Here is a 72,089-nt window from a genome sequence, read left to right as displayed (position 1 = left end):
TGCTGTTCACAGCATATGCTAAGTATGACAGAGTAGGAAAAATGAGAGGTTTGAATCACAGTTGTCTTTTACTTGTTTAATGTGTTAATTTAATCTAGCTGAAATTTATCTGTAAAATAAAGATGATAGATAAAAGCTACCTCTAACTCTGTAGGGACTACATGAGGTATAATAATTAGAACAATTATCAGAATATCTGGCAGACAGTAGTTTTGACTCAATGAAATGTATCATTGCAGGAACTAAGTGAAGGAGAATACCGTTTCACTCAGGCCACCATGCTGTCGATTGGTAATTCCACTTCCCCAACTTTCTTCTTGACTGGAGTTCCAGGGCTAGAAGCTTTTCACATCTGGTTTTCTATCCCCTTTTGCTGCCTTTGTGTGATTGCCCTTTTGGGGAATAGCACCATCCTGTATGTAGTGATCACAAACTCCAGCCTCCATGAGCCCATGTTCTACTTCCTCTCCATGCTCTCTACCACCGACATTGGCATCACTATTTCCTCTCTTCCCACAACACTTGGTGTCCTCTGGTTCAATGCCAGGGTCATCAGCCTGGATGCTTGCATTCTGCAGATGTTCTTTCTGCATGGATTCACCCTCATGGAATCTTCTGTGCTTTTGGCCATGGCTTTTGACCGCTTTGTTGCCATCCGCAACCCCCTAAGATATGCTATGATTCTAACCAACTCTAGAATCATCAAAGCTGGTATGGTAATTTTTGTACGAATGCTGGTCAACCTGATGCCCTTGCTCCTGCTCCTTAAGAGGGTGTCCTTCTGTGGTCCTAAGGTGCTTTCTCACTCCTATTGCTACCACCCTGATGTGATTAAGTGTTCTTGCTCAAGTATCAAGGTCAACAGTATCTGTGGTTTAGTTGCTCTCATTCTGACCTCAGGTATAGATATTCCCTGCATTTTCCTCTCCTACATGCTGATCATCAAGTCCATCCTTAGAATCGCCTCCCCAGAGGAAAGGCAAAAGGCTTTTGGCACTTGCATCTCTCACATTGGTGCTGTTGCCATCTTCTACATCCCCTGGGTCATCTTGGCTTTGGTACATCGGTTTGGGCATAGTGCTCCTCCATATGTCCATACACTGATGTCAAATCTCCATTTTCTATTTCCCCCAGTGCTAAACCCTATTATATACAGTGTGAAGAACAGACAAATCCATAAAGCTTTCTACAGGCTATTTCCAAACACAGAGTAGCAAGTCTGATCATGCAATGTCCTAGATAGAAATAACCTTACTTTCTTCCTCCCTTCCTTCAACATTTTATTGTGAGTAACATTACACTTTTCCTTAGTGGCGGTAATACAAGTTTATATAAGAAACATCCTTGTCCTCTATAGTCTAGTTTACATAGTCTAGTGTCAAGGACATAAAGTTAAATATATATAATAATGGCAGTGAATAGGAGTGTTACCATAGAATTATATCCAGAAGGCTATATGAAGAAAATATCTAGATCAAATTGCAGATTCAAAGAATTGTTTGAAGAGCTAACTACTTGAACTAAGAATAATATGTAACATGTAAAAACGTAAGGATCTTCCAGGCGCAGGGCACAGGTCTCTGAAGTCAATGAAATATGACATAGCCTGATATACCAAGGATTGTACATGGTTACTATAGCTGGAGTAAGGGATGTGTGAGATGGTGAAAGGAGTAGAGAGGTTATATGTGAGGTTATAAAATAACTTTTGTGCCTGGTAAAGTGACAGTATGAAAGCTTGAAGAACAATCAACTGGAATTAGAAGTTTTATTAGATTCTCTTATAAAAAACATCCATGATTCCCTGGAAAAAAAAATTCTCTTTATTCTTCTGATTTGAGGGAATCTAAGAAATGTTAATCTTCAATCCCCTAATGTCATATAAATGTATTTTTTGTCCTGGTTTAAATATAGGGATTCTATAGTTCTGGTATTATGATCTACTATTGCTGAACTTGAATTCTAAACTTTCTTGCACCAGCTCTAATTCTTAAGTACTCAAGGGTAGATAATGAAGATTACAAGACTCTAAGAGGGAAGATCCCGTGGAGAAGCTAATGACAACTCACTCCAGTATTCTAGCCTGGGAAATCCCATGGGCTTTGGAATCTGGTGTACTACACTCCATGGGATCACAAAGAGTTAGACATGACTGAGCAACTGACACACAAAGAAAAGACAGAAATGGTAGTAAAATTTAGTGCTTTCCTGTCTCTTCTGACAATATCATTTCCAAATGCATCCCCTTTCAGTTCAGTTCAGTTGTTTAGTCATGTCCGACTCTTTGCGATCCCATGAACCGCAGCACGCCAGGCCTCCCTGTCCATCCCCAACTCCCGGAGTCCACCCAAACCTGTATTCATCGTGTCGGTGATGCCATCCAACCATATCATCCTCTGTCGTCCCCTTCTCCTCTTGCCCTCAATCTTTCCCAGCATCAGGGTCTTTTCAATTGAGTTAGCTCTCTGCATCAGGTGGCCAAAGTATTGGAGTTTCAGCTTCAACATCAGTCCCTCCAATGAATACCCAGGACTGATCTCCTTTAGGATGGACTGGTTGGATCTCCTTGCAGTCCAAGGGACTCACAAGGGTCTTTTCCAACACCACAGTTCAAAAGCACATCTCTTTTATTACCTCACAAAAATCTTCTGACATAATATTAGCTTGCCAGGCTCCTCTGTCCATGGAATTCTCCAGGCAAGAATACTGGAGTGGGTAAGCATTCTCTTCTCCAGAGGAATTTTCCTGACCCAGGGATTGAACTCATCTCCTGCACTGCAGGCAGATTCTTTACCATTTGAGACGCTAGGCAAGCCCCAAGACATATGAAAGAAGGATCAGAATTGGGTAAAGAGTATGAAATAATGCACTGAAGGAAAGATATTTTGTGCCTTATTTCATATCTTGTAGAAACATTTACATCTTAAGGTGACTGGATTTAGGAGTTTAATAGCATTTCTGAGCTTTTTGTAAACAGTATTAATTGTTTCCTTTGTTATTTTCCCCTGAAAGTTAGTAAAACGGAACAAACAATGGTAGAAAAATGATGTTAGTAAAGTTGTAATATTAATTATGTACATACAATTGTGCCTCTGTTACCACCTTGTAGCTTCTATTATGTCTTACCTCACTTCCACCCTCCACAAATAAAGTCTTACACTTTTGTTTGTTTTTCTTCTGTTATAAAGTATTTATATATTCCTCTTCTTGCCATTTTCTTCTCCAACAAATGAAAAAGAGAGATAAAGCTAAAACTGGGCTTAGAGAGAAATTTTAGTAGAAAATGAGTGTTTGTTACTTAGTCACTGTCATGTCTGACTCTTTTGCAACCCCATGGCCTTTATAGCCCACTAGGCTCCTCAGTCCATGGGATTTCCCAGCCAAGGACACTGCAGTGGGTTGCCATTTCCTTCGCCAGGGGATCTTCCTGACCCAGGGATCAAACCTGCATCTCCTGCATTGGTAGACGGATTCTTTACCACTCAGATCAGATCAGATCAGATGCTCAGTTGTGTCCGACTTTTGCGACCCCATGAATTGCAGCACGCCAGGCCTCCCTGTCCATCACCAACTCCCAGAGTTCACTGAGACTCACGTCCATCAAGTCAGTGATGCCATCCAGCCATCTCATCCTCTGTTGTCCCCTTCTCCTCTTGCCCCGAACCTCTCCCAGCATCAGAGTCTTTTCCAGTGAGTCACTCTTCGTATGAGGTGGCCAAAGTATTGGAGTTTCAGCTTTAGCATCATTCTTTCCAAAGAAATCCCAGGGCTGACCTCCTTCAGAATGGACTGGTTGGATCTCCTTGCAGTCCAAGAGACTCTCAAGAGTCTTCTCCAACACCACAGTTCAAAAGCATCAATTCTTCAGCGCTCAGCCTTCTTCACAGTCCAATTCTCACATCCGTACATGACCACAGGAAAAACCATAGCCTTGACTAGACGAACCTTTGTTGGTAAAGTAATGTATTTGCTTTTGAATATGCTATCTAGGTTGGTCATAACTTTCCTTCCAAGGAGTAAGCGTCTTTTAATTTCATGGCTGCAGTCACCATCTGCAGTGATTTTGGGGCCCAGAAAAATAAAGTCTGACACTGTTTCCACTGTTTCCCCATCTATTTCCCATGAAGTGATGGGACAGGATGCCATGATCTTCGTTTTCTGAATGTTGAGCTTTAAGCCAACTTTTTCACTCTCCATTTTCACTTTCATCAAGAGGTTTTTTAGTTCCTCTTCACTTTCTGCCATAAGGGTGGTGTCATCTGCATATCTGAGGTTATTGATATTTCTCCCAGCAATCTTGATTTCAGCTTGTGCTTCTTCCAGCCCAGCATTTCTCATGATGTACTCTGCATAGAAGTTAAATAAGCAGGGTGACAATATACAGCCTTGACGTACTCCTTTTCCTATTTGGAACCAGTCTGTTGTTCCATGTCCAGTTCTAACTGTTGCTTCCTGACCTGCATACAAATTTCTCAAGAGGCAGATCAGGTGGACTGGTATTCCCATCTCTTTCAGAATTTCCCACAGTTTATTGTGATCCACACAGTCAAAGGCTTTGGCATAGTCAATAAAGCAGAAATAGATGTTTTTCTGGAACTCTCTTGGAAGCCCCAAAAATGAGTCTAATAGGAAATAAAAGAAACTCTGAAAACAAGTTTGTTAAGTATTTAGCTCCAGAATTTAGAAAAATAAGTAAACAACACATCTTCCCCTCCCCCAGAAAAAAAAAAAGAACAGAATATGAAATAAAGTAATAAATGTTAGTGGCAAAAAGATTTGTTTAAAAACTATTAACTAATAAATAAGATTAAAAAGACAAAAGTTAACTCATTAGAATGACTAGTAAACTTGACTGGAAAGAATGATCAATTATAGTTGAGGAAAAGCATAAAAAATCAAAATTAGGAATGAAGAAATGACATCATTACTAATCCAACAGACACTTTTGAAGATGTAAAAGAAAACAATTTTTAAAACCTGGGTACCAATTTTTTGAAAATTCAGATAAGATGTGAAAATATCTAAAAAGCACAGTTGTGAATAGTAATAAAAGAGAAAAAAGGCTCGATAATCCCATAATTATCAAATACATTATATTCATATGTACAAATCAACACAAAGACATAAAAGTAGAAGGGAAGAAAGATAGAAGGACAAAATGAAGAAAGAAATGGAGGGAGAGAGAAAAAAGAAGGAAGATAAGGACAGTAGGAAGGGAGACAGACAGAAAGAAAACACAGAACAATTTGCTTTAATTTCCAAACTATAGGCTCCAACTACACAAACTCTTTGAGAGAACGGGAAAATAAGGAACACTTCCTAATGAGTTTTATAATACCAATTTTATTCAACACCACAAAGAAGAACCCAGCCAATCCAGGCACCCAAAGGGAAGTAACAACACACACAGAATAAATGGAAAGGAAAGAAGAAAAGTAAATACTATTATTTATTGAAAGCCTTATAGATTAAGTAGAAGACTGAAATGAATCAACAAATAAGATTTATGGTATGTCACCACAGAAAGAATATTTTTCATCTTCTCCACCAACAACCATAAGAGTAGATTTAAAGGATTACTATTTAAAATACATGAAAAACCACATACTTAAGAATAAATTCCACAAAGGTATAAAACGCTTCTATTCTGAAAACTATAAAACAGCATTGAAACTAAAGAAACCAAGTAAATGGAGGTATAAATCATTTTCATGGACTGAATGATTCAGTAAAGTATTGTGAAACATTCTCCCTGAGATTGTTCAGTGTAATCCCACTGAAACCTCAGAATTTCTGTGTAGATTGGTGTGTGTGTGTGTGTATTAACTAGTTATTCTAACGTTCACAATAATTTTTTAGAAATAAAGTTGTTTTACTCTATTCAATCACAGAACTGTTAAAAACTACAATAATTATGACAATGTGATTTTTTCCCAGAATTAGACAAATGGAGTATTAAAGCAGAAAAGAATCCAAAACTTATACACTACATATATGGACACTCTATATGGAACCATATAGCAGTGGAGAAAAGATGGGTCTCTTCAATGAAAGTTGCTAGGTTAATTTTATATTCCTATAAAGAAAATAAGCATCACCTCCACCTCATACTTTAAACAAAAATCTCTTCCAAATAAATTATAGATGTAAATGAAACAGTAAAATAATAAAGTTCCTATAGATAACACTGTGAAGTATATTTAAGTTGTTGGAATATAAACCACTATTTCTTTAACATATAAGGCACTAAATATAAAGAAAAAAGTTTACTCTAAATTAAAATGGGAAATTCCATCCATCAAAACATACTTTCAAGAAAATGAATATTAAGAAAAGAATATGTAACTAACTCGATAAAATTGATAAGAAAAATCAAACAAGCCAATAGAAAAATGGAGAAAAGTTTGGAATGAACACTTCATAAGAAACTAGATAAAAAGTGCTTTGGGGGATGTTTTACATTTTCTTTTATTGGAGGATAATTGCTTTACAATGTTGTACTACTTTTGGCTGTTCAATGAAGTGAATCAGTTATATGTCTACTTATATCCCTTCCCTCTTGGACCTCTCTCCCAGCACCCCTCCCCCATTCCACCCATCTGGGTCATCAGAGAACACCAAGCTGAGCTCCTTGTGCTGTACAGCAGCTTCACACTCGCTATCTATTTTACGCACCATAGTGTATATATGTTGATCCATCGCTCCCAATTCTTCTCACTCTCTCTTTCCCTTGTTGTGTCCACATGTCCATTCTCTATGTCTGTGTCTCTATCCCTGTGTCCTGCAAACAGGCTCATCTGTAGCAAAGTGCTTAAGCACATGAAAAGATATCTGACATAGCCAAACAATAAATGCTGGAGAGAGTGTGATGAAAAGGGAACGCTCTTACACTGTTGGTGGGAATGCAAACTAGTACAGCCACTATGGAGAACAGTGGAGATTCCTTAAAAAGCTGGAAATAGAACTGCCATATGGCCCAGCAATCCCCCTGCTGGACCTACACACCGAGGAATCCAGAATTGAAAGAGACACGTGTACCCCAATGTTCATTGCAGCACTGTTTACAATAGCTAAGACATGGAAGCAACCTACATGTCCATCAGCAGATGAATGGATAAGAATGATACATATGCACAATGGAATATTACTCAGCTATTAAAAAGAACACATTTGAGTCAGTTCTAATGAGGTGGATGAAACTGAAGTCTAATTTTACAGTGAAGTAAGTCAGAAAGAAAAACACCAATACAGTATATTAGCGCACACACACACACACACACACACACACATATATATATACATATATATATATAATTTAGAAAGATGGTGATGACAGCCCTATGTGCAAGACAGCTAACGAGACACAGTTATAAAAACAGATTTTTGGACTATGTGGGAGAAGGTGAGGATGGGATGATGTGAGAGAACAGCACTGAAACATGTATATTACGATATGTGAAATAGATGACCAGTCCAAGTTTGATGCATGAAACAGGGTAGTCAAAGCCGGTGCACTGGGATGACCCAGAGAGATGGCATGGGGATGGAGGTGGGAAGGGGGTTTGGAACGGGAGGACACATATACACCTGTGGCTGATTCAATGTCAATGTATGATACAATTTGTAAATATATGGCAAAAACCACCACAGTATTATAAAGTAATTAGCCTCCAAGTAAAATAAGTTAGTTAAAAAAAAAAAAGGTAGCATCTCAAAGTGACCTAGAAATTATACTTGTAGAATATAACCAACAAAAATGTATATAAGCATGCTTGAAAGACATAATAGTCTTCATAGCAGCATCGTTTTTTATAAACAAAACCTGAACACAATGAAAGTGTCCAGTGAAATAAAAACTGATAATGTTGAGTATGTTCATACAATTATAAGAATTGAAAAGAATGAACAATTCCAACACTGTGGGCAGGAATCCCCTGGAAGAAATGGAGTAGCCATTATGGTCAACAAAAGAGCCTGAAATGCAGTACTTGGATGCACTCTCAAAAAATGACAGAATGATCTCTGTTCATTTCCAAGGCAAACCATTCAATATCACAGTAATCCAAGTCTATGCCCCAACCAGTAATGCTGAAGAAGCTGATGTTGAACGGTTCTCTGAAGACCTATAAGACTTTTTAGAACTAACATCCAAAAAAGATGTCCTTTCCATTATAGCGGACTGGAATGCAAAAGTAGGAAGTCAAGAAACACCTAGAGTAACAGGCAAATTTGGCCTTGGAATACGGAATGAAGCAGGGCAAAGGCTAATAGAGTTTTGCCCAGAGAATGCACTGGTCATAGCAAACACCATCTTCCACTAACACAAGAGAAGACTCTACACATGGACATCACCAAATGGTCAACACTGAAATCAGATTGATTATATTCTTTGCAGCCAAAGATGGAGAAGCTCTATACAGTCAGCAAAAACAAGACGGGGAGCTGACTGTAGCTCAGATCATGAACTCCTTATTGTCAAGTTCAGACTGAAATTGAAGAAAGTAGGGAAAACCACTAGACCATTCAGGTATGACCTAAGTCAAATCCCTTATGATTATACAGTGGAAGTCAGAAATAGATTTAAGGGACTAGAATCTGATAGAGTGCCTGATGAACTATGAACAGAGGTTCATGACATTGTACAGGAAACAGGGATCAAGACCATCCCCATGGAAAAGAAATGCCAAAAAGCAAAATGGCTGTCTGGGGAGGCCTTACAAATAGCTATGAAAAGAAGAGAAGCTAAAAGCAAAGGAGAAAAGGAAAGATATAAGCATCTGAATGCAGAGTTCCAAAGAATAGCAAGGAGAGATAAGAAAGCCTTGCTCAGCCATCAGTGCAAAGAAATAGAGGAAAACAACAGAATGGGAAAGACTAGAGATCTCTTCAAGAAAATTAGAGATACCAAGGGAACATTTCATGCAAAGATGGGCACAATAAAGGACAGAAATGGTATGGACCTAACAGAAGCAGAAGATATTAAGAAGAGTTGGCAATTATACACAGAAGAACTGTACAAAAAATAGCTTCACAACCAAGATAATCACGATGGTATGATCACTGACCTAGAGCCAGACATCCTGGAATGTGAAGTCAAGTGGGCCTTAGAAAGCATGTTGATGTATGGAAAAAGCAAGACAATATTGTAAATTAATTAACCTCCAAATAAAATAAATAAATTTATATTAAAAAAAATAAAAATAAAATGTTTTCACTGCTATGATCAGAATGAATTAAGAAGTAAAACAAAACAAACAAACAAACAAAAAAGCATCACTACAAACAAAGCTTTTAGAGGTGATGCAATTCCAGTTGAGCTATTTCAAATCCTGAAAGATGATGCTGTGAAAGTGCTGCAGTCAATATGCCAGCAAATTTGGAAAACTCAACAGCGGCCACAGGACTGGAAAAGGTCAGTTTTCATTCCAATCCCAAAAAAAGGAAATGCAAAAGAATGCTCAAACTACTGCACAATTGCACTCAACTCACACGCTAGTGTAAAGTAATGCTCAAAATTCTCCAAGCAAGGCTTCAGCAATACATGAACCATGAACTTCCAGATGTTCAAGCTGGTTTTAGAAAAGGCAGAGGAACCAGAGATCAAATTGCCAACATCTGCTGGAGCATTGATAAAGCAAGAGAGTTCCAGAAAAAACATCTATTTCTGCTTTATTGACTATGCCAAAGCCTTTGACTGTGTGGATCACAATAAACTGTGAGAAATTCTGAAAGAGATGGGAATACCAGACCACCTGACCTGCCTCTTGAGAAACCTATATGCAAGTGAGGAAGCCACAGTTAGAACTGGACATGGCACAACAGACTGGTTTGAAATACGAAAAGAAGTACGTCAAGGCTGTATATTGTCACCTTGCTTATTTAACTTCTATGCAGAGTATGTCATGAGAAATGCTGGGTTGGAAGAAGCACAAGCTGGAATCAAGATTGCCGGGAGAAATGTCAATAACCTCAGATATGCAGATGACACCACCCTTATGGCAGAAAGTGAAGAGGAACTAAAAAACCTCTTTATGAAAGTGAAAGAGGAGAGTGAAAAAGTTGACTTAAAGCTCAACATTCAGAAAATGAAGATCATGGCATCCTGTCCCATCACTTCATGGGAAATAGATGGGGAAACAGTGGAAACAGTGTCAGACTTTATTTTTGGGGGCTCCAAAATCACTGCAGATGGTGGTTGCAGCCATGAAATTAAAAGACGCTTACTCCTTGGAAGAAAAGTTATGACCAACCTAGATAACATACTCAAAAGCAGAGACATTACTTTGCCAACAAAGGTCTGTCTAGTCAAGGCTATGGTTTTTCCACTGGTCATGTATGGATGTGAAAGTTGGACTGTGAAGAAAGCTGAGCACCAAAGAATTGATGCTTTTGAACTGTGGTGTTGGAGAAGACTCTTGAGAGTCCCTTGGACTGCAAGGAGATCCAACCAGTCCATTCTAAACGAGATCAGCCCTGGGATTTCTTTGGAAGGAATGATGCTAAAGCTGAAACTCCAATACTTTGGCCATCTCATTCGAAGAGTTGACTCATTGGAAAAGACTCTGATGCTGGGGGGGATTGGGGCAGGAGGAGAAGGGGACCACAGAGGATGAGATAGCTGGATGGCATCACCGATTCGATGGACATGAGTTTGGGTGAACTCTGGGAGTTTGTGATGGACAGGGAGGCCTGGCATGCTGCAATTCATGGCATTGCAAAGAGTCGGTCATAACTAAGTGACTGAACTGAACTGAATGTTGAAAAATCTCTTAAAGATAATTTGAAATGAGCCAGAAATAAAAGTATGCTGCTGCTGCTGCTAAGTCGCTTCAGTCGTGTCCGATTCTATGCGACCCCATAGACAGCAGCCACCAGGCTCCTTTGTCCCTGGGATTCTCCAGGCAAGAACACTGGAGTGGGTTACCACTTCCTTCTCCAATGCATGCATGCATGCTAAGTCGCTTCAGTCATGTCTGACTCTGTGCGACCCTATGGACAGCAGCCTACCAGGCTCCTCTGTCCACAGGATTCTCTAGGCAAGAATATTGGAGTGGGTTGCCATTTCCTTCTCCAAAATAAAATCATACATACTGTATTATTCAATGTATATATTTATATTTCATTACATTATAGATGAAAATTATGAGCAAAACTAATCTAGGATGTTGAAAGTCAAGATAGTAGTTACTTTTGTTATAAGGGGATAGTTAATGGGATGGGCTGGAGCTGGAGTACTAGAGGTTATCCAGTAAGGCTGTATATCAGGATTGGCAAAGTATGGCTTGTGTGTCTAATCTGCCTGCCATTTGATTTACAAATAAAGTTTGATTTGAAAACAGCCATGCCCATTCAGTATATTCAATAGCTGGATCATACAACATCAAAATTAAGTAGTTACTACAGAAAACTGTATGACCAGTAAAAGCCTAAAATATTTACTATACAGTCTTTACAGAAAAGAAAAAACTCGGTAGCCTCTATTCCATATTATTGGCTGGGTGTCAGTTGCATGTGATAGATCAATGAGCAAGCAGTATGCTCATGAAATGCATAATTTGCTGAATGAAATTATCTTTCTATTAAAATATTATTTATGATTCAGTGAATCATTACTTTCTTCCTATGATGTATGCAGTTGTTTTCAGCTTGTTTTAGATGATTCACAAAGGATAAAATGCACAATCTTTGTTTTCAATAACATCAAAGCCTCATAAAGACTCGTGGCATATCACTCAGGGCAGGAGTAAATGTCGCTCTGTGTTTTAGCATTTTAACATTCACTGGCAATCAGAGATAGTAAAACAAAGAACAACCAAAGCAGATTTTTTTTTTTAGCTTTTAAATAGAGGTTATTTATCATTTCATAACAATTTACCACAAATGCAGTAGCTTAAAAGTGTTTATCTCATAGTTCCTGTAAGTCCGAAGTCTGGGCACAGCAGAGCTGAGTCCTCTGCAAGGCTGTAATCAAGAGGTTGTCCGGGCCAGCATCTCTTTTGAGGATCCACTGGAGAAGAATATGCTTTCAAGATCATGTAGCTGTTGGCAGAATTCAGTTAGTTCCTCACAATCTGTTGGATTGAGGAACTGTGTTTCTTGCTAGCTGTTGGCTAGAGAAGGCAACACTGAGTTTCTAGTTGGTTGCTGGCTGGAGACAACCCTCGGTTCTTTGCAGTGTGGGCCTGCACAACATGGCAGCTTATTTTATTAAAGCTAGATCCTATGTGACATCAGCACAGAAGTCATGCCCCACTATCTCTGCCACATTCTACTGGCTAAAAGAAAGGATAAATCCTACCCACAGTCAAAATCAGATAATTACACAAAGGCTCAAGAAAGCAGGGGTAATCAGAGACTAATTTTATTATTTCATAATGTCTTAACAAAAGGATGTAGATGGAGAATCTAGTTAGATTCTAAACTATTTGAATTCAATAGTGGTGTACTTTTCATTCTTAACACTGACATTAGATTTCAAACAATAATTTGGTTCATTTCTGTTGTTGAAGTATCAGTCCAGACACTTGGGGTATGGGGGGGGTGGTGGTTCCAGGAAGAATTACAGTGCTTGAATTAAATCCCCCTCGCACTTTCTGCCATTAAAAGTTCTTACACAAGGAATAATAGCCAAATATGCATTAAAGAAAAATAGCTAAATGGGAACACATTATTGGATTTATTGCTATCTAGGCAAACAAGTGGAGAAGGCGATGGCACCCCACTCCAGTACTCTTGCCTGGAAAATCCCATGGGCAGAGGAGCCTGGTGGGCTGCAGTCCATGGGATCACGAAGAGTCAGACACGACTGAGCAACTTCACTTTCACTTTTCACTTTCATGCATTGGAGAAGGAAATGGCAACCCATTCCAGTGTTCTTGCCTGGAGAATTCCAGGGATGGGGGAGTCTGGTGGGCTGCCATTTCAGGGGTCACACAGAGTTGGACACAACTGAAGCAACTTAGCAGCAGCAGCAGCAAGCAAACAAGATGCCATCTATCGATGTGAGGCTTCTCTATAAATGAGATACATGATATCTGGGTGTGAATTTTCACCTTTCCTATGGATCTAGAATTTCTAGGTCCATACAGTAGTCTGTATCCATTGCTCAACTAGCCACAATGACAAGGATGACCAAATTCTCCCCAGAGTCTAGATCCTTACACTGAGTACCACAGGAAAACGGCAAGTAAGACAGCAAGAACACATACCCATGAAGACTAATCATTTACCCAAAGTGACCTCAGCCACTAGCAAAATTGGACCCAATTAACATAAAATACAAAATTCTCCAAGTCAGACTTCAACAGTACGTGAACCGTGAACTTCCACATGTTCAAGCTGGATTTAGAAAAGACAGAGGAACCAGAGATCAAACTGCCAACATTCATTGGATCATCAAAAAAGTAAAAGAGTCCCACAAAAACATCTACTTCTGCTTTGACTATGCCAAAGTCTTCAACTGTGTGGATCACCACAAACTCTGGAAAATCCTTAAAGAGATGGGAATACCAGACCACCTGACCTTCCTCTTGAGAAATCTGTATGCAGGTCAGGAAGCAACAGTTAGAACTGGACACGGAACAACAGACAGGTTCCAAATAGGGAAAGGAATATGTCAAGGCTGTATATTGTCACCCTGCTTATTTAACTTATATGAAGATGAAGCACAAACTGGAATCAAGATTGCTGGGAGAAATATCAATAACCTCAGATATGCAGATGACACTACCCTTATGGCAGAAAGCAAAGAAGAACTAAAGAGCCTCTTGATGAAAGTGAAAGAGAAGAGTGAAAAAGTTGGCTTAAAACTCACATTCAGAAAACTAAGATCATGGCATCTCGTCCCACCTCTTCATGGCAAATAGATGGGGAAATAGTGGCAGGCTTTATTTGTGGAAGCTTCAAAATTACTGCAGATGGTGACTACAACCATGAAATTAAAAGATGCTTACTACTTGGAAGAAAAGAAATAACCAACATAGACAGCATATTAAAAAGCAGAGACATTACTTTGCCAACAAACGTCCATCTAGTCAAGGCTATGGTTTTTCCAGTAGTCATGTATGGATGTGAGAATTGGACTATAAGGAAGGCTGAGCACCAAAGAATTGATGCTTTTGAACTGTGGTGTTGGAGAAGACTCTTGAGAGTCCCTTGGACTGCAAGGAGATCCAACCAGTCCATCCTAAAGGAAATCAGTCCTGAACATTCATTGGAAGGACTGATGTTGAAGCTGAAACTCCAATACTTTAGCCACCTGAAGCGAAGAGCTGACTCATTTGAAGAGATTGTGATGTTGGGAAAGTTTGAGGGCAGGAGGAGAAGGGGATGACATAGGATGAGATGGTTGGATGGCATCACCCACTCAAAGGACATGAGTTTGAGTAAACTCCGGGAGTTGGTGATGGACAGAGGCCTGACATGCTGCAGTCTATGACATCACAAAGAGTCGGACATGACTGACTGAACTGAACTGAACATACCAGAAAGTAACCCATTTATTGGGCAAAAGCAAGTGAGTAGCTGGAGAGGGATGGATTTGGGCATGGATATATCATCATCCATATAGATCAATATGATAGTGAAAAGACAGAGGCTTGGAGACTGAAGTACAGGTTTTCTTCTCTCTTCATTGTCTTTATAATTGTTCCAGTGAAAATTGGTTTGCTTTCTTATTTTTCTAGCATACTGATAATCTAGACATAATAACATGCGTCTCTCTATTCCCCAGTGCCTAGAACAATGCCTAAGCTTTCCATTTATATGGATTGTTTGGTTTATTTTGCTTTGCAATATTGTCTCTGTGGACCACTGGTCACTCAAGTTAGTAGCTAAAACCCTTCTGAGATTACACAGCACTATATTATATTAATAGATGGAGATAGGAGGATTTCTGCTTTTCTGTATATGCAGCCCCAAGGATATTCACATTTTACCAATGGCTTCACAATTCAATTCCACTTTACTATAAAATCAATGGTTCCAGAGCTGTAACTTGTTCACTCTCTGCTGATAAAGACAGAGAAGGCTTGTTTTTCCCCATAAAGCTGGTAAGAAGCTAGAGAAAGGTGTTTGTTGTATTGATTTTATGCTTTGTTGCTCTGTGTTCTATTTATAATTGTTCAAATGAGCCTACAAAAAAGTCAGATGACATTGGGTTTTACCCTGTCCTCAGAGATCCATATAACACAGACAATTGAACTTTTCTACATTATAGTCAAGTATTATGATGATGATTTTCTCTGATTGAATGCTATCTTGAGAACTGGCAATTCAAAGGGAACTATAGAAAACTAGCATAAAGGGAATAGCAACGTGTATACTTGTTGCAGGGAAATCACTTTTAGGAAGTAAGTTTTATCTAATATTTTTAATGCTTGATTGAGAAATATTAATGTTATAATAACTAATATTGCTATTCTTTGATTTTAAGTTTTCCTAGAATTTATTTTGACACTGGAAATTTATTACTTTAAACTTATTTTTTAAATTGCAATTGAACAAAAATTCATAACATTTTTAAGTTGCCCTTTCTATTTCTTGAGTGTCTATTGAAAAAGTCTATGGGTGGCTCAGACGGTAAAAGCGTCTGTCTACAATGCCGGAGACCTGGGTCAGGAAGATCCACTGGAGATGGAAATGGCAATCCACTCCAGTTCTATTGCCTGGAAAATCCCATGGACAGAGGAGCCTGGTAGGCTACAGTCCACGGGGTCACAAAGACTTGGACACGACTGAGTGGACACGACACGATTGTATACTCAAACCAATACTCATTACCTAATACTCCCAGAGAGCAGTAATTTCCTCCTGATAAGTCAAGTAAGAAAAAAAAAAATAAGCACTGGTTAATAAGAAACAAAATTCTAACATATGCTGAAACATGGATGACACTTGAGGACATTATTTCTAGTGAGATAAGCCAGTCACAAAAGAAAAAAATATTGTATGATTCCCTTATATGAGACACTTAAAGCAATCAAAATCACAGAGACAGAAAATAAAATGGTGGTTTCCAGGGACTGGGAAAAGGGGAGACTGAGGAGTTATTGTTTAATGGATATAGAGTTTCAGTTTTACAAGATGTAACAGTTATGGAGATGGATGATAGTGATGGTTGCACGGCATTATGAATGCATTTAAATCCACTGAAACGCACACTTTAAAACCATTAGGATGGTAAGTTTTATGTTAGTTGTTCAGTTCAGTTCATCCCGTCAGTCGTGACTGACTATTTGCAACCCCATGAACCACAGCACGCCAAGTCTCCCTGTCCATCACCAACTCCAAGAGTTTACCCAAACTCATGTCCATTGAGTCGGTGATGCCATCCAACCATCTCATACTCTGTCATCCCCTTCTCCTCCTGCCCTCAATCTTTCCCAACATCAGGGTCTTTTCAAATGAGTCATCTCTTCACATCAGGTGGCCAAAGTATTGGAGTTTCAGCTTCAACATCAGTCCTTCCAATGAACACCCAGGACTGATGTCCTTTAGGATGGACTGGTTGGATCTCCTTGCAGTCCAAGGGACTCTCAAGAGTCTCCACCAACACTACAGTTCAAAAGCATCAATTCTTCTGCACTCAGCTTTCTTTATAGTCCAACTCTCAAATCCATACATGACTACTGGAAAAACCATAGCCTTGACTAGATGGACGTTTGTTGGCAAAGTAATATCTCTGTTTTTTAATATGCTGTCTAGGTTGGTCATAACTTTTCTCCCAAGGAACAAGTGTTTTTTTTTATTTCATGGCTGTAATTACCATCTGCAGTGAAATGTCAGTTGTATTTGACCACAATTTTAAAAATTGTGGAACAAAACAAAAACTAGTAGCACTGGGTAATAATTGTCCCACAGAGCCTTACACCAACTTATCCACTTGCACTTACCCTCTAGTGTCAGAAGATGTGCTGATCCTCATCTTTGTGAGGGCTAATTATTTGGTTGGCAAAAAAATTAATTCCCTGTTTTCCATAACAGCTTACAGAAGACCCAAAGGAACTTTTTGGCCAACCCAATAGTGTCATGCTTTATATTCAATCTCCACAGTTGTAAAGAATCTACCTGCCGATTCAGGAGATGCAGGCATTGTGGTTTCAATCCCTGGGTCAGGAAGATCCCCTGGAGTAGGAAGTAGCAACCCACTCCAGCATTCTTGCCTGGAAAATTCTATGGACAGAGGAGTCCAGCGGGCTACAGTCCACAGAATCGCAAATAGTCACACACACACTGTTTCCTTACGGAATTTTCTATGCCAATTAACTCCTGTCATTCTATAGTTTTAATCTCTCACTATGTAACATTTTTAACCTTAGTTTATAAATACGCTCAGTTCTTTTTCCTATATTACAAATATCCTCCATCCACCGTATGGTCACCCTTAGTCATGGCTTATTTTTCTCCTTGCTTTTACTGACAAGTTTCCAAAAGTAATATATACCATGCCTCCAGGACTTTTCCATTTATTCCCCAAGCCACTGTGGCAGCTTCTCAGCTTTTATTGCTGGATTTCAGCTAGTTTTGTTTGTTTGTTTGTTTTGTTTCTTAGGGTCACTCATGTGTTCTCAGCAGCATTTGACATTTTTGATCCTTAGAAGCACCCACTCAAGCAGTTCAGTACTATTGTTCATGTAACACCCAGACATGACACTAGACTCTTGGTTTTAGTGGTTCCAGGAAGGCTATCCAGTCTCATCTTGCTTTAGTCTATATAGTCCCTTCCAATAACTTCTATCAAATTCAATCTTTATTGGTTTTCTCTTATAGAAATCTACTCCCTGAGGTTATTCATCCACACTACTGGATTAACATGGGACTGGATTAACAAGCACTCCTGTGCTTCCAAACATGTATTGCTAGCAAAAATCTGGAAATGTTTGCCTGGAAAGTCATGCCTACATGGGTACAGCAGACTCAACATCTTTAGCTGAATTTCTCTTTGTCATTTCTTACCTAAGATATTCAAAATTGAATGTATTCAATGTATTGATTTTTCTTAACTTTCTATCTACTTAATCTTATAATATGATGGAGCTAAAAATTCTATCAATATAGAAAATAATTATTATCAAAATGTATGGAATTATTTGGATGTATTTTCTTAAATTTAATTTAAGAAAATAATTAAAAAAAATTAAAAAAAACAAAAAAAATTAAGAATAAATATGTTTATATATATAGTGAAAGCTATAAATCAAACTCTGTTTTTATATATATATATATATAATATAAATAATCACTTATCATGACCTTAGATAACTCTCCTAACTAAGAGAACATTTATCTATATATCTTCATGTAACAATATAATGTATTATTTCTATAGGATTGTGCATTGTGCATTGTGAAGATAAATGCTACCAGTCCAGGAAAACATGGAAATCTTAGGTAACTCAACATCTAAATTTCCAACTTTCTTGTTGACTGGAATTCCTGGCCTAGAGTTTGCCCGTGCTTGGATCTCCATTCCCTTCTGCTGTCTTTATGCCACTGCCCTTTCTGGGAACAGCATGATCCTGTTTGTCGTCATCACCCAGCAGAGTCTCCACGAGCCCATGCACTATTTCCTCTCCATGCTGTCAGCTGCTGACTTGGGTTTGACTGTTTCTACAATGTCAACCACATTAGGCATCCTCTGGTTGGATGCAAATGAAATCAGTCTAGATATGTGCATTATCCAGATGTTTTTTCTTCATGGGTTTACCTGCACAGAATCTGGGGTGCTGGTGGCTATGGCCTTTGACCGCTGTGTGGCCATCTGTGATCCTCTGAGGTACACTAGCATTCTCACTAATTGTAGAATCATTCAGATGGGTCTCTTGATGGTTATACGCACTGTAGTATTAGTTGTACCACTACTTTTGCTTCTTAAGCCCCTCAATTTTTGTGGCAGGAATGTGCTTTCCCACTCCTACTGCTATCATCCAGATGTGATTAAATTAGCGTGTTCAGATACTCGGGCCAATAGCATCTGTGGATTAATTGATCTCATCCTGACCACAGGAGTAGATACACCATGCATTGTCCTGTCTTATATCTTGATCATTCACTCTGTTCTCAGAATTTCCTCCCCTCAAGAACGACACAAAGTTTTTAGCACCTGTGTCTCCCACCTTGGAGCAGTGTCTATTTTCTACATCCCCATGATTAGCTTGTCATTGGTGCATCGCTATGGGCGATCAGCCCCCAAAGTGGTCCATTCAATGATGGCCAATATGTACCTGCTTTTTCCTCCTGTGCTCAACCCCATCATCTACAGTGTAAAAACAAAACAGATTCGCAAGGCTATACTCAGTCTTCTTATGAAATAGATAGAGATAATAAAGTTTGAGAAAATCATGATAGAAGTGGCTTTCACTGTAGAAAAGCAGTTCTGGTAGGTTACTGTCTTTTGGACATTTTTTTTCTCATCTTTCCATTTGTTCAACAAATATTTGGTAAGCATTTTTGAGTTTTCAGTCATAAAATACATATATAATATTCCTTAAGGGATTTACAGTCCAATAATAGAAGCAGAAAAATAATAATAATGACATAATTTAAGTAATGCCTATAGTAACTAACATTTATTGTCCATTTTATACTAGGCATTCTATTAACTGCATTTAATATATACTATTTATTCTTCAAAACTGCTCATTGAAATGATTAATTAGATTTTAGAGGTGAAGAAACAGACAAAGACATTTAGGCCATCAAAGGCAAGACATCTAACAGAGCAGGACTGAGGCTTGAATTCATGCTTTTTGTATCTTAGATACTGTGTTCTTCACACACGTATTGTGTGCTTTTCCAAAAGCAACTACAAAAATGTCACAAGATCAGAAGAAGGAACTGGGTCTTCACATCTGTGTATCATGCATTTAAAATATTGTAATGAATTTCTAGCAGTATATTTTAGCTTTTAGTCTTTATTCATAATTAATAGTACAAAAAGTAAAAATAGATATGCCATGGCATGCAAGCCACAGGTCATTATCTAGTACTGAACAACCAGTAGAAAATCTGCAAGGATTAGGGACATTAGCTAATTCACTACAGCAATTTAGAGAACTGGAGACATCATGAAGTGGCATGTAAGGACCTTTGAGGTAGAATTTGTTAAATTTCTTGTGTTCAAAGGTCCTTTTGAAACCTAATGAAATCCATCAACCCTTTTCCAGAGAGCAATCACATATAAAAGAACTCATATTATTTTCCATAGAATGTCAGAGGATTCACAAAATGCCATGAAGGTCCTACATGGCTCTCTTAGTCAAAGAACCAAAGTAAAGAATTCATAATTTTTAGGCTATAAATGGTGATACATAGCTGGACTTAAAAAGTTTAGTTCCTGAAAAGAGATGCATGATGACAATATCAATTTAAGAGATGGACAGAAACTTAAAACTCAGTTGCACAAAATGGTTGAAAAATATGGAGGAAAAGGGAGATGGAAACCTGATGGGAGACCCATCAATATTATTGCTGTTGGAAAAGTGGTCCAAGACAGGAAGGATGAGCTGTGAATCCCAGAAACACTGGGGGCAGCTGTGAGCTGGAGCCAACTCACACTAGTTTGCCGGAAGCCATAGTGTGCATCTCTTCTCAACTCCGCATTAATGATGCCGCCTTGACAGCTAGAATCACCACTGATACTACGGCATTGGTAAATACTGAAAATGAGTTTAGTTTCTTTTTTCCTAGGATTTCAGTTTGCCAGCACACCAGTGACTGGGGTCTGTCTTACATTTGGCTTTGTGAAAAGCAATAGAAATTAGAAGATAATGTCCTTAAAATCTAATGTGTGAAGTAATTATAGAGATAAAAAGTTATAAAATAATGTATGAAGTGTTGCAATGGTTGCTAATACAAAATTATACCCCTTATTTGTGCTGCCTTCTAAGCTGAAAATGTTTCCAAAGGTAAATGGAGAAGAGTATTCTGGAAGCAATTCTGTGGAACAATGTAAGAGGTATTGTGTCACCATTTTACTCTTCATGGAAGAATACGCTCCTGAATTTTAAATTCATAGGTCCTGTCTAGGCACAGCATCAAAGAATATGAAAACACAAAATATTTCCTTCTCTTTCCTTCTGATTTTTTCCCTCCATCAGATTCTTCCAAGTGAATTTAGGTTACAAGATTTTCATTAGTTGCTTAAAGAACATCTTTTGCTTAAACAATATTATTTTAAGAAGAATTGATTTATAGATTTGGTTTAGAAATTCCATTGTTCTTCCTGAATTGTATACATAGGGGACTTTTGTTCTGAGAGTTCTACGTGCCTGTTTCCTGCATAGAGCTTCAAAAATATAGAACACACAAAAATGTTTAAGTTGAGGAACTTTTACTTTGAGATGCCCAAAGGACTATAGCATTATAAAGTGTAATCCTAGCTAAACCTGCTAAAGAAAAGATTCTATATCTCTTTGAATACTTCTGGCTGGACCTGAACGTGTGTGCACATACACAAACACACACACACACACACACACACACACAAGATGATGGGAAGGGAGAAATATATTAGGGGATTTTATGAGATGCAAGCAGAAACTTGGATAATGTTATTTAGCTTGAGTTGTATTGGTCTACAAATTATCTAAGATACTACATATACATGCTGCTGCTGCTGCTGCTGCTGCTAAGTCACTTCAGTCGTGTCTGACTCTGTGCGACCCCATAGATGGCAACCCACCAGGTTCCTCTGTCCCTGGGATTCTCCAGGCAAGAATACTGGATTGAGTTGCCATTTCCTTCTCCAATGCATGCATGCATGCTAACTCACTTCAGTCGTGTCCGACTCTGTGCAACCCTATGGACAGCAGCCCACCAGGCTCCTCTGTCCACGGGATTCTCTAGGCAAGAATACTGGAGTGGGTTGCCATTTCCATCTCACATATACATGCTATTTGGAGGTTGGCTTGTGCTTCGCTTAGATGCAGAGTAGACTTGAGGTAAATTTACTGAATTAGCATTCTAATAAAATTCAGTACTTCACGAAGTCCCCATTTAAAAGATACTCAGGAGAATCTTATAGATCAGAGCAGCTCATTCCCTAGGTCACAGGTAGAAATAAAAGAAGCTGACAAGGGAAAAAAAAGAGAACTATGTGAATGTGAAGGCATAACATTGTTTCACTGTGTTTTTCTCTACCTTACATATGCCCTGATTCTTTCATTTATATACATCTGTTGTGTTCTCTGTCTTTCCCTTTTTCCAATTCTGTCCAGTAATTCCAATTTGATCAATTTATGGAAAAAATTAAATTTTTTCCTGCAGAAGGGTGGATCTAGTTGATATCTCTCAGCCTGGAAATAAGTTGCTTGCTTATCTACTTCATTGGCCAGGATTCTAAATACACTTGAATTCGAATTCTCACCATTCTGCTGATGTAAGAGGTTAACTCCACATTGAATCTTACTACTTCCCATTCTAGAATATCACATTCATTCCTCTTTGGTTTTTATCTACATTGCATTCAAACTCTACCTCTTCTATGAGGCATTCTTTTTTTTATTTTAATTTATTTAACTTTACAATATTATATTGGTTTTGCCATATATCAAAATGAATCTGCCACCGGTATACATAGGTTCCCCATCCTGAATCCTCCTCCCTCCTCCCTCCCAATAACATCCCTCTGGGTTGTCCCAGTGCACCAGCCCCAAGCATCCAGTATCGTGCATCGATCCTGGACTGGCGACACATTTCATATATGATATTGTACATATTTCAATGCCATTCTCCCAAATCATCCCACCCTCTCCCTCTCCCACAGACTTCAAAAGACTGTTCTATACATCAGTGTCTATTTTGCTGTCTCATATACAGGGTTACTGTTACCATCTTTTTAAATTCTATATATATGTGTTAATATACTGTATTGGTGTTTTTCTTTCTGGCTTACTTCACTCTGTATAATAGGCTCCAGTTTCATCCACCTCATTTGAACTGCTGACAAAAGTGCGCAAACTGCTATGAGTAGATTACATAAAGCCATAAGACCCACCCTTGAGTGTGTCCTTGAAGAGGGCCTAGAGGACATGTCGTTCAAAGGCTATTAAGGAATGACATGTGAAGATGATAGCAACACTAAGAAGTTGAGAAGTGGCTGTCCTCTGTTGACCAGGAGTGACCATTGGAGATGCAGTCATAGAGCCAGGCTCATTAATATCCATGCACGTGGTAAGGCCTTGACATAACAGAGGCCAGAGAGCAGTGATTAATCAGAAAAAAACAGGAGGCTGCAATTATAAGAACCCCCAACGTCTGAAGGGTAGACAAGAGAGCTTAATGTCCAAGCAGTAGTGGGACATCCCTAGGACAAAATAAACAAACAACCAACAAGGGGTTAGCTAGGTAACATTATAACAAAAACAAAACAAGAATGGATGACAAAGGAGCTAGAAGAATTGTCATACTTTGCAAGCTTGACCTTGAGTTTGGGAGAGAAGGATTGAAAAAGGTTTTGGTAGAAAGAAGCATGTTAGATGATTTGTTGTTGTTTAGATGCTAAGTCGTGTCCAACTCTTTTGCAACCACATGGACCATAGCCTGCCAGGCTCCTCTGTCCATGGGATTTCCCAGGCAAGAATACTGGAGTGGGTAGCCATTCCCTCTCCAGGGGATCTTTCCGACCCAGGAATTGACCTTGTGTCTCCTGCATTACAGGCAAATTCTTTACCATCTGAGCCACCAGGGCACCATGTTGCCAAATTTTTCTTCTTGTATGAAAAGGGCTACACTCATGGAGCCACTTGACTTTGTAATTCTGTTTTACTGCTTACTTCTTAATTATAGGAATGTATTTGCTCATTTTAACATTTAATGCTCATCTACTATAACCCTGCTACTATGCTATTACCTGGAGATACTTTCAAAGCATCTATTATTTCACTTAGTTGTGCATAAAAAGCTGTGTGATAGATTCTTCAACAGAAACACAAAGAATGAAAATTAAGGGTTACTGGATCCTCATTAAATGACATATCCATGCTCAAATAATGATTCAATTTCAATTTTAATTAAAGCATGTAAATACAGATTTGCTGTGTCGATGTTCATTCTTCTTGGTTCTTTTGTGTCTGTCTTAGCATCACATTTCCTGGTGCCAGCAAGATAACCTGGGGGCAGGTAGGTAAAGCACAACAGAAGGGTACAGAAATTCCCCTGGGGTGTATTTATTCCCACTGAGTAAATTCCTGTATCAGCAAGTTTGCTTATAAAATTCTCCATTCTTAGAGGTAAATGGGTAGCCTTCATATACTCACCCCAAATAAGAGTAAGAGAAGTCTTTCCTCTTGTCTAAAGGCCAAGTCAAGCAGCTGTTTTCAGATCAGAAACAGTACTTGGTTGTGTCTACAATAAAATACATCTGATGAAATAAGGCTGACTCATGAGTGATTTAGCTTAAATAAAAGCAAGACTTTTTTTCAGAAGTGAAAACAACAATTTATCTAGTCTTCTGGCATTGCTACTTCAACATCTTTCTTTGTATGCCTTATAATTTTCCACATCTTGAAAGGTAAGGCATTCCTCCACTTACCATGGTACCTGATCTCCAGGCCCTCGGAGCTCCTGGTTATTCTTACTTCCACTGTTTTGTTGACTTCTATGGCTCTTATATCTACTCAGAAATCCCAAACCCCATATAGATGTTTTGTTCTTATCTGTTTAGTTAATCATGGCAAAAAGGGTTCAGGATGGGGAACAAATGTATACTTGTGGTGGATTCATTTTGATATTTGGCAAAACTAATACAATTATGTAAAGTTTAAAAAAAAATGCTTCTTTTATGTGTGTATTTCATGACACATATAATAACAAAACCTCAAAATACAATCTTTAAATTATTAACCTCAATTCTGATTTGAATTACATCTAATATTTTCTTTAATTCTTTATGTTACTAGTATCTCATTATTTTGGCCTTTCTTTTCCCATTTTTTTTCTTTCATAATGCTTTATGGTCTATTACCTGAATTACCTTAGGATATTTTCTTCTTCATTCTACAGGGGTTTTAACAGCTTTGATACTGACGACTGAGATGCTATTCTCTTTTTATTTTTATGCAATATTTTAAAGATTTTATACTAGCATTTTTTTTTTCTGTAGTGTAAAGGAAGATCTTTTCACACCTTTTTACCCCCAATAAACTACTCATGCAACTTGCTTCTGGATGCTGTCTCACAAATTATGATCATGTAGAGTGCAGGTTCTGACCCATTTTCCAGCTTCTAGAACCTACAGTCCCACGAACACCCATGCTACCAACACTTCTAGCTCTTTGCCTCTTTGGAAAGAGAGGCAATTAAAACCTAAATTTCAAAATAATGCTGTTGCCAAATTTTCTTCTGTCTTCACTTCTGCTGACAAAGATGTACTTTAGTGGATATTTCAAAATTCAACATGTCTCTACTAATGATACCCCTCACACCATCATCTTTGCCTGTTTTTCTTGAGATGAGATGTCTGGGGAAACAAAACTCCCTAGGTCAACTTATGGTTAAATATCCTTTTAAAAAAGGTGATTTTTTTTTTTTTTTGATACAGACTCTGGATTCCTGAATGTAGTCTGTCAAAATGGCATTAAGTGCTGTCCTATGTTCTGACTCAATTCCTGTCTATATTCCTTAGTTAGGAGCAGTTAATTACCTTCAAAAACTTCTGGATGAAGACTATCTGTCTTTAATTTTAGTGTTTCTTTGGTCTATTTCTCTTCCCCTTTATCTTTTTTTGAAAATTTAATAGAAAATTGGGAGAGACTGGTTTCAGTTAGTACTGGCTAAAAATACTTTAAAATGGAAGTCTATTCTATTCTATTTTTAAAAACAATTTATTGAAATATAGTTGTTTTACAATGTTGTGTTAGTTCCAGGTGTAGAGCAAAGTGATTCAGTTATACCTATATACATATATATATATGTATGTGTGTGTGTGTGTGTGTATATATATATATGTATATATATATATATATGTATGTATATATTATCTACATTTATATTCATATTCTTTGTTAGATTCTTTTCCATTATAGGTTGTTACAAGATATTGAGTATAGTTCCCTGTGCCATACAGTAGGTCCTCTTTGGTTGTCTATTTTATCTATAGTAGTGTGTATGTTTTAATCCCAAAGTCTATTTTAAATCTTAGAAAACTCTGAAAGCAATATGCTATACAAATTAGAAAGAGTTGCAACATAGATAGATATTAATGATCTACAGATGGGAGGTGAGAGTACATTCAGATTTCTGAATTAGGCAACCTGATATATTAAGTTACCATAGACCTATAGATTGACAATAGATGTATAGAGCTATTAATCAAAATGGGAAGAAATAGAATATACAAGTTGTGGGAGATAATTCAGATGCCATCATTTGGTGCTTGAGTTGACTTTGAGATACTTTAAGGGAGAAATCCATGAGTTAGGGAGATGGATCTAATATTTAAGAGATTTGTTGTTGTCTAGTCGCTAAGTTGTGTCCTACTCTTTTTGGACCCCATGGACTGTATAGCCCACCAGGTTCCTCTGTCCATGGGATTTACCAGGCAAGAATACTGGAGTGAGTTGCCATTTCTTTCTCCAGGGAATATTCCTGACCCAGGAGTGGAACCCATGACTCTTGCATTGGCAGGCAGATTCTTTACCACTAAGCTACTAGGGAAGTATTTAGGAGATTAGCTTCAGATTAAATAAATATTTTAAAGTTGGAAAATAAATGAATAAAATAACATTATCCATGAAATGCCTATGGAATTGAAAGTATGTATAAATAGATAACAACATGTTGGAGAAATAGTCAAACTAAACTTTGACTACATCCATAAGTAAGTTATGTAGTTAATTTGATGATAAAATTGTCCAAAAATGGATATATTTAATGGAAATTATCTTGGATGGCTTTTAAAGGAAAAAAAGAAGTCTTAAATGAGCTTAAAATATATTTTGGACAATAGGTTTATTTTTACAATAAATTTATGTCCACTATAGATTAATTTGAATTAATGTATCCCATATTATGCTTAAGAGTTTCCTGTTTGCTAAATTGTTTCAATAAATTATCTACATGTCCTCCAAAACATATGCAATCCAGAAATACAGTTGCTTCATCTCTGAACCATAAAAATATTATATAGGAGATTTGAAAACATAGATATCTCTAACATGGTTGCCATATTTATTAATAGAGAATTATATTACTGTTGAAATATAAGCAATTATTATTATTATTTTCATAGGAAGTATAGTGTAGTTTTTAACTGCACAAGTTCTAAAGTCTTATTTTCTGATTCTCAGTGTAATCGCTTCCAGATTTTATGACCTTTAGTAATTTATAATAACTTCTGAACTTCTCTTTGTTTTATCTGTAATAAAAATATCTCTCTCAGGTTTATCATAGGTTCAAATGAAATAATCTTTGTAAAATACCTATAACATTATATAGAACACTGTCTTAGATTCACACAATATTGTATACCTGAACAACCCTATAAGAGCTCAAAGACTAGATTAAGGACCAGGGAATATGTGACACAAAAGAAGATTTTTCCCTATTGATTTTTAGCACAACAAAGGCAGACTCTATAATGGTAAACAAGGCAGTATTTTAATGTTACAAATTAAAAACAGTATCAAGCTGCAGATTCACAGGACCTGAAGCATCTTCCCTCTATTTCACTTTAGTAAATAAATGGAATGAGGCAGGATAAACTGATGTTATCTGGGATAGAGTCTTAGATATATGTGGAACATGACAAAGAGAGGTTTCCCTGCTAAGTCAAAATGACTTTTCATTTATAATCTGAGTTTAACAATTCTAAAATTCCAAAGCAAAATTAGTCAAGTGTTTTCTTAGACCAAGTTCTGCTCATGGTTAAATAGAGTATTTCAGGAAGGCAAATAAAATATAAATCAATTACCAGAAACATATTGAATATCTACTATGAGCAATGAATTGTTTGAAGCAAAGATTAGCTAAAATGCACTCCTATTCTCACGTAGCAGAATTAAGATTAACTCCCATTCTCAAGTAGAAGTTTACAATCCAGTTGAAGAATAAAATATGTAATAAAAATGTTGGTTAGAATATAGGATAATAAGTGATAAACATCAAATAGATTTAGCTAAGTAAATTTAAATTAAATTGAACTCAACATCTTATTTCAGTGATGAACTTCACAGACATAATATTGGTGAAAGAAGCAAGATGCAATTAGAATATACTACATGATTCTATTATATCAAGATCAAGAACAGAGAGAAGTAATTGTAGTACTAGAAGTCAGAACAATGGTTACTGCAGGAGAAGACATTGTTAAGGATGAAGCATTAGGAAGCCTTCTGGGTTGGTGGTAAGGGTGTATCAGTTGATCATGGAAGTGGTTACATAGGTATATATAGATGCCAGTCTTAGCTGTACTCTGAAGTTTTGTGAACTTTACTAAATTTATAGTAAACTTAAGCTAAAAATAAATTTTAAATTTAGAAAGTCAAGATCAAACAATAGAATTCCACTCCTGCATACATTAATGCCAATTCTCCATAACTCCACCTTGCCAACTTTCCTCTTGACTGGCATCCCTGGACTTGAATGGGCCCACACCTGGATCTCCATCCCATTCTGCTGCCTTTATTTGACTGCCCTTTCTGGAAATACTTTGATCCTATTCATAGTCCTTACTGAGCCAAGCCTCCATGAGCACATGTACTATTTCCTGTCCATGTTGTCCACCACCGACATTGGCTTATGCATCTCAACACTGGTGACAGTACTGGGAAACTTCTGGGTCAATGCCCGGGAAGGAAATCAGCCTCAATGCTTGCTTATCACAGATGTTCTGCATTCACCTCTTCACTTTCATGGAATCTTCGGTGCTCCTGGCTATGGCCTTTGACCGTTTTGTGGCCATTTCTAACCCCCTGAGATATGCTACCATTCTAACGCACACGAGGATTGCACAGATTGGTCTAGCAGTCATCACCAGGGGGACAGTCATTCTGACACCACTAGTCCTGCTTCTTAAACGCCTATCATTCTGCCATAGTCATGTGCTCCATCACTCCTACTGCTTCCACCCTGATGTGATGAAGCTCTTGTGTTCAGATACAAAGATCAATAGTATATTTGGACTAACTGCAATTATCTCTACTGCTGGGGTGGACTCTGTGTTTATCCTGCTTTCCTATGTCTTGATCATTCGCTGGGTTCTCAACATTGCATCCCCAGAGGAGAGGAAGAAGGCCTTCAGCACCTGCATTTCTCATATCACTGCTGTGGCCATATTCTACATCCCTTTGATCAGCCTGTCTTTTGTTCACAGATTTGGAAAACATGCTCCATCTTATGTGCCCACACTCATTGCTAATGTATACTTGCTCATCCCTCCTGTGATGAATCCCATCATCTATAGTGTAAAAACAAAGCCAATTCAAAAAGCTATGCTCAAACTTTTATGTTTCAAGGGAACGCATCTTTAACAATTCTGCTATCACAAATATCTATTTCAAAGTCAGTGAAATTTATCATAAATTGGAGTTGTTAGTTCAGTTCAGTTCAGTTGCTCAGTCATGTCCGACTCTTTGCGACCCCTTGAATTGCAGCACACCATGCATCCCTGTCCATCACCAACTCCCGGAGTTCACCCAAACTCATGTGCATCGAGTTGGTGATGCCAGCCAGCCATCTCATCCTCTGTCGTCCCCTTCTATTCCTGCCCCCAATCCCTCCCATCATCAGAGTCTTTCCCAATGAGTTAACCCGTCACATGAGGTGGCCAAAGTATTGGAGTTTCGGCCCCAGAATCAGTCTTTCCAATGAACACCCAGGACTGGTCTCCTTTAGGATGGACTGGTTGAATCTCCTTTCAATTCAACAGACTCGCAAGAGTCTTCTCCAGCACCACAGTTCAAAAGCACCAATTCTTCGGCACTCAGTCATCTTCACCATCCAACTCTCACATCCATATATGACCACTGGAAAAACCATAGCCTTGACCAGATGGACCTTTGTTGGCAAAGTAATGTCTCTGCTTTTGAATATGCTATCTAGGTTGGTCATAACTTTCCTTCCAAGGAGCAAGCGTCTTTTAATTTCATGGCTGCTGTCACCATCTGCAGTGATTTTGGAGCCCCCAAAAATAAAGTCTGACACTGTTTCCACTGTTTCCCCATCTATTTCCCATGAAGGATGGGACCAGATGTCATAATCTTCATTTTCTGAATGTTGAGCTTTAAGCCAACTTTTTCACTCTCCTCTTTCACTTTCATCAAGAGGCTTTTTAGTTCCTCTTCACTTTCTGCCATAAGGGTGGTATCATCTGCATATCTGAGGTTATTGATATTTCTCCTGGCAATCTTGATTCCAGCTTGTGCTTCTTCCAGCCCAGCGTTTCTCATGATGTACTCTGCATAGAAGTTAAATAAGCAGGGTGACAATATACAGCCTTGCAGTACTCCTTTTCCTATTTGGAACCAGTCTGTTGTTCCATGTCCAGTTCTAACTGTTGCTTCCTGACCTGCATACAGGTTTCTCAAGAGGCAGGTCAGGTGGTCTGATATGCCCATCTCTTTCAGAATTTTCCACTAAACATATGCAATTTTATAGTCCAGTAGAATTAAATATTATCCAATTCAGTTATCTCCATGATTTAGTTAATCCCATCTAAGGAAATCCTACCTTTTACACCACTAAAATATGAATTCAGAATCTCACTATCTGTCAGCCTAATTTTACAGATGACTAAACAAATTCCTTTCTCTAATCATATTTTGGCCCCAAAACACCCATCATTCATTTTGAGATACTTTTCCAAATAGCTGAATCAATTTGTATTAAAATTTAAAAACAAACCAACAAGCATCTGTTTCATGGTTGTTCCTCATACACCAACTAAATGAAGAAGAAATTCCAGTCTGTGATGAATTTCTCCACAATTCTGGTTCAACTTTGCTATAAAGTTTAATCCGTCTTTTTATCTCTTCACATATTCTGCAATTCTTACAAAATCAGTCTGCTAAATGTACATGCAACTTTCCTAATTCTGTGTTTTACTGTTGATTCCACTTCAGTCCTGACAACTGCAACTCCAACTTGAAACTACTGATATCTCAAGGCTCCTCTGTAAATATCTTCTTCATTAAGTTTTTCATGATTATTTCAGTGACATCTGATCTCTCCTTCCCATAGTTTACCTTTTAAGTGCTTTATCTGTACACTTTTTGCCTTTAAATGTTTTGACTATACATTTGTATATAATTATTATACTTTCCACAAGGCTATAAATTCCCTAAATTAAAAAAAAAAAAAAGCCTTGATTTTATTTGAAACTTCTACACCACATAGCAAAATGTCTCTCACAGAGCAGACATAGTGATAGTTGTTGAGTTGAACTGAACATAATAGACTATCAAATTGTCCTTCTGAACAATTCCAGTGATAAGTTTTCAATTCAGTGTTTGGCATGTATAACATAAGAAATTGCTCTTATAACTTATCCCAGTCTTTCTGCCTGTGTTATCTAGTAATTGATCAGTTCTGAATTTCTCCATCATATAGAGGAAGGGTTGCTTTGGAACTTGAGATTGCGCTCTCAGGAACTTATACCAGTTTCCATAAAGCTCAATTTGACTAAGAATAATTTAAGCCATTTTTAAAAAATTGAATGTGTTTTCCAGAACTGCTGCTATTAGGTAAGTTTGGAAATTTTTTCCAATGCTGAGACAAAAACTTATGAACCATCTTCAAATGCACACTTTCCTTTTGCTTCTGCAGGCAATGAATCTGTATTTCTTGACTGTTCTAACACCAAAATATCTCTTTCATCTCCAACACTTAACTTTCTACCCTAAATCTTGGCTTCCTTTTAAGTTTATAGACCTCTAACATTGTCCCTTTTCCTCCTGTTTGCTGTCAAGTAGTCAGAAAAAAGCTTTGCAAATGGCTTTTGAATTAAATTTTAGTTACACAAGAAATAATAATAAATATATTCCCACAAATAGAAGATTTTATAGAAAAAACCAAAGTCCTCCTTGATATAGTCCCACAAGTTCAATCATTCCACCTTCCCCATAGGTAACCACTGTATGAATTTTGTTTTTATCCTTTGTCATTTATGTATGTATACTCATAAACTTAGAAAAAATAAAATGTAAAGCAATTTGTTTCATTTGTATTTCAGACAGTACTTTCCTAGGGATGTTCTGCCTTGTTATTTCAAGAACTACATAAAACCAAGTAGAGAAATTTGCCATTGCCCAGAATTCCTCTCTCTCACTCTTCCTTCATATCTCCTATTCAACAAATTCTTAGGGATTAGCTCAGTGTGGATTCAAACCTCATTGTCTATTTATGTATATGTCTGTGATATCTATTTGGTAAGTTAGCACTGGGCTGCTACTTTGTATAGACGTAGAAATGCTTCGAAATGCTCTCTCTAAGATTTATTTCCCCAGACTCAATTAAATACCCTCCCTCAATTATTCTAGCTCATTGCCAAGCAATGCCCTGGATTTGCTAGTCTGATCAGTCCCACTCTACTTCACTCTCTCACTTCTTCACTGATGATGATAAGACAGTGGCACACTACGCCATCTGAGATATCACCAGCTCAGAGTTTTGCAGCCACAATAGTAGAACAAATAAAATTAAGGACATGGCCATCCCAAATTACATTCTTATTCATTTTCCAGTAATAACATGCATCTAGTATCTCTAATGAAACAGACTTTAGGATGTCTGTTGAGACTATAAATGTGAACAAGATTACCTTCTTACTTTAAGTGAGCTGTTTCTTAGTAAGGAATATAATTTGCAAAGATGTAATTGCATTACAATTCTTATTATAGGTGTTCCTGGTTTCCAGGATACTTAGTAAAAGACATAAACATTGACTAATTCAATTTAAAAAGAACTTTAAATAGCAATTCTACTTTATTATAACCATGGTATGAAATCACAAGCCATGATACAGAAGTTGATAGGAACAAGCAAAACAAAAATGATAGGAGCAAGATAAAATGAGAAGTAATAATGTGGCATATTAATTGAATTAATAATTCAATTGGTATGTTGTATCCACTATATACAATTTTAACTGACATTCAAATTTTAAAGAAAATACCTCTTATCTGTAATATACTCCCCAAAGTCCTTTCCATAGGATTATAATACAGGATAGATACATACTGATGGATGGGCATCTTATTAAAAATACAGATCCCTGGTTCATCCACACAGTGGTTGCTAAGAAGAGCTATCAAGCCACAAAAGACATTGACGAACCTTAAATGAATACTATAAAGTGAAAGCTATCAATCTGAAAAGGCTACGTATTATATAATTCCAACTATATGACATTTTGGCAAAAGGTAAAACCATGGAGACAAGAACTTAGGGAGAGGGAAGGATGAATAGATGGAGCAGAGAGAACTTTTAGGACAATTAGATACTATGATGGTGAATACATGTCATTATACATTTGTCAAAATATGTACCATGAACCACGCCAAGAATGAATCCTAATGTAAACTATGGACATTGAATGATAATGGTATGTCACTGTTGGTTTATTGATTGCAACAAATATATCACTTTGGTGAGGGATGTTGATGGTGGGGGAGGCTGTGCATGTGTTGGAGTGGGTTGTATATGGCACTGAGTAATTTCCAGTTAATTTTTAAAACTAATTGTTGAAACTTATTTTCAGCTGTGCTGGATCTTCGGTGCTGTGCGGGCTTTTCTCTAGTTGGAGCAAGCAGGGGCTACTCTCTAGTTGTGGTGCCTGGGCTTCTCACTGCAGTGGCTTCTCTTGATGAGCGGCACAGTCTCTACATTGCGTGGGCTTCAGTAGTTGGGGTTCCTGGGCTCCAGAGCACAGACTCAGTAGTTGTGGTGCATGGGCTTAGTTGCTCCACAGCTTGTGGGATCTTCCCGGCCCACAGATGGAACCCGCATCTCCTGCATTGGTGGAAGGATTCTTTACCACTGAGCCACCATGGAGGTCCTTCACTTAATTTGATATGGAACTAAATCCGCTCTAAAATAATCAAAATCTAGGGATTTCTCTGGCTCTAGTGGTTAAGATTTTGCCTTCCAATGCAGGGGATCTGTGTTTGATCCCTGGTCAGGGAGCTAAGCTGCCACCTGCCTCATGGACAGAAAACTAAAAACATAAAACAGAAGCAGTGTTGCAACAAATTCAATCAAGACTTCAAAAAATTTTTTTTTAAATCTACAAAAATTCACCCTCCTTCAACCCCCCTCCAGAATATATTATTTTATCAGTTCTGGCTTAAGAATCTATATCTATAATAAGATTCCTCAGATATATCTAAAAGTTAGCCAGTTTGGGGAGCCACTGAGACATAACAGGATACAACAAGGTGTTGTACAATATCTGTGGTATATTCCTTATCTCCAATCTAAATTTATTTGTTTTGATGTCTACCTGTGAAGGAAAATTTAAATCTTCCTCTATGTGAAATGTGTGCTGTGTGATAAGTCGCTTAAGTCATGTCTGACTCTGTGGCCAACCAGGCTCCTCCGTCCTTGGGATTCTCCAGGCAAGAACACTGGAGCAGGTTGCCATGCCCTCCTCCAGGGGATCATCCAACCTAGGGATCAAACCCGAGCCTCCTGAGTATCCTGCATTCCAGGCTGATTCTTTACCACGGAGCCACTGCGGAAGCCCTGTCTGTGGAATAACCGGATCTAAAATCCTAATATAGGAGGATGATATTTTTTCTTCTCCAAACATGCATGGAAACTGTATTTGCAGACTTTTCATGTTTATTCAATATTTATATTTTCCTGTCCTATAATTTCAATATGAACCATCCTAAGTCAAAAATAAAACAACCTCAGCAATCGTAATACACTAAACACTGTGGGAGAGCAAGCCTATTTAGGCATGCAGAGTGACTCTGAAGAACAAAGGCGGCAAAACAAGCAGATACAACTGGCCAGAGAGATCCCTTAGGAATAGGGTTTTATGATGGGTAAATGAATCTCCCCAGAGTGGGTTCTTCATAGAGAACCTCTACTCTGGGAACTGAAGGAGATCACATAGCCCTGTCTCTTCCTCACCCTCTTCACTTGATGTAAATACAAGGGCATCAGAGAGACATGGATGTGTATTAATGTTGGAAGGTTTATGTGGACTCATTTTGCTGTAAGAGATTTGGCTTCTTCAGGGGAAGTACTTTTTTTTTATTTTATTTTATTTTTAAACTTTACAATATTGTATTGGTTTTGCCAAATATCAAAATGAATCCGCCACAGGTATACATGTGTTCCCCATCCTGAACCCTCCTCCCTCCTCCCTCCCTATACCATCCCTCTGGGTCATCCCAGTGCACCAGCCCCAAGCATCCAGTATCATGCATCAAACCTGGACTGGTGACTCATTCCATATATGATATTATATGTATTTCAATGCCATTCTCCCAAATCATCCCACCCTCTCCCTCTCCCACAGAGTCCAAAAGACTGTTCTACACATCAGTGTCTCTTTTGCTGTCTCATATACAGGGTTATTGTTACCATCTTTTTAAACTCCATATATATGCATTAGTATACTGTATTGGTGTTTTTCTTTCTGGCTTACTTCACTCTGTATAATAGGCTCCAGTTTCATCCACCTCATTAGAACTGATTCAAATGTATTGGGGAAGTACTTTTAAGAGGAAATTGTAATAGCCATGCAAACAAAAGATATTGTAGAATTGCCTTTGATTTAAGAATTTACCATACGATGTGCTCCTGAAACTATCACAACATTGTTAATCGGCTATATTCCGTTACCTGAAGACAATAAAATGCTATTTTATTGTTTTAAATAGCATTTTATTGTTTTCAGTGCAGCTTAGAAATAAAGAACAGATATTCTTTCCAATGTACTGAATCTCCATTCTGAAAAATTTATAAACAATGAAATTCTGAAAATCAAAAAGTAATCCAGGTTATGTGGTCAATTTGAAAACTGACTAGGAGTCCTTAGAAAAGATATCTAAAATATATTATTCATGGTACTGAACACGGAGAGTTCAAATAGCCCAAAGAGCTGAATTTCAGTCATCAATATATAATTCTGCCATGAAAAGTGAGATTTGATTTCTTTAAGGGAAAATATTGACTATGGGATATCTGGGGTCATATGCTCAAATCCTAGTGTTGAGCTTCAAAGATATAAATAATTTATCCAAAACTAATAGTGATTTAGTAGTAGTAGAGCATGAAAGTTTCATTAGTATCTTTCTTGTAACAATATTGTTCCATTCAGAATAACAGACTATAATACTCTTCAAGAGATCAAGATATTCAAGCCAGACTGATATCAAAGAGATGCATTTGAAGTCACTTAACTTAGGTTAAATATGCCAGCAGTGACTATGGAAATGAATAGGACTAATTTTTAGTATTTTAGCTCAAATCTATTATTCCAGCAGGCCTCATTATACAATGTTAATCTTACCAGTCATCTTAATAATTTAGCATGTGAGCAAATAATACTTTTCCATCTCCCTTGGATGTTGATAAGGAAATAAGATTTACATAGAACAATAGAAATCAGAACACACACCAAAAAAGCTATAAAAGCACCAAGTGTTTGAAATGCTAATGTCTATGCATTTACACAATTATTTAGAGACAAAGAAAGATGACAGCATATGGCTGTTGAAGAAAAAAATCACATGAATAATTGACATTTTAGTAATCAGCATATATATGTAACATAAAAGTTTATTTATTTAATGTTATTCTACCAATTTTACCCCCATCGAGAAGCATTGGTATGTACCATGGTGAACTTTAACAAATTTTGAATATACCAAGATGGAATTCAAAGCCTAACTTTTCCATTGTATGAAATATTACAAAATTTATTTCTCTAATTTTTACTTTCCTGGATGAAAAGCCTGAGTCTTAAAAACAATATGATTTTCAAATTAAATAAGATTCTTCACTTAAAGAGCTAAATAACAGGCCTGACATACTGTGGAATTCTATGAATGATAGGTCTTAACTTCCTTTCAAAATAACTCTATTAACATCTCCAGTTTACCAATGTTATCAAGAATATTACGTCCTCTGATTTCAGAATTTTTGCATATTAATTTTTCATGATACCAGAAAACTGAGTGAGAAATTGATTTAATTTTACTTAACATACCTTTCCATCAAATAATTATAAAATTAATAGAACATTAATCATTTTATATCATGACAGTAGCCATTCCATAATCAATAAAACATACACTTGAATCTTTCTGTATGTGGAGCCCTTTTAGAATCTCTCATATATTTAAGATACTAAGTAGTGTCCATAACCATGTACCAGTGAAGTCTTTTTAAATTGCAACTGCAGAGAATAAGAAAACAATCACGGAGATGACTAATTCAATCACCTTAATATATTAACATCAAATGACAAGACCAAAGACGTGGCTATTCTGAACAAAAACTGAGCAGCCTCAGATGTAAGATATGTTAGGATCTCAGTAGCCTATAAGAACAGGAATAAAATTTGAGACTGGATAGCAAAAATAGCTGGGGATTAAAAAGTCACAAGAGGCATCTCAAACTAAGATTTGGAGCCAAAAATGTTTCAATCACTAAGGAAGTAAAATTGTGTAGGTATAACACAGCTATAGGAGTATATTCTCCAAATTAAGTGGTTTGAGAATGATGTTTCCAATATTCATGAGTGACCAATGGAATTCCAGTCAATGACTGGGACTATGAGGAATTCATCCAATATTCAAGAGGCAAAGAGAAGAAAATTAAGAATATATATACAGCACCACCAGATTGGCTTAGTGAGGATCTTAGCAAGAGTTTGCAGTACATAAGGGGACTAGATTAGAGTTAAGTCAATATGAGAAAGGAAAAAAAAAAAAATTCAGGACATAACTTACCTAACAAAAAAATCTACTGGTGGAACTGGAAGTTCAAATATGTTATTTACTTTGAGGAAGCCAGGCTCTGTAAGGGTATTGTTCTGAGACTGTAGGCAAGTAAAGGGTGGCGATAACTGCAATAAGACTAGGCTGAAGAGGGGTATCCAATACCAGGTATCTGCACACCTTACTCTTAACCCTGAAATTTAATACAGTTGTCTCTGAAAGAAGTAATTGCTAAAGGCAATATTACAGAGTTATCTTTACCAGTTATGTTTCAACACAACTACAATGATAACAGACATAAAAGGAAAAAAATCAAGATCAGAAATATAACTCTAAATTAGAAATGACCCAATCAAGTCAGGGGTAAGATCCATTGACCAAGAAATAATAAATTAGGACATTTCAACATGTATAAAATTATTTCCTTAAAAAATTGCTTCCTAGAAAGACTATATATTTTTAAATGTATAATAAAGTTCCACAATAATTCACTAGAATTAATACAAATATTCTAGCATATGATGTATTTTTATTAAGTAATACATCTTTCTTTTATAACCTATTATTACTTTGAGGTCTCCATTAACTTCTTGGTATTTTCAGATTATCTTGATCCAATTGTCCTTTATGTGGGGAGTACAAAGAAAGGGGGGAAAAACACTTAGGGTCAAAGTGGAAGATGACAAAAAGTACTCTTGAGATATTATTAAAAATACCCTCTTCTCTATTACTAATCAGGAGACAAGAGAAGTTCAGCACAGCAAAGAAAGCCTAAAGACTAGGGAGCACAAAAGTAGAGATAAGGTCCTAAGGAAAATCTCCAATTTGATTTATCTAACTGTAGTTAATAAAAATCATAATGAATTTACTGTATGGTGTTTTCTTTTATCATTATAAGACTTTTTATTTCAACACTACTATTCATCCATAGTATAAATGTCACCTTTTCCTAACATTGCTTCCTCTCCTCTGATCTTTTTACTGACGGGAGTTCCAGGACTAGAAGCTGCCCATGCCTGGTTTTCCATCCCTTTCTGCTGTCTCTACATAACTGCCTTATCTGGGAATGGTGTAATTCTATTTGTCATCATCCCTGAATCAAGTCTCCCACCGACCTGGGACTGTGTATTTCAACACTAGTCACCATGCTGGGCATATTCTGATTCAACGCAAGACAAATCAGTTTCAATGCCTGTGTTGCCCAGACATTCTTCTTTCAACTTTTTACTGTCATGGAGCCTTCAGTGCTCCTGGCAATGGCCTTTGATCACTTCATTGCTATTTGTAACCCTCTGAGATATGCTGCCATTCTGATTGATTCCAGAATTATCAAATTATCAAAGCATGGTTTGCCATCCTAGTCAGAGACACAGTGATCCTAATGCCTATGGCCCTACTTCTTAAATATCTATCCTTCTGAAAAATCCATGTGCTCCATCATTCTTATTGCTTCCATCCTGATACAATCCAGCTCTCATGTTCTGACAATAAGATCAACAGTGTTTAAGGACTTACTGTCCTCATAGTTACTGCAGGAGTGGACTCCATCTTTGGTTTTCTCTCCTATGTCTTGATTATTAAGGCCAAGCTGAGCATTACTTCCCCAGAGGAGAAGCATAAGGCCTTTAAGACATGTATCTACCTCATAGGGGCCGTTGCCATCTTCTACATCCGTCTCATTAGCTTGTGCTTTGTCCATAGATTTGGGGAAAAGGTACCTCCTTATGCACACACTCTTATGGCCAATGTAGATTTGCTTATTCCACCAGTGATGAATCCCATTATCTACAGTGTGAAAACCAAACAGATCATTAGGACCATTAAAAAAGTCCATTTTCCCAAGAGATTTGAGTTTGACTCTAACAACTCTGCAATAAAAGCTACTCCTTAGCTATGACTTCTAAAACCTAGTTTACTTAATATCATCTCCTCTATCTGTAACTCGAAAGCAAAAAAAGCGGAAGGTTGGGTGGGGGCGGGGGATGTAGTTTGTTGGAAATTTACATTTTTTAGTGTTTAAATTTTATTTATTTATTTATTTTAATTGAAGTATAGTTTACAATATTATAAAAGTTATAGGTGTGTGATACAGTGATTTACAATTTTTAAAGCTTATACTCCATTTATCGTTCTTATAAAATATTGACTATATTCCCCATGTTGCACAGTATATTCTTGTAGCTTATTTCATATATAATAGCTTGTACCTTTTACTCCCCTAACCTTATATTGCCCCTCATCCCTTCCCTTTGCCCACTGGTGAACACTAGTTTGTTCTCTATATGTGTAAGTCTGTTTCTTTTTTTATCATATTCACTAACTTGTATTTTTAGATTCTACATTTAAGTGATATCATATAGTATTTGTCTTTTTCTCTCTGACTTATTTCATTTAGCATAACCCTCCAAGTCCATCCACATTATTGCATATGATCTGATATTTTTGTTTAAAACAGCCCAAGAAATCTATTCTAAAACTTATTAAAACTAATAAATCACATCAATAAAGTTCAATAAAACAAGATCAATATGTTAAAAATCCATTGTATTTCTATACACTAACAAAGAACAATTCAAATTTGAAATTAAGGAGTAATTTCATTTGCAATAGAATCAAAAAGAATAAAAATACTTGGAAATAATTTTAGCCAAGAAGGTGCAAAACTTATATACTGAAACATTGTAGACAAAGGCACTGCTCAAAGAAATTAAAGAAGTGGGAAATTAAAAGATACACAATGGTTATGAATTTAGAGACTTAATATGGCTATATTTCCGAAATTGATTCTTAAGTTGTAATGAAATCCTTACTAAAATTCAAGTTTGCTTCTTTACATAAATTGACAAACTGGTCTCAAAATACATATGAAATTTTAAGGCACCCAGAATAACAAAAACCATAAAAAGGCAGCAAATTTGGAAGAGTCACACTAAACAATTTCACAATGTGGTATATGGTTACAGTAATCAAGGTGGTCTAATACTGGCATAGGATAGACATATAATTTAATGAAATAGAATTGAGAATATAGAAACAAAAGCTCACATTTCTTTTCAATTGCTTTTTGACTCATATATGCATAAAATTCAATGAGGAGGAACAGTGTTAACAAATGTTTCTGCCACTCAAATGTCCCTCAACTGAAAAATGCTTATATATAACACAATAGATTTATACAATGGAACATTATTTGACCACTAGGAAGAGTGAAGCACTTACACTTACCACAAGATAGATGAATCTTGAAAATATTATGCTAATTGAAAAAAGCCAGTACCAAAAGACTACCCAGTATGTGATTCAATTTATATGAAGGGTCTAAAGTAGGCAAATCTACAGAGACACAAAGCATTGGGTTTGACAAAAGGTTCCTTTGTTTTTTCCATAAGATGGTTCCAGTGGTGCTTAGTTGTCTTTGACCTCATCCACAATTCTGTTAGATTGTCCTGTGACAGCTATCATACCAGCATGCACTAAAAAACACTTCTCAAAATTGGGAACTTCTGTGAACACATTTTATTATTGAAGCTGGAAGAAAAAAGACAACATTTTTGGCACAGTATGTTTTATTATTTCAGAAAATGTAAGAATACAACCAAAAAGCAAAAAAAATAAAAAATTTGTGCAGCATATGAAGAAGGTACTGTGACTGATCAAACACATCAAAAGTGGTTTTCATGGACTCAGTTCCATCCCCTGCATTACCAGCACAAAATCTTGGTATGTGATAGATACTTAAAGTGCTTTATGAAATAATTAATGACATTTTAAAAAGAAATGTAAAGTTTTCTTAGAAATGTACAAAATCCATGCACTTGATATTGAAGGCTGATAGATTTCGCAGCTGGGTGCGGGGTTGTGTGGGGATCACGAATGAGCCTGGGCATAGAACAGGTGGTTTGTTTCCGATGTTCTACCACAAATTTACTTTTAAAAAACTTTTACAAGGATACAAAAAGTCAAGGAACTATCACACCAGTCCTTGCATAGAAATGAAAAAAACGAGTGTAACAAATCTTTGTACAGACATAGGTTTTCAACTCTTCTGGGTATATACTAAGGTGTACAACTGCTGGATTACATGGTGTGAGTATGTTTGTTTAGTTTTGTAAGAAACCACCAAGGTGTCTTCTTTTTTTTTTTTTAATTTTATTTTATTTTTAAACTTTACATAACTGTATTAGTTTTGCCAAATATCAAAATGAATCCGCCACAGGTATACATGTGTTCCCCATCCTGAACCCTCCTCCCTCCTCCCTCCCCATTCCATCCCTCTGGGTCGTCCCAGTTCACCAGCCCCAAGCATCCAGTATCGTGCATCAAACCTGGACTGGCAACTCATTTCATACATGATATTTTACATGTTTCAATGCCATTCTCCAAAATCTTCCCACCCTCTCCCTCTCCCACAGAGTCCATAAGACTGTTCTATACATTAGAAGACACCTTGGTGTGTACGAGAAACCACCAAGGTGTCTTCTAAAGGGGCTGTACCATCCTGCATTCCCATCAGAGTGAGAGTTCCTGTGGCTTCAATTCCTCACAAAGATTTGAGGGTTAAGAAGTTTGGCATTTCTAACAGATGTGTAGTGGTATCTTATTACTGTCTTCTTTTCATTTCCCTGATGACTTATGATGTGGATCGTGTTTTCAAAAGCTTGTTAGCTGAGTTACTGTCTTGTAAATTGTACAGGGGTAATATTGGTTTTGAATGAGAACTACAATCATAATCCATTCAGGATTCTCTTTGGAGGAAGGAAAAAAAGTTAGACTGAAATGAATTGCCCTCCACAGTCAGTTGTTTGGGGCAAAAGTGTTAGGACACAGCTGGATGGAGTTCTCTCTTAGGAAATGATGGTTTTTCTGCTAGGTAAATGGCTTTCCCAGGAAGCTCCTGGACTCCTTATAAACTCTTTCTCAGATCTGAGAGTTCTCTCATTCCTGAAAAATGCCTGTGAGTTCTAACAAAAGAGAACTTTGGAGATGGTTTAAGGAGGCAGGACTGCTCAGCAACTGTTTCCTAAGCCTTGGGACAGAGACCTTTCTGCAAGTAGGTTTCTGAGTTTGAGATTTTCTCTCTCTCTAAGAGATTGCTGCTGCCTGGGATGGCTTTCAAAGGGTCAAATGATCTCCCTTTCCACATTCAAGAAGTCTTCTTTGCATGAGGTCAATGTTTCAGTGCACTGAAGTCTTTTCTAAATATATGAGGAACTATGTAATTTTCAGATAGTTTATAAAGCCAAAGTTCAAAAGAAATCGGTGCATTTGGTAGTACATATTCAAGAGATTAGCATATTATATTCATATATATCAATTTAAAAACAGTTGCTGTGTTGTTCAACATAGTTATTAAAATAGTGACTGCAGTCATGAACATGTGTTCATTATTCCACATGTTTCATTAAGTTCTTTTTAAAATAAGAAGTGAAGAGAACAGAGTGAAATCAGAGAGAACACAGTTCAACTCCTGGATTTTCCGTGTGGATAAATGTGAGAAAGTAACATGATTTTGCTGAGCCTTGGTTTTGTAATCTTAGCCTCATTGTTTTCATCTGTAAAAAGGAGCTGATGATATACTATGCACTTGTGATTGTGCTGGATGTGAAGCTTTGTGATGGGGCAATCTACTTACAGGGTCTTGGTGGTCTGGTTACGAGGATGTTTAGGTTACAAGGATTCTTTAAGAATTTAAGCATTCTTAAAGAATTCACCATGGGGAAGAAAGAGACATAAATGTATTTTTCCAAGATGAGTGATTTATCATTTGCTCATTAGTTTTATTGCAAGAACAACTAAGGGTAGTTTAAGAACCACAGAATTAAGAAAGGGAAAGCCATTCCTGCCCACATTTTTTGCTAACAGAGTTCCCTGAGTTAGAATAGCCTTACTATGTTTCCCTTTCATTATACCAGTGGGAAAAAAGACATCATAGTAAGCTTAGAGAAGAGTGGAAAGAATGATTCAAAGAAAGAGGTAAAATGATATAACTTGTTTGGCCCATAGGAGATAATGAAAAATTATCACTATTGTTAAGAAGACTAGCTTTAACACTTGGACAAACCATGAGGTCACTTAATTTATTTACTATAATTAAAGGAGCTATAGCTTGAGAGCCTGCTTCTGCTATGGAACCAAACTTAGGTCCCCTTGTCTTTGTGCAGTACAGCCCACTCACTGGGTGTGGTGAAGAAAGTGCAGCATTTAGTTCAGGGCGTTAAGCAAGGGGTTCTGGACAGCTTGTGTTCAAACAAGCAAACTTCCGTATCTGATGGATTTCAGGAAAGCACCTTTAAGGCAAGGTGAGGAAGGGGTGTCCCGGGTTCTGTGATCAGCTGGTGTACACTACTCTAGTTGGTTGGTAGTGAGGAAAGAGTTTGGTGTCAGAATTGTTAACATCAATCCTCCAGCTCCAATATATCTGGGGTCAATGTGTTCATCATAATTAAGTAGTTAAGTTCTTCCATATAGTTGGGGTTTTAGCATCTGTAAAAAGAAAAGAAAAACAATTCTGGAAATGTGCATTAGGTACTGTTATCTCTCAGGGTTACTTGAGATGCCACCTCTCTGGCTTGATGTCCTAACAATATCCACTGAGTAAAACAAAACTCTCACCTTTCCATTGTGAATATTTTTTAAGTTGACATTGACAATGTAGAGATTAAGTACATGTTCTAAAGTCAAATGTGAAAAAGTGTGCCTTCTCTTTCAAATGAGGTCCATGGATTTTACTTTTTTATGCATTGCCTATTAATTCAAAATTTCCACCCATTTTTAAAAAGTAAGTCCTCAAGGGGATGCCTATATTGAACATATTTCTCTTTTTTTTCTCAAATGCTCTCTTTAGTACAAGTCCTGTAACTAGTTATCCCCACTCAGTTTGAAGCTATGCCATGTTCTTTAAGGAGCTGGCATGGAACTCATCAAACTAACTTAAACTGAGATTTTTTTTTTCCACATGTAACATACAAACTATCTTTATGCATTAGGCCTAATTTGAATTCTGTTCATTGCACTTTGGCATTTTGTCAATCATTTACATATTTCTTGAAAGGGTGCATACATGAATGAGAGAAAGAATATGTACATACTTTAAAATCCAGGCATTCTTTCTACAGATAAAAATAGGGTTTCAGAAAACTTAGGGAAAAACCAATATAAAGGAACTTATTTGATCCTAGAGATTTCTTGATCTGGGTTGAGTATATGCTCATAACCTCAAACAGAGAAGGTGGTTCAGAGTCATCAAAACCATCCAAACGGAAATGCATCCAAATTTAATAAGACTTTCTGATGGACCATACATCCACCTCAAAACCCCTCAATTCATTTTCAATGTCCTTTTGTTCTAAAGGAATATTCTTACTAGATGATTCTGCTCCAATTATTATCTGTTAGTTTGCAATGACTTCCTTTGTTCTCGTTAAAGTTAACTTAAGCCCTATTTCTTCAAGGAGAATTTCTCTTAAACAATATCAGATTCATAACTACTACTTGAACAAATGCTTTCCCAACTACACACATTATAGTCCATATGTACTGATTGAATTACATCTTTCTTAATATTTAATTTTTATCAATGTTGTTGTTCAGTTTCTCAGTCATGTCTCTTTGCAGCCCCATGGACTGCAGCATGCCAGGCTTCTCTGTCCTTCACCATTGCCCAGAGTTTGCTCAAACTCATGTGCATTGAGTTGGTGATGCTGTCTAACCATCTCGTCTTCTGCTATCTCCTTCTCCTCCTGCCCTCAATCTTTCCCAGTATAAGAGTCTTTTCCAATGAATCTGCTCTTTGCATCAGGTAACCAAAATATTTGAGCTTCAACTTCAGCATCAGTCCTTCCAATGAATATTCAGGATTGATTTCCTTTAGGATTGACTGATTTGATCTTGCTGTCCAAGCCCTTATATATTTAAACAAGTAGTTTTTTTGTAAAATATTTTAAAATATCTTAACTATACTGCTTTTCTTGGGTATGCAAACTCTTAATGGTCCTCTTAAGGAATATTTCCTTGAAAAGTGAGAAGTGAAGAAACAGGATGGATTGGCTTTGTGTTGTCCTATATATGTGTACAAATGCCCTATCTGCCCATGAACATAGATTCATAGACATGGGAAATATATTACCATTATCTAATCTAACTTATCTAGTCTAACATCCTCTTTTATATGTGTGTACTTGATGCGAAGAGCTGACTCATTGGAGAAGACCCTGATGCTGAGAAAGATTGAGGGCAGGAGGAGAAGGGGACTACAGAGGATGAGGTGATTGGATAGCATCACCGACTCAATGGACATGGGTTTGGGTGGACTCTGGGAGTTGGTGATGGACAGGGAGGCCTGGTGTGCTGCGGTTCATGGAGTCGCAAAGAGTCGGACATGACTGAGCAACTGAACTGAACTGAACTGAATGAATATATTTAGGGCTTCCCAGATGGCGCTATTGGTAAAGATACTGCCTGTCAATGCAGGAGATGCAGGTTCAATCCCTGGGTCCAATCCCGTGCTGAAGGAAATGGCAACCCATTTCAGTATTCTTTCCTGGAGAATCCCATGAACAGAGGAGCCTGGTAGGCTACAGTCCATAGGGTCACAAGAGTCAGGTACAGCTGAAGCAACAACACGCACACAAGCATGGATATATTTAATATACTGAAGCCTAGAGGTAACAAATGAGAATCTTGCTAAAACCCGTGTGCTCTGGATTTAGTCCTCTGTCTCTTCCACTAAGTCATCAATACAACTCTGAATCTAATAAAAGAATAAATAGTAAGGCACTTGCATTTAAAAACAAGGCAAGGTTCATTAGTGATTCAAAATTGTAAGATTTGTAGAAGAAAATGAAAACATTTCTCTTCCCTGTTTTTGCAGGACATGCTCCTTTTCCTCAGGGAACTCTGCCTCCTTCACTCATCATGCCATCGTTCAATCAGAGCATTTTCCACCCTACAGTCTTCTTTCTTACTGGCATCCCTGGTTTTGAAACCTACCATGCCTGATTTTCATCCCATTCTGTTGTCTCTATGTCATTGCTATCTCAGGGAATGGCATGATCTTGTTCATCATCATCACTGAGTCAAGCCTTCATGAGCCCATGTACTATTTCCTCTCCATGCTATCCTTCTTGGACTTAGGACTATGCCTTTCCACATTGGTCACTATGGTGGGTATTTTCTGGTTCAACACTCGAGAAATCAGCTTTGATGCCTGCATTGGCCAAATGTTCTTCATCCATGGTTTTACCTTAATGGAGTCCTCGGTACTCCTTGCAATGGCCTTTGATCGCTACATTGCCATCTGTAACCCACTGAGATATGCCACAATCTTAACCAATTCAAGGATCATCAAAGTGGGCTTTGCCATTGTTGTTAGGGTGACAACAGTTGTAGTGCCTTTACTCCTGCTCCTTAAGCATCTGTCCTTCTGTGGAAGTCATGTTCTGCACCATTCATATTGCTTCCACCCTGATGTGATGAAGCTTTCATGCACAGACACCAGGATCAACAGTGCATTTGGTCTGGCCATTGTCATCTCTACTGCTGCCTTGGACTCTGTCTTGATCCTCCTCTCCTATGTCCTGATCATCCGCTCCGTGCTCAACATTGCCTCCTCAGAGGAGCAGAAAAAGGCCTTTGGAACTTGTATATCCCACACAAGTGCCGTTGCCATCTTCTACATCCCCACGATCAGCTTGTCACTGGTGCATAGATTTGGGAAGCACGCCCCTCCCCTTGTGCATACTCTCATTGCCAACATTTATCTGCTCATCCTTCCTGTAATGAATCCCATAATCTACAGTGTGAAGACAAAGCAAATTCGCAAGGCCATGGTCAAAATATTTCTTTCCAAGCTAATTTAGGACATTTTTCGCTGTGTTCTTTCTTTACATTGCCCTGATTACTTTGATCATTCACTAATGTGAGTTACTACTATACATTGAAGTATAGTTACACATGCTTCCATTCTTCTGATGAGCCAGTAAAATACAATTTGAAGAGTTCTAGACTGAATTCTTTAAGAACAGGGAGTATGTCTTATGTTATGTAAGCCTATCACAAATACTGTACCTGACACAGAATAGGATGATAGTTAAAGTATGCCTGCAAAAGTTAAAGTATGTCTACAAATTAACTCATAAATTGCAGTCCAAACAGTCTCACCACCCCTAGTGCATGCAGTTATCAAGGCATGTATGATATAATATTGATCAGTAGCAAAGTCTAGGTTTCAGTGATTCTTAGTTATTGGAAATTCTTACTATTCCTCTAAATAGATTATTCATGGCTGAGAATCATGAATAAGCACAATAAACTAGAAGAAATATGAACTAAAGTGTACTTTTTTTATTCTTAACAGAGTTCCTCAGAATTTTTGGTAAATTTTTTAACATTTTGAGTATCTAATGTCTAGTGATTCATCTTCTAAATATGTGTATAATGGGGGCAAGTGGCAAGAATGCAATGATGTGTTGTCATATTCAATACATCATTATATATTGCAAAGATAATTTAGAAAATACTTAAATGTTTATTTGAGAATATTGGTAAAATAATATATGAACTATCATCCAACAAGTTAAATACTAATATAGATATGAATGATATATTAAGAGAAAAGGTAGATTGAGAATATTGGTAAAATAATATATGAACTATCATCCAACAAGTTAAATACTAATATAGATATGAATGATATATTAAGAGAAAAGGTAGATTGGTATACAGTGTACTTATCACTGTTGTGTGTATATTTCTTGTGAATATACACAAAAATGTACACATACATGTACATAACACATTTGATAGGGAAATATATGTTCAAAATGTCAATTAATTACATTTGATTTATATTTTTCCCTTTTTGTAACTTAAAAATGCTCATTAACTAGGTTTTTGTCATTGCTGTTTTTTAACATCAGACAACAAAATAATATCCATTTAACAGCTATCTAAAAATACAACTCGTCTGCTCTTCATCTTTCATAGGCTCTTCGTTCCTGTGTGTCCTCACAATCAGTCTTCATACTCCTGCTGGATACATTTAGAATATGGCATCCACTTTCCTTTAGTATCCTTCACTGTTCTCAGTGTGATCCAGCACCCCGTCATCAAAACCACTTGAAATTCTTTTAGAAGTGCAGATTCCTCAACTCCACCCCAGAACTACTTAATCAGACACCCATCAGCACAAGAATTTGCATTTTAACAAGCTACCTTATACAACATCACACATATTAGTGTAACACTCTTGTAAGACATGTTTACTTCTGGATAACACCATGAATAACCCTAACTCGGGTCCATCATCTTTGATCATTTTACTCTCTCTGTCTACATTATCCACATGCTGTTACGGATATTTGAAATTTTAAAAATATATTTATTTTATTTCTTGCTGGTATTGCTTTCTTTCCTTCATCCAGGTGCTATTAAGAAATCTTTTTGTATATAGGTCTTTAGTTTTTTTAGGTAGATATATTCCTAAGTATTTTATTCTTTTTGTTGGAATGGTGAATGGGATTGTTTCCTTTATTTCTCTTTATATTTTCTCATTATTAGTGTATAGGAATGCAAGGGATTTCTGTGTGTTGATTTTATATCCTGAAACTTTGCTATATTCATTGATTAGCTCTACTAATTTTCTGGTGGAGTCTTTAGGGTTTTCTATTTAGAGGATCATGTCATCTGCAAACAGTGAGAGTTTTACTTCTTCTTTTCCAATTTGGATTCCTTTTATTTCTTTTTCTGCTCTGATTGCTGTGGCCAAAACTTCCAAAACTATGTTGAATAGTAGTGGAGAAAGTGGGCACCCTTGTCTTGTTCCTGACTTTAGGGGAAATGCTTTCAATTTTTCACCATTGAGGATAATGTTTGCTGTGGGTTTGTCATATATAGCTTTTATTATGTTGAGATATGTTCCTTCTATTCCTGGTTTCTGGAGAGTTTTTATCCCTTTTCAAGTCCTGTGGCCACTGCTGAGTTTTCCAAATTTGCTGGCATATTGAGTGCAACACTTTCACAGCATCATCTTTCAGGATTAGAAATAGCTCCACTGGAATTCCATCACCTCCACTAGCTTTGTTAGTAGTGATGCTTTCTAAGGCCCACTTGACTTCACATTCCAGGTTGTCTGGCTCTAGGTCAGTGATCACACCATCATGATTATCTTGGTCATGAAGATCTTTTTTGTACAGTTCTTCTGTGTATTCTGGCCACCTGTTCTTAATATCTTCTGCTTCTGTTAGGTCCATACCATTTCTGTCCTTTATCAAGCCCATCTTTGCATGAAATATTCCCTTGGTATCTCTAATTTTCTTGAAGAGATCTCTAGTCTTTCCCATTCTGTTGTTTTCCTCTATTTCTTTGCATTGGTTGCTGAGGAAGTCTTTCTTATCTCTCCATGCTATTCTTTGGAACTCTGCATTCAGATGCTTATATCTTTCCTTTTCTCCTTTGCTTTTCACTTTTCTTCTTTTCTCAGCTATTTGTAAGGCCTCCCTAGACAGCCATTTTGCTTTTTTGCATTTCTTTTCCATGGGGATGGTCCTGATCCCTGTCTCCTGTACTCTCTTGTTCTTTATATTCTTTTCCTCTTCCTTCCCTTTCATTACATTCTTTTCCCTTCTCCTAGGCCCTTTTTCCATCCATCCTTCCTTCCTCCCTTTCTTCTTCTTTTCTTCCTTCCTTCCTTCTTTCCAGGTATGCTAGTGGGTATATATTTGTATATCATTGTAGTAATATTTGAATTGAGAAGAATGAAATTTGGTTTGAATGTTCATTCTTGGGTCCATTTTCACTTTTTTCTTGAGGATGCAGATGTGGAAATTTCTGCACTTCTTGTTTTCCCAGAAATCCTGTCAAACTTTATCAAGCTGAATAACATAAATCTTGTTTGCAATTCCTCCGCATTTTCTCTACAGTCATATCATAAGTATCAGATTTTTTTTGTTTGTTTCTCATTAAATTGTTCCCATTATCATGCAAGCTCCATAAACCTAGTTCAGTAGCTGCTAGAAAGCCAATATTTATTATTTTTCATTAACTTGATAGAGCTTTATTTCAATGACAGGATGGGTGAAAATTGAATTTTGTGGCCCAAAGTATTTTTACAAGGAGAAAGAAAGCAATGAATCTAAGACAAAATATTTATCCATTTCAACCTCTTATAAATATTTCCAGAAACAGAGTGAAGCTCCATATAAAGTCAACTTGATAAAATTTTTGCTTTCTAAGTCTTAGTTTTCATGTCTATGAATTTAACTTTTTAAATTCATAGATAAAATTTAATTCATAGGTTTAAACTGCAAGATACATTACACAAGATCTGACTAAAATATTTATGCATAAATGAGACTGGGAATATATTTCTAGAGGGAATGGATGGATGAAGGAAATGAAGCTAAGAGATAAGAACAGGGAGAGTAGAGTTTCTGAGTCTAGTCACACTGGATCAGCCAATCACAGATGAAGGGCACTGAGCAACAAGAGTTCATCTTACATTCCCCCAAACCAATGAACTTGTATTATGCCCTGGGCTAATCTGCTCTCAGAGCAGGGAGGGCAGGAGGCTGGGTGGGGCTCACAAGGAAGACCAGGGCCCCTGCTGCTTACACCTGCTTTTGACACAACTTGCAGCTGCACAAACACACATCATGGTGTATCTGACTCTTGAGAAGGAGGCTACTGTCATTGACTTGTGGAGCAAGATGAGGGTGGCTGAAGTTGGTCCGGATACTGTAGGCAGGCAGGTATTCAGCTTACAAGGCAGGCTGAAAGAGAATGAATGTCAGCTGGGTGTGTGGGGACAGGGCCATTGCCTGAGATTCTGGCAGGCACTGACTCCCTCTGACCTTGTGCTGTTTTCACCCCCTAGGCTGCTGGTTGTCTACCCCTCCACTCAGAGGTTCTTTGACTATTTTGGGGACTGTCCTTTGCTGATTTATGGGCAATGTTTTACCTTCTTTGTTTCCAGGCATCATTTCCTCTTATTCATTCTTGTTTTTCTCTGATCTCTGCAGTATCTTCTTTATATTTAAACATTTTGACTGTTTAAGTGTTTGAGTATTAAGACTTTCTTCTTTTATGTCACTTAAAAATTTTGTCTCATGATTTTCCCTTATCTCTTCCTTTCTAAGCTAGGAAGACAAAATAATGTATTGCTTCTTGAAACAGTTAAAAAAATAAAAAAGGATAGTAAGTTCAGAATTAAGACAGAAAGAGAGAAACATCTCTAAGTATAAATTCAGGCTGATATGGGTGGCTTCACATCAGTAGTAACGTCTACACTTCAGCCATCTTTCTGCTTATATTCTAGGGGCACAGCTTGAGATGAGACTGAAATACTAAGTTCAAATTGGGTGCCTTTGCTAACATTGTCCTTGTTTTTTATCTCTACCACACAGCTCCTGGGCAATATACTGGTGAGTACACTGGCTTGAAACTTTGGCAAGGAATTCACCCCAGAATTTCAGGCTGCCTGTCAAAAGGTGGCAGCTGGTGTGGTTAATGCTCTCACCTACAAATACCATTGAGATCCTGCCTTTTTTTTTTTTTTTAAATGAATATTTATTTCTAATTGATTGATGATTGGTTTACAATATTGGTTTGATTACTATCATACATTAATATGAATTAACCATAGGTGTATGTATTTCCCCTCCCAGCTGAATCTCTCTCTCACCTCTGGCCCATTCCCACACCTCTAGGTTATTACAGAGTTCCCATTTGAATTCCTTGAGTTGATGACCATTGTGATAGCTTATATTAAATGGTGTCAGATTTTTGGCTTCCAGAGCAGACAGTTTCGATTCGGGGCCAGAGACAAAATCTGATCACTCAGAGCTTTTGCGTGGCAGTTTTATTACAGTGAAAAAGGGACAGAGAAAGCTTCTGACACAGACATCAGAAGGGGAACAGGAGAGTGCCCCAATAGCTAGTCTCATCAAGACCTAATATAATTTTTCAATTGGTTACTAACAATGGAAAGGTCTTATCAAACCCTCTCCCTAAATCCTAAAATAACAGGATTAGTCAGAAGGTTCTTAAGGAGGAGAACCATGTCCTCAAGCAACATCCATTGTTTTTCTATAATCATTAGTGGACTTCCCTGATGGCTCAGAAGGTAAAGCCTCTGTTTAAAATGCGAGAGACCTGGGTTCGATCCCTGAGTTGAGAAGATTCCTTGGAGAAGGAAATGGTCACCCACTCCAGTACTCTTGCCTTGAAAATCCGTGGATGGAGGAGCTTGGTGCAGGCTACTGTCCATGGGGTTGCAAAGAGTCGGGCACGACTGAGCGACTTCACTTTCTTTCAATCATTAGTACAAAGTTTAAAGAAAAACATATTCTTGAGCAAGATGAATTGTTTTGTTGTTTAATCATTTAGTTCAGTTCAGTTCAGTCACTCAGTGGTGTCCGACTCTTTGCGACCCCATGAATCGCAGCACGCCAGTCCTCCCTGCCCATCACCAACTCCCGGAGTTCACTCAAATTCACGTCCATTGAGTCAGTGATGCCATCCAGCCATCTCATCCTCTGTCGTCCCCTTTTCCTCCTGCCCCCAATCCCTCCCAGAATCACAGTCTTTTCCAGTGAGTCAACTCTTTGCATGATACTGGAGTTTCAGTTTTAGCATCATTCCTTCCAAAGAACACCCAGGGCTGATCTCCTTTAGAATGGACTGGTTGGATCTCTTTGCAGTCCAAGGGACTCGCAAGAGTCTTCTCCAACACGACAGTTCAAAAGCATCAGTTCTTCAGTGCTCAGTTTCTCCACAGTTCAAATCTCACATCCATACATGACCACTGGAAAAACCATAGCCTTGACTAGACGGACCTTTGTTGGCAAAGTGATGTCTCTGCTTTTGAATATGCTATCTAGGTTGGTCATAGCTTTCCTTCCAAGGAGTAAGTGTCGTTTAATTTCATGGCTGTAGTCACCAACTGCAGTGATTTTGGAACCCAGAAAAACAAAGTCTGACACTGTTTCCACTGTTTCCCCATCTATTTCCCATGAAGTGATGGGACTAGATGCTATGATCTTCGTTTTCTGAATGTTGAGCTTTAAGCCAACTTTTTCACTCTCCTCTTTCACTTTCATCAAGAGGCTTTTGAGTTCCTCTTCACTTTCTGCCATAAGGATGGTGTCATCTGCATATCTGAGGTTATTGATATTTCTCCTGGCAATCTTGATTCCAGCTTGTGTTTCTTCCAGTCCAGCGTTTCTCATGATGTACTCTGAATATAAGTTAAATAAGCAGGGGGACAATATACAGCCTTGAGGAACTCCTTTTCCTATTTGGAACCAGTCTGTTGTTCCATGTCCAGTTCTAACTGTTGCTTCCTGACCTGCATACAAATTTCTCAAGAGGCAGATCAGGTGGTCTGGTATTCCCATCTCTTTCAGAATTTTCTACAGTTTATTGTGATCCTCACAGTCAAAGGCTTTGACATAGTCAATAAAGCAGAAATAGATGATTTTCTGGAACTCTCTTGCTTTTTCCATGATCCAGAGGATGTTGGCAATTTGATCTCTGGTTCCTCTGCCTTTTCTAAAACCAGCTTGAACATCAGGAAGTTCACGGTTCACATATAGCTGAAGCCTGGCTTGGAGAATTTTGAGCATTACTTTACTAGCGTGTGAGATGAGTGCAATTGTGCGGTAGTTTGAGCACTCTTTGACATTGTCTTTCTTTGGGATTGGAATGAAAGTGGAACTTTTCCAGGCCTGTGGCCACTGCTGAGTTTTCCAAATGTGCTGGCATATTGAGTGCAGCACTTTCACAGCATCATCTTTCAGGATTTGGAATAGCTCAACTGGAATTCCATCACTTCCACTAGCTTTGTTCGTAGTGATGCTTCCTAAGGCCCACTTGACTTCACATTCCAGGATGTCTGGCTCTAGGTCAGTGATCACACCATCGTGATTATCTGGGTCATGAAGATCTTTTTTGTACCATTCTTCTGTGTATTCTTGTCATCTCTTCTTAATATCTTCTGCTTCTGTTAGGTCCATACCATTTCTGTCCTTTATCGAGCCCATCTTTGCATGAAATGTTCCTTTGGTTTCTCTGATTTTCTTGAAGAGATCCCTAGTCTTTCCCATTCTGTTGTTTTCCTCTATTTCTTTGCATTGATCTCTGAAGAAGGCTTCCTTATCTCTTCTTGCTATTCTTTGGAACTCGGCATTCAGATGCTTATATCTTTCCTTTTCTCCTTTGCTTTTCGCTTCTCTTCTTTTCACAGCTGTTTGTAAGGCCTCCCCAGACAGCCATTTTGCTTTTTTGCATTTCTTTTCCATGTGGATGGTCTTGATCCCTGTCTCGTGTACAATGTCACGAACCTCATTCCATAGCTCATCAGGCACTCTATCTATCAGATCTAGGCCCCTAAATCTATTTCTCACTTCCACTGTATAATCATAAGGGATTTGATTTAGGTCATACCTGAATGGTCTAGTGGTTTTCCCTACTTTCTTCAACCAGGTTATAGACAATGCATTAAAGTTGACTGTTTCACCACTGTATTTTGAACTGTCTGAAGGCAAATGAGCTTTTAAATATTCATTTGTTTCTTCTCATGTTTTTATACATAGTAGTCAATGAGAATCCTTTACATCCCAACACTATGTTTAATAGTCACAGGATCACATCCCAGAATCAGAGACATTTCAGGAAAATCTTAGCAAGTTTCCTTTCACACTCTTGAGCACAGAAAAGTCATCATAAGAATTAAACATTTTCAAAAGATTTTAAAAAGGGTAAGAGAGACTGTGTGTTTCACAATTTGGAATGAGAAAGCAAAGTACCCTTCTTCCTTCTAAATGTTCATGAAAAATGAAAGAATGTCTGAAGAACTTACTATACTGTCTTTTGTTCCTTCACTTTTGGAACTGGCCAATGAATCTAGACAAGAAGTTGGGACTGAAAATCCCAATGCTGGAAAATTCAAGAGAATATCAGTGGGGTGGGATTTGGATCAAGTTCAAACAGTTGCTGTATTGTTGGTGTTGGTTTCTCTGTTAGGAGTGAGGAAGTAAAAAGATGGAAAGAGACTTGGCAGCTTGTTATATGTTTCCATTCCTTGTTAAAGTGGAGCTTCTGTAAAGTGGCGCTTCTACTCTTAGACTAAGAGTAAAATTAATTCCTTAATATTTCATTTTATTTGATAATTTACCCAATAGTTACTTCTAGTAAGTAAGTTACTTCTAGTTCCAGCATATCATGTTGCTTCATAGATCATGTTCAGTATGTGTTAATGCAGATGGTATATATATAGAAGAAAGAAATATGGAAAGAGACCAGAGACAAAGAGAGAAAGACAATGACAGGGAAGGAGACACAGAGAGTCAGAGAGAGAGAAAGGGAGCTAAGAAGGGGAGGTGGGAGGGGGAAGAAGAGGAGAGAGAGTGAGAAGTAAGTAATGTTGTGCATTGATTTCCTTTTTTTTTTAATTTTTTAACTTTACAATATTGTATTGGTTTTGCCATATATCAACATGAATCCACCACAGGTATACACGTGTTACCCATCCTGAACCCTCCTCCCTCCTCCCTCCCCATACCATCCCTCTGGGTTGTCCCAGTGCACCAGCCCCAAGCATCCAGTATTGTGCACCAAACCTGAACTGGTGACTCGTTTCATGTATGATATTATACGTGTTTCAATGCCATTCTCCCAAATCATCCCACCCTCTCCCTCTCCCACAGAGTCCAAAAGACTGTTCTATACATCAGTGTCTCTTTTGCTATCTCGTGTACAGGGTTATCGTTACCAACTTTCTAAATTCCATATATATGTGTTAGTATACTGTATTGGTGTTTTTCTTTCTGGCTTACTTCACTCTGTATAATAGGCTCCAGTTTCATCCACCTCATTAGAACTGATTCAAATGTATTCTTTTTAATGGCTGAGTAATACTCCATTGTGTATATGTACCACTGCTTTCTTATCCATTCATCTGCTGATGGACATCTAGGTTACTTCCATGTCCTGGCTATTATAAACAGTGCTGCGATGAACATTGGGGTACACGTGTCTCTTTCAATTCTGGCTTCCTCAGTGTGTATGCCCAGCAGTGGGATTGCTGGGATCATAAGGCAGTTCTATTTCCAGTTTTTTAAGGAATCTCCACACTGTTCTCCATAGTGGCTGTACTAGTTTGCATTCCCACCAACAGTGTAAGAGGGTTCCCTTTTCTCCACACCCTCTCCAGCATTTATTGCTTGTAGAGTTTTGGATCGCAGCCATTCTGACTGGTGTGAAATGGTACCTCATAGTGGTTTTGATTTGCATTTCTCTGATAATGAATGATGTTGAGCATCTTTTCATGTGTTTGTTAGCCATCTGTCTGTCTTCTTTGGAGAAATGTCTATTTATTTCCAAAATCATTTTAAAATCAGCCAGTTTAATGTCATGGGAATTTAGAATGCTATTCTAGATTTTCCATCTCTTAAGCCTCAGAGCAGTGCTCTAAAAGTTGGCTTTGGGAGTTAATGCCTTATACATTTGTCAAGGGTGCCCAGTCTGAAGCCACGATTCTGCCTTTCCAGACATATAGCTTCAAATTTCACTTGAGAAAGACTGCCCCTTTGTTCTTGATATATCAATATCATATCCCACTTTTGAGGTAAATAAAAGCTAATTCTGAGTGAATTAAAACCTGAGCCCAGTGGAGGAAATATTAATATGCAATTGATAAACTGAGACATTAACTGTCCTGTAATAATTAGGATATATTTTATCAAAGTTATTACTACATTGATTTTACTGTTTTTAGAAAAAAAAATATGATAGGCTGCAGCCCATGGGGTCATGAAGAGTCGGACACAACTGAGCGACTTCCCTTTCACTTTTCACTTTCATGCATTGGAGAAGGAAATGGCAACCCACTCCAGTGTTCTTGCCTGGAGAATCCCAGGGATGGGGGAGCCTGGTGGGCTGCTGTCTATGGGGTAGCACAGAGTCGAACACGACTGAAGTGACTTAGCATGACCTTTTAAAACATGAGTTAATTGCACCATTTCTAAACTATTCTGTTTATGACCTCTGTTTCTATGAGTTCTGCTCTTCAAGAAGAATTTACTTCATTTTATTTTTTTGTTTTATTTTATTCTACTTTATTTTTGAAACACTGTTAAAACTGAGGTAACTAAGATATTGTACATCTGGGGAAGAAGAGTAAATAATAACCGCTTTATCTTGTAATAAACTTTAATGGAAAATAATTGAATAAATAGCTACTTTACCCAGAAAAATACAGATGAGTTTGGTGAAATATTCTACTTGGGTAATTAAAAACTGAACATCAAAGCATGTACAAAAGAATTCTAGTTGAGTGAAATTTTTGAACCAAATGATGAAACCACACATCTCTGGATGAATGTCATGATTCTCTTGAATAAAGTCAATATTCACCCACTTAATTATACTCAGATTAGGCCCATCCTGGTATAGAACATTAGGAATTAGGTCATCTTGCCAGACTGCAATAAAGGGGGGAGGGGAAAAAAAAACTTTTTCTCTCTGTGGACTTGTATGAGTGTGTGCTTGTGTGTGTGTGTTCAGTGCTCAGTGGGGCTGGAATCAAAGTAGAGCAGACATGCTGTGGATCCCTTCACAGAGTACAAGAAAGCTCATGATGGTGAAGATGGTAGTGGGCCTAAGAAGCATTCCAAAACCTTTTTAGTGGTGACCTGGATTTGCACTTTAGGCTCTGAACATAACCCTGCTTATATAACTATTCACTCTTCCTTATTTTTGCTGAACTTCTGATTGTCTTATAACAACTTGCAGCCTTGTCCCTGTAGAGTTATGGTAATAGAAACACTTGTTTCACTCTTTAATCATACCAAGTAGACTGAAGCGACTTAACAGCAATAGCAGCAGCAGCAATGGTGAAAGACAACAACTCTTGCCCTGAGACTTGCATGATGGTGGCTGCAGCAGTCAGTACAAAAGAGGGACTCATAGACCATTCTTGGGAATGGTCTTTGTGTATATTATTTGTGTGTGTGTGTATATATATATATACACACACATACACACACTCATATATATAGTATTACAATACTATATATATATAGTATTACAGTATATATATATGTGTGTGTGTGTATACATATATATATATACACACACAAATAATATATATATATGCTGTAATAAACTTTTGTACAGTATGTGTGTGTGTGTATATATATATATATATATATACTGTAATACTACTCAGGTATAAAAAAGAATGAAATTTGCCAGTTGCAACAACTTGTATGAATCTGTAGGATATTATGCTTGGTGAAATGTCAGATAAAGAAAGACAAAATCATGTTTATTGTGACTTCTATGTGGAACATAAAAAGCAAAATAAACAAATTAATATAACAAGGCAGAAACAAACTCACAGATACAGAGAACAAACTAGTGGTTACCCATGGGGAGAGGGGAGAGGGGAGGGTCAGGATAGGGGTAGGGGATTAAAAGATACAAATTACCATGTACAAAATAGATTAGCAACAAGGATATATTGTACAGAGCAGAAAACATAGTCAATAATTTATTGCAACTTTAAATGGTGCATAGTCCTTAAAAATACTGAATCACTATGTTGTATACCTGAAACTAATATAATATTATAGATCAAATATTTAAAAATAATTAATTCAAATCAAATGAATTAGAGAAATCATCTCTGAAAACAGAAAAGGATAGGGGAAGTCTTTAAGTATATGCTGCTGCTGCTGCTAAGTCGCTTCAGTCATGTCCAACTCTGTGCGACCCCATGACGGCAGCCCACCAGGCTCCGCCGTCCCTGGGACTCTCCAGGCAAGAACACTGGAGTGGATTGCCATTTCCTTCTCCAATGCATGAAAGTGAAAAGTGAACGTGAAGTCGCTCAGTCGTGTCCGACTCTCAGCGACCCCGTGGACTGGAGCCCAGCAGGCTCCTCCATCCATGGGATTTTCCAGGAAAGAGTACTGGAGTGGGGTGCCATTGCCTTCTCCAAGTACATGTTAATTTCTGTCAGTCAAGATAGCAACATTGTAGCCCTGACAATTTGACTCCTTTACAAGAAAATATAGGAATAGACTATACTATTATTTCGTAAGTTCTGTGAGTTTTCCATAACACAGACTTCCTGAAAAGATATGTCCAAAGTTTTCCAGAAGAAATCCTTTAACTCACATATACCTGACCTCTGATATCAGAGATGTAAAACAGGTCTTTTAAAGAGTACAAATATAAAACAATGATAAAGCTAACAAATTTCAATTTAATCAACTGAAACTCAGAACTAAAGGTCAAATCAAATTTTGTTTGTTTTTTTTGTTTTTAACATTTAAAATATTTGAAAGATTTCTTTTCCCAGAAGTCAACATATGGAAATTTTTTTTCTATGTATAGACCAATAGTTAGAGCCTCTTTCTTTGAAGGTTGCAGAAAAGAGTGATTGTAAATCAAAAATGTTTAAATTCTATATTTTTCCCCCTATAATCTTGTGGGCGTATAATCCTACCCTAACTTCCAGAAAGCTAGGCAAGAGCCAAGACTTTTCTACATGTCTGAAAATATCAGAATGAATTTGTTCACAAGTACTTGATGGGGAATGGGCCAGATCAAAGGGGTGAGGAATCTTCATTTACCTAGAAATGATGGAAAAATATTTTGGAGGATGGAGTAACAAAAGCTGGACATTTACAAATTTTTTTGTAACAACTAGAAATGCAGAGGTCCTTTCCTTCTAGTTCCCCTAAAAATATATTAGTTGGAGTTACAGAGACATAGAGTTGAAAGAATGAGAGATTTTTTTACAACATGTTTTGCCAGTGATGGCAAAGGTGAGAGAAAGGTAATTCTAGACATCAAGTTGTCTGAATCAGGAGAAGGTTCTAAGGTGAGAGAAGGGAAGTAAATATATATGCTCCTATCCTTACTGAAAGGAAGTGGAAATTCAAGAAGAAGGGAAGATGCAGAAAGTAGAGATGATAGAAAGTAGGGGACACTCAGGGAACTCTGAGATCTAATGCTGAGCTCAGAAATGCTTGCTGCTTTTGCTTTTTCATTGAATCTTCTAGTAGTAAGAAGCAGACCTCTACACTTCAGAAGTTCTTCTTCCCTAAGAAGGTAAGAGGATTTATTACATGGGTTGGAGGAGGTGCAAAGAGAGAAGAAATATTTGAAAAGCTGTAGATAAAGAAGGATACATTTTAGTAAAAGAAGGTATAAACAAAGTATATAGAGAAAACAGAATTAAAGATGAATTGAAATAGAAGAAATTTTTATGCACACAGTACTCTTAGAGGTTTAGGGGAGAAAACCAAGTAATCTGATTCAAACTGGAATGTCTTTCCACAATTTTATCTCTCCTTTTAAATTACAGAGAAGCTTCTCTGTTCTTGAAGACACTTTCCCAGGTCAGTTTATGAGGAAACAATTTATATGCCTCGATTTAGTCTTTGAACACATTGCCACTCTCAGGGTTATTGAAACTTTGAGGGTTTGATTGACTTTTTACTTCTTTGTATTTCTTACTACATGGAGAGGTCTCTATGTTTTCATCTATGGATTAATGGTGTAGCTATTTCATAGAAATTCTTGATCCATACTTATTCTATTTTCCTATCATTATTTATTTGGTCACAAATTAAATTAAGAAAAAATTGAATGAGTAGATAATCAAATGAATATTTGTTTTCATACCAGAACGACTTAATCCCAAACAAGCAAACAAAAGAGATGCATATTTAGAACAGGGGCTGTCCTTATCCATGCTGTCCTTGTAATTATTTTGCATATTCTGAAGACACAGGAGATGATCCATCCACATCATCTTAAGCTGAATCATAGTGGACAAATCCTTTCCACTTTCTGGATCCCGGATTCTTCATTTGTATAATAAGAAAATGGAGGAGGTGGTTTCCAAGAGGTTACCCTCGTTGTGATTCTAAAATCTCTACAAGCAAACTTGCTAAGGAAGATGATTTTGGTAGCAGTTTGTATTGCTGGATGATTGAGACCTAGAGATGCCCAGAAAGAGGGCTGAAGGTCTAAAGTCGGTGCCAGGAAGACTAAGGAGAGGTATGACTGTCATCATTCAAACCTCACCCTGTGGAACCACACCCTGGCCTGAGCCAATCTGCTCACAGAAGCAGGGAGGGCAGGAGGCAGGGCTAAGCATAAAAGGAAGAGCTGGGCCAGCTGCTGCTTACACTTGCTTCTGACACAACCGTGTTCACTAGCAACTACACAAACAGACACCATGCTGAGTACTGAGAAGAAGGCTCCCGTCACCTCCCTATTCGCCAAGGTGAAAGTGGATGAAGTTGGTGGTGAGGCCCTGGGCAGGTAGGTATCCCACTTACAAGGCAGGTTTAAGGAGAGTGAAATGCACCTGGGAGTGTGAGGACAGAGCCGTCCCTGAGATTCCGAAAGCTGCTGACTTCTTCTGACCTTGTGCTGTTTTCTCCCCTTAGGCTGCTGGTTGTCTACCCCTGGACTCAGAGGTTCTGTGAGTTCTTTGGGGACTTGTCCTCTGCCGATGCCATTTGAAGGCCCGTGGCAAGAAGGTGCTAGACTCCTTCAGTGAGGGCCTGAAGCAACTTGATGACCTCAAGGGTGCCTTTGCTTCGCTGAGTGAGCTGCACTGTGATAAGCTGCACGTGGATCCTGAGAACTTCAGGGTGAGTTTGTGGAATCCTCAATATTCTCTTTTTATGGTCAAGCTTGTGTCATGGGAAGAGGGCTGACTGGCAGGACGTAGTTTAAAAAGGAGAAGATGTATTCTGGTTAAAGTGCTAAGGACTCCTCAGAACCGTTTAGATTCTTTTAACTTCTTTGCTCACAATAATCATTTCTTCTGATTCATTCTTGTTCTCTGTTGTCTGCAATGTCTTCTCTTTTTAATTATACTCTTTGAGTGTTCAATTTGAAAAAAAGATTTCTTCATCTACTTTAAAAATGATATCTAATATTTTCCCCTTATCTGTTCCTTTCAAGGGATAAAATGTCATATTGCTTTTTGAAGTGATTCAAAATAATAAAAATGATAACAAGTTCTGGATTAAGATAGAAAGAGGGAAACATTTCTAAATATAAATTCAGCCTGCTATGGGTAGCTTCACATCAGCAGTAGCATCTATACTTCAGTCATCTTTGTGCTAATACCCTAGGGGCACAGCTTGGGATGAATCTGAAATACTCTGAATCTAACCTGGGTGCCTGCACTAACCCTGCCCTTGCTTAATGTCTTTTCCACGCAGCTCCTGGGCAACGTGCTGGTGGTTGTGCTGGCTCGCCGCTTCGGCAGTGAATTCTCCCCGGAGCTGCAGGCCAGCTTTCAGAAGGTGGTGACTGGTGTGGCCAATGCCCTGGCCCACAGATATCACTAAGCTCCCCTTCCTGATTTCCAGGAAAGGTCTTTTCATCCTCAGAGCCCAAAAACTGAATATGGAAAAATTATGAAGCATTTTGTGCATCTTGCCTCTGCCTAATAAAGACATTTATTTTCATTGCACTGGTGTATTTAAATTATTTCACTGTCTCTTACTCAGATGGGCACACGGGAGGGCAAAGCACTGAAGACATAAAGAAATGAAGGGCTAAGTTGAGACTTTGAGAAAATATATCAGTATCTTGGACCCCATGACAAGAGTGGTTGTAAACAGCTGATGTTATTGGAAAACCGGCTCTGCTCCTTAGTCTTACTTTCCTTTAAAGAATTCAAGTTGCAGTTTAATTTGTGAATTAGATCATTGCTAAGTTTTATTAAAATAAATTATGTTATTTAGCTTTTTTTTGTAAATGTCTTCTCTCTCTTTAATTGTCCAGAACCTCACTTAAATCCATTAGGTTCTTCTGCCTAAGGACACCACTGTTTAAAATTTTCTTTAGGCACTTTACTGTCCCATTGCTCTTTCTCCCCTGACTTCTTTTTATCCTTGTTTTCTCTGCCATCTTATAAAGATCTGCCAGAAGGACCGAACCTTCTGTCCTGGGTTCTGGAAATGACATGAATTTTGAATAATCCTTGTCCCCTCTTGCATCCTAATTCTGAATCTCAGTTCAGTTCAGTTCAGTGGCTCAGTTGTGTATGATTCTTTGCGATCCCATGGACTTCAGGGGGAGGTAGTTTTGCTCTCACTTTGCTTGTACTATAATATTGTGATAAATATTGGATTGATGAGAATGTAAAAAGGGACTTTTGTGGCTTGATAGTCACTCCTGTCTTGCAATCCTTTCATGGGATTCCACTAAACAGAATTCCATTCTCCCCAGGATGCTTTAGCATCTACATCACGGAAGTGACTAGAGGTCTGCCCTCTTTATCTGGTCTCTAATGGCTTCTCTGCCTTTGTAGTCATTAGCATAGTGTTACCAGAAGCAACATATGCCAATTTAATCCTCTCCTTCAATAACCACTTATCCGGATACTTGATTCTGGAAATGGTGTATGAATTTTTAGTAATCCTTGTTTCCTCTTGCATCCTAATTCTGAATCTCTGTTCAGTTAAGTCCAGTGGCTCAGTTGTGTACAATTCTTTGCAACCCCATGGACTGCAGCATGCCAGGCTTCCCTGTCCATCACCAACTCCTGGAGCTTGCTCAAATTCATGTCCATTGAGTTGGTGATGCCATTCAACCATCTCATCCTCTGTCATCCCCTTCTCTTGCCTTCAATCTTTCCCAGCATCAGGGTCTTTTCCAATGAGTCAGTTCTTCATATCAGGTGGCCAAAGTGTTGAAGCTTCAGCTTCAGTATCAGTCCATCCAATGAATATTCAGGACTGATATCCTTTAGATTTGATTGGTTTGATCTCCTTGCAGTCCAAGGGAATCTCATGAGTCTTCTCCAACATCACAGTTCAAAAGCATCAATTCTTCAGCAGTCACCTTTCTTCATTTTCCAACTCTCACATCCACACATGACTACTGGAAAAACTATAGCCTTGACTAGATGGACATTTGTTGGTAAAGTAGTGTCTCTGCTTTTTAATATGCTGTCTAGATTTGTCATAACTTTTCTTCCAAGAAGCAAGCATCTTTGAATTTCATGGCTGCAGTCACCATCTTCAGTGACTTTGGAGCCCCCCAAAATAAAGTCTCTCACTGTTTCCATTGCTTCCCCATATATTTGCCATCAGATGATGAGACCAGATGCCATGGTATTAGTTTTCTGAATGCTGACTTTTAAGCCAGCTCTTTCACTCTCCTCTTTCACTTTCACCAAGAGGCTCTTTAGCTCCTCTTTGCTTTCTTCCATAAGGGGGGTGACACCTACATATCTGAGCTTATTGATATTTCTCCCGGCAATCTGGATTCCAGCTTGTGCTTCATCCAGCCCGACATTTTGCATAATGTACTTGGCATAGAAGTTAAATAAGCAGGGTGACAATACACAGCCTTGACGCATTCCTTTCCCTATTCTGAATCTAGCTGGGGAGGTTCTGAAAGTAACACATCTAACAAGTGACTGTAAATGAATATACAAGGCTTTTATGAGATCTGAGGATGAAGCCCTTGGTATGAAATGGTGGTATAGATAAGTAGTATAGACAATTGTCCAGAAGACAAGACAAAAGTCAGAAAAGAAAAGGAGGTCAAGTCACTGATGAATAATGTGTTTGTGTATTCTGAGAATTTCAGGTAAACAGGAAAGATAACCGAAGCAAAACTGCCTGAGATAGAATAGAATAGATTATAAATTTTGGTGAACACAGTGGAGCATATTCTTAAAGTTAAAAATTCACAGACAAGAGGATACAATTCAGCCATTACTCACAAGGTGTTTGCACTGCCAGTCGACAAGTAAAGTAAGATAGTTTAACAGTTTAGAACATCATTTTGAAATCAGACAGCCAGGATTGAAAAAAACATTACTACTTATTAGCTCTGACCTTGTGAAAAATCTGCTGTCAATTTGGTATATAAACATATCGTCTTTAAGTTTGCAGGAAAATGAAAACAAATAAAAGTCTCAACACAATTCCATACTTTGACCTTTAACAAAAGTTAATGTCAGGTGAGAATTTACAAAGAGTAAGTAGACTCATTTAACATCTCTTCCTAAATGCAAAAGATCTCAGGTTGGGGTGGCAATATTGAAGAGTAGGAATTTGGGGGCTTTTTTTTTTTTTTTTTTTTTTTTTTTTTAGTGGATCTTAGCAACAGGCAACCATGCTAGCAGCATCTATGTCTAGAAGAAAGTTGAATTACTATGTACGTCTGAAATCAACAAATTAAAGAAAAGTCTCTCATTTTTAAGACAAATGTTTTAGGGGGTCAAATCAGAGATGAAAATGTGATGGTAGGAAGCAGCTTGAGAACAGTCCAGTTGAAATAACACAGGGCACAACAAAGAAACAAAGATATCAAATAATATAAAAATGTCAATCAGTTGGCTAATGCATAGATCATCAAATGCCCTCTTATATTTTGCTGTTGTTGAGTATTTTCAAGGATGGCTAACAAGAGCATGGATACTCATTTATGTTAAGTCTAATGAGATCATACAAATCCTGATGGGAACTTCTCAAACACCCAGATGACCACCCTGCAACATAATTTTTTATTATGCTAAGAAATGGATAGTCATTTTTCAATACTCATTCATTATAAGAATATTATTTATAGATATCTTATACAATACACAGTAAGTAAAATAATATGCTGTGCTTAGTCACTCAGTCATGTCCGAATCTTTGTTCCCATGGACTGTGGCACTTCTGTCCATGGCAATTCTCCAGGCAAGAATATTGGAGTGGGTTGCCATGTCCTTCTGCAGGGGATCTTCCCAACCCAGAAATGGAACCGAGTCTCCTGGATTACAGGTGGATTCTTTACCAGTGGAACTACCATAAATATATGTAAATATACATATAGGTTTGTAAACATACATATGTATAGATATGTAAACATACATAAAGATAGTACATAATAAAGGAGAACATTCAAGAAATGAATAGTTATAGTCATTCACGTAAACTGTGATTTTAAAACTATTCTAGATTTGTGGCAAATAAGCTGTCTCTGATGCAAACGTATTTACAACCCCTGAACATCTAGTTCTCTAGACTAGGCTTGTAAAGGGTTCTTATCTTTTCAGTCTTTTCAAAACTGTTAAATACTTGACCTGACCTATATTTACTCAATTCGGAACAAATCTGCCTTATGCATTTTATTCATCTTTGAGGCTTCCCTGGTGGCTCAGATGGCAAAGAATCTGCCTGCAAAGTGGGAGACCTGGGTTCGATCCCTGGAAAAGACGTGGGAAGAGCCCCTGGAGTTGAGCATGGCAATCCAGTACAATATTCTTGCCTGGAGAATCCCCATGGACAGAGGAGCCTGGCAGGCTACAGTCCATGGGGGTCACAAAGAGTTTGACAGGACTGACCTACTAAGCACATTATGCATCTTTGAAGAAAGGGAAAATTTCACAGCCTGCTTCTGCCCCCTGCTGGCATCATGCAAAGAATCATCTATTTAAGAGTGACACTATCATGAATTTTTCGAGGCAGGTCCAGTGTAGGGGCCATTAAATAATTATGCTGAAGTATGAACAAAAATCTGGATTGTCCTGGAATACAGAGTTGTTCTTATTCAATGTAATTATAAAGATACTGACTTTTAGACTTAACACTCTCCCTCTGTGCCTTTGGCTTTCCAGGTGGCGCAAGTGGTAAAGAATCTGTCTGCCAATGCAGGAGATGCAAGAGACCTAGGTTCCATCTCTGGGTTGGGACGATCCCCTGGGGTAGGAAATGGCAACCCACTCAAATATTCTGGCCTGGAAAATCCCATCAACAGAGGAGCCTGGCAGGCTACAGTCCATGGGGTCGCAAAAAGTCAGATACAACTGAGCGACTAACACTTCTTATGCCTTTAGGTTAAGCAAGGATTGTTGGTCATTACCTATTCCAAAAAAAAGTCATGAAGTAATCACATAGGGAATCATTTCCAAAGGACAGAAAAAAAGTACCATAAGTGTCTGAACACATAAGTCAGTTTAAACTGTAGAATATAAGAAAAGACTGCCCTGAAAAAAGGTTTCTGTTTAATCAGTCCCAGATATGCTTCCAAATCAGCATTACAGACAAAGTACACAGAAGGAAGACCATGATCCTATCATTACATTGGATGAGACAGTATTCCGGTTGCCCAAAATTCAGAAAGAAGTATTCTGCACCCTGACTTTGTGGTGGTCACATAACACAGCATGATGTTTGGGGAAATAATGGGTCTTTTTTTTTCTTCTTGGTACAGGTGAAGCATCTGACATCTCTGAATACTTTCCCTGTGGAATCTTCATTTATCATTCTCATCAACACTGTACTTTCCTGGCTATCATCCTACATCTCAAACAGAATTTTAAAAAAAATTCCAACATTTATTACTCTTCTGTTGCTGTAATGTTGATATTCTCTTTGGCAGTACCATTAACATTCATGGCTTGTCTGAAGAAGCTTGACAGAGAGTATGTTCTTTCAGTGTAGGCCTACAGTCACAGAATAGTTGCATCTTTTGGCATCAATCCCAGGGTAGAGCCTATATGTTTGGATCACACTGGGCACGATAGGAATCATACTCAAATTTTGTATTTTATGACCAAGATCAGCAAGAATTTCTAGGATGACATCTGTTTTATATATCATATAAATCTTATATATGATGACCCAAGATTTAAAATGTGTGGCCAACAGGGATCAGATATGAGTACCTTAAGATATGAGTGCTTAGGTTTCATGGCAACTATTTGCAAACTTGTCTTGTTATTAATACCTCTGTAAGGTGCAGCTCTTATTTCATAGATAAAATTCATTAATAAAATATTTGTTTGATAAATGATCACTCTATTCTAAATCTCATTATATAGCAGTGAGCAGGAGGAAAAAACAAAACAAAACAAAACAAACATAACTCCTGATTTTCTAGAACTTCCAGTAGATGTAAAGGATAATCAGCATATAGCAAATAGTATAAATATCAAGCAGGATATCGCAATGAGAGTGACTTCTTTGAGAAAATGGAACCAATAATGGTAGGGCTACAAAAATCACCCTAAAGAAGCAACATTGAACTGAAGCCTGAATGATTAAAGGAGATTTTGAACAAAAAACTTGAATTAAATAATTCTAAGCAGATAAAAGATCAAGGTCAAAGATGAGACAGGAATACTCTTAATTTGCTTTGAGGAAGAGAAAGATGCCTAGAGATTAGGGAGTGAAGCCAACAGCGGTCCTTGATGTAGAAGTAGATGTGGATGGGCCAGGTCATGTAAAGTTTTCTGATCATGATACCATGATAAATAACTTGCATATTATTTTAAGAACATAAGAATCCACCAGAATATTTTTTTAAACAAAGGCTTATGCTATCTAGTAGAGTTTTGTAGAAAAGCAGTCTGGCTCCTCTGCTTTTTTAGAGACAAGTGCAAAAACAATTAAGCTGGCTAGCAAATTATTACTATAACCACGGAAAAGATGTTATGAACCAAGATACTGGGAATATACAGGTCTACAGGTGAAAAGTGAGCAGGTTCAGGGTATGCTTTAGGGTAGATATGATAGAAACTGATAAAGGATTTGATGGAGAGGGGAGGAATAGCAAGAATGGTTCTAGAATTTTTGTAAGCAATTGTGTGGTCGGTGGAGTCATTTTGTGATATTCGGAGGAAATAGGGAGATAATTATTTAGGCGGAGGATGAAGTACTTAATTACCATAATTATAATTTTTAAATACCGAAGTGGAGACATCAAGGAGACAATTATATCCATGAATCTAAAATCACAGAAGGGGTGAAAACTTAGCCTTGTAAATTTCAGGCTACTATAGTGAGTAAAAACTGACACTCTCTCCACTTTCAGGAAACTTACAGTTTACTGTGCAACAGAAACCTTAGTGAAATAAGTCATCTAATGAATATCAAATTATAAATTCAATGAGTTATATAAAGATGAATGTATGCAAAACTAATACAATTTTGTAAAGTTTAAAAATTAAATTAAATTAAAAAAAAAAGATGAATGTATGTTACCAAAATAATAGGTACGTGGAGAAAATCTGTCCAAGTTAAGGGGCTTCCTGAAAAGTGATGTTTCAGATGAAGAGGAAAAATGCAAGAAAGACTGTTTGAAAAAGAGAATAAAGATGTTGGGGAGAAGATGGAGAAACACATCTTGGCAGCGAGAACATCAAGAGAAAAATCTTGTGAAAAAAAAGCAGTGGTGGTTTTGAAAAATAAATGTGTTCAAAGAAAGTCCAGGCACTCAATGAAGAAAATGTACTAAAAATAGTGAACTAAGTTATCTAATGTTGAGAGGGGCTTGCTTGTGCTTATGCCTAGTCACTTAGTCTTATACAACTCTTTACAACCTTTTGGACTGTAGCCCACCAGGCTCCTGTGTCCATGGGATTTTTCAGGCAAGAATACTGGAGTGGGTTGCCATTTCCTTCTCCAGTGGATCTTCCCAATCCAGGGACTGAACCCACATCTCCTGTGTTTCTTGAACTGCAGGTGGATTCTTTACCCATTGAGCTGTGGGGGAAGCTCAGAACAAGAAATAAAAATGGATAGGCTCCTAAAAGAAGCTGCCTGATGAGACTGGTATGATAAAGATGAAGGATAGGCTATAAATGGAAGCCAGAATCCGAAGCTACTTTAACATGTTGGAATAATCAACGTGTTTCATAATCAAATATGAAAGTCAATATAAAGTTTTAAGCACCTGCCTACATGATACGAGCCATTAAATCTTTCTAATGACTTCCAGGGCCAGAATTCAAGTCAGGATAATAATGTGAAAAACAAGCCAATCAATTCTGCTGCAAAGAGGCCTTTATTTATTTATTTATTTTTTTAATTTTATTTTATTTTTAAACTTTACATAACTGTATTAGATTTGCCAAATATCAAAATGAATCCGCCACAGGTATACATGTGTTCCCCATCCTGAGCCCTCCTCCCTCCTCCCTCCCCATTCCATCCCTCTGGGTCGTCCCAGTGCACCAGCCCCAAGCATCCAGTATCGTGCATCGAACCTGGACTGGCAACTCGTTTCATACATGATATTTTACATGTTTCAATGCCATTCTCCCAAATCTTCCCACCCTCTCCCTCTCCCACAGAGTCCATAAGACTGTTCTATACATCAGTGTCTCTTTTGCTGTCTCGTACACAGGGTTATTGTTAGAAAGATGGTAGCAAAGAGGCCTTTAGATTTAGTCATTCAACATTGGCCTTATGATCTTTAGAACAGCAGTTTCTAAGGAAGAGAAAATAATTGCTCATCCTTTCAATAGTGCCTATTAAATGAATACTTAACCAACTAATGACATGAATGAATAGCGGGTGGAGAACTCTGGGTTGATGTCAGAGGCAAAGTGTCTTCAACCTGAGTCTCCAAGTCACAGGAGCACACATGGGTTGAACATCCCAGAGGATAAGAGCTCCCATGGGAAATCACTTGCCACCGGTTTCATGCATAAATATTCCTCTTGGCTTATCACTAAGGTTGAAAAACTAATTTTTGGTTATGTCATTTAGAGTGGGAGAAAACAGTAACATTTCCACTCAGTACTATTTGGAGGAAAATATGCTTGGAAACAACACAAATGGAAAAGTATGGGTGCAGAGTGACTACTTTATAGTACTCTTCATTCTAAATGCTTTATGAGTTGGAAGGAGAAAACTAAGAATTCTTTTGAGAATCTTCTCTCTCAATTTTATAGGGTATACCATCTCACCAGCATCCCTGGGAAAATGTCCCAGAAAACATATACTTTCTGAAAATTAGTTTCCTGCTCCAGTCTTCATCATTACAGGTGTCTTCTAAGGTATCTCTGCCAGTGGATAAATAACGACACTTAAGTGACATCAGGAGAGCACCCTTCTCTTCCAGCCGACAGATAATATGCCTCTAAAGGACAGAGTTGCTTGACTACATTATGTAAAATTAGTTAACTTTTAGCATAATTTTGTTTACTTAGAAATTCTACCTCATCTGAAATCGGAGCATTCTCTTTGAAAAATACTTTCTTGCTGCGTCGAAAAATTATCTCAGATCCAGAATGAAAGCTTTAGTAAGCCCCAGCACTAATTCCTCCTCCTTCCTTCTCACTGGATTTTCTGGTCTGGAGCAGCAATATCCCTGGATCTCTGTTCCCTTCTCCACCATTTATGCTGTTGTTCTTTTGGGTAACTGCCTGGTGCT

At 37.7% G+C, this 72,089-nt stretch overlaps 3 protein-coding genes and 4 pseudogenes across 3 annotated transcripts in view; all 7 read left to right on the top strand.

Annotated features, from left to right (window-relative positions):
- Nucleotides 1-278: 278 nt before the first annotated feature.
- LOC129629083 (olfactory receptor 51F1-like) lies at nucleotides 279-1,214 on the top strand. Its single transcript, XM_055548866.1, has one exon. It carries the CDS (start codon nucleotides 279-281, stop codon nucleotides 1,212-1,214), a length of 936 nt encoding a protein of 311 aa, XP_055404841.1.
- Nucleotides 1,215-18,356: 17,142 nt separating this feature from the next.
- LOC129629076 (olfactory receptor 51F1-like) lies at nucleotides 18,357-19,313 on the top strand. Its single transcript, XM_055548862.1, has one exon. The coding sequence runs from the start codon at nucleotides 18,357-18,359 to the stop codon at nucleotides 19,311-19,313; it is 957 nt and encodes a 318-aa protein (XP_055404837.1).
- A 9,206-nt stretch (nucleotides 19,314-28,519) lies between these two features.
- LOC129629079 (olfactory receptor 51F1-like) lies at nucleotides 28,520-29,468 on the top strand (annotated as a pseudogene).
- Nucleotides 29,469-38,828: 9,360 nt separating this feature from the next.
- Nucleotides 38,829-39,783, top strand: LOC129627789 (olfactory receptor 51F2-like; annotated as a pseudogene).
- A 7,022-nt stretch (nucleotides 39,784-46,805) lies between these two features.
- LOC129629082 (olfactory receptor 51F2-like) lies at nucleotides 46,806-47,749 on the top strand (annotated as a pseudogene).
- A 14,237-nt stretch (nucleotides 47,750-61,986) lies between these two features.
- On the top strand, nucleotides 61,987-63,396 carry LOC129629085 (hemoglobin fetal subunit beta-like; annotated as a pseudogene).
- An 8,550-nt stretch (nucleotides 63,397-71,946) lies between these two features.
- Nucleotides 71,947-72,089, top strand: part of LOC129628709 (olfactory receptor 51V1-like) — a 945-nt gene continuing 802 nt past the window's right edge. Inside the window, exon 1 of the mRNA XM_055548168.1 lies at nucleotides 71,947-72,089. This exon is cut by the window's right edge and continues 802 nt beyond it. Within this exon, the coding sequence (XP_055404143.1) occupies nucleotides 71,947-72,089 (143 nt within the window).

The sequence above is a fragment of the Bubalus kerabau genome, chromosome 15, assembly GCF_029407905.1.
Source record: "Bubalus kerabau isolate K-KA32 ecotype Philippines breed swamp buffalo chromosome 15, PCC_UOA_SB_1v2, whole genome shotgun sequence".
Lineage (NCBI taxonomy): Eukaryota > Metazoa > Chordata > Mammalia > Artiodactyla > Bovidae > Bubalus > Bubalus kerabau.
This window is presented reverse-complemented; position numbering and strand designations above follow the sequence as displayed.

Bases quoted from the DNA above. Each gene is read 5' to 3' on its own strand.
- LOC129629076 (XM_055548862.1), top strand. From the start codon at position 18,357: ATGCTACCAGTCCAGGAAAACATGGAAATCTTAGGTAACTCAACATCT.
- LOC129629083 (XM_055548866.1), top strand. From the start codon at position 279: ATGCTGTCGATTGGTAATTCCACTTCCCCAACTTTCTTCTTGACTGGA.